The 70,176-nt window shown below is 41.4% G+C and overlaps 1 protein-coding gene, 1 non-coding gene and 2 pseudogenes across 3 annotated transcripts; 2 read left to right on the top strand and 2 right to left on the bottom strand.

Annotated features, from left to right (window-relative positions):
• Positions 1–17,934: 17,934 nt before the first annotated feature.
• On the top strand, positions 17,935–44,758 carry RPN1 (ribophorin I). 2 transcript variants are annotated; one of them, XM_016118452.2, is made up of 10 exons: positions 17,936–18,232; positions 21,074–21,138; positions 24,888–25,194; positions 30,237–30,446; positions 31,264–31,456; positions 35,113–35,212; positions 36,463–36,601; positions 36,836–36,955; positions 42,624–42,869; positions 44,176–44,758. In XM_016118452.2, the coding sequence occupies exons 1-10, from the start codon at positions 17,972–17,974 to the stop codon at positions 44,356–44,358; spliced, it is 1,824 nt and encodes a 607-aa protein (XP_015973938.1). In that variant the 5' UTR covers positions 17,936–17,971; the 3' UTR covers positions 44,359–44,758. The 2 variants fall into 2 exon arrangements, with proteins under 2 accessions (XP_015973939.1, XP_015973938.1); XM_016118453.2 differs by lacking the exon at positions 36,836–36,955 and having other exon boundaries at positions 17,935–18,232.
• Positions 26,295–26,443, top strand: LOC118610189. The gene has a single exon (XR_004953842.1). It is a non-coding gene; the product is annotated as a small nucleolar RNA SNORA76 (small nucleolar RNA).
• Positions 27,278–27,396, bottom strand: LOC118610339 (annotated as a pseudogene).
• A 20,781-nt stretch (positions 44,759–65,539) lies between the features above and the next one.
• On the bottom strand, positions 65,540–65,658 carry LOC118610299 (annotated as a pseudogene).
• Between the last annotated feature and the right edge of the window lie 4,518 nt (positions 65,659–70,176).

Genomic DNA, 70,176 nt, shown 5'->3' with positions numbered 1-70,176 from the left:
TTGCAAGGCCAGAGATCTCAGGGTCAACTGAGAACTCATCTTCCCCTAAAGATGTATTACTACAGTGCTTGTTAGATAGAAAATCCTATGCTCTGTAATTGCCCATAGCCCATAGCAATTTCAGGAGTCTGTAAATCAAACCATGCTGACTGTAACAACGCGAATATAAAAGTAAAATTGCCCCTAAGTTGGGGGCCCGGATTTTCAGAGCACCAGCTCTTCTGGGACCACTGGCGTAATAAAATCGACTTACTCCAAACCTCCAGGTGCTGCTTGATTCTCGCTAGTCTTGAGTTTTTGCAACTTTTCTGCAACATCACATCCTTGAAAAAAAGCCCACTTGACCATGGTGTATAATTTTTTGCTGGATTCTGTTTGCTAATAATATTGAGAACATGTGCATATGTATTCGTAAATGATATTGGTTTGTAGTTTTCTTGTGATGTCTTTCTCTAGTTTTGGTATCAGCATAATGCCAAACTCATAAAATAAGTTAGACAGGTTTCCTCCCTCTTCTATTTATGGTAAGAGTTTGTGAAAATTTGGTATAACTTCTTCAGTGTTTGATGGTATAAACTGGTGAAACCCTCTGCCCCTGGGCTTTTCATTGTGGGTAGTTTTTTAAATCATTGACTCTATATCTTCACTTATTATAGGTCTATTCATATTGTCTATTTCTTCTTGAGTCAGTTTTGGTAGTTTGTATTTTCTAGGAATTTATCCATGTCATCTAGCTTATATATTTTGTTAGCATACAAATGGTCACAGTATTCCTTTATAATTTTTCATTATTTCTATAAGGTCAGTAGTAATGTCCCCTTTTTCATTTCTGATTATCTAATAGTTTTCATCTTCTCTCTCTTTTTCTTGTTCAATCTAGCTATTAGATTTGTCAGATTCGTTGTTCTTTTCAAAGAACCAGCTTTGGTTTAATTGGTTTTCTGTATGTGTTTCTATTTTATTAGTTTCTGCTCTAATCTTTAATATTCCCTTTCCTCTGCTTGCTTTTGCTTTAGTTTGCTCTTTTTTTCCCTAGTGTCTTATGGTTGTTGGTTTGAGGTCTTTCTTCCTTAATATAGGTATTTATGGTTATAAATTTCCGTCTAAGCACAGCTATTGCTACATTCTATGAGTACTGATATTTTATGTCTTCATTTTCATTCATCTCAAATATTTTCTAATTTCTAATGGTTTACAGGTTTTATTTGTTTGTTTGTTTGTTTTTTTATTTTTGACCACTTTGAACAAGTTATCCCACTGCTCTATGGCCTCCCTTTTTCTTTTAAGAAGTTAGCTGTTAATCTTATCGGAGTTCCTTTGCTTTCAGTATTTTCTCTTTGACTTTCAGCCTTTTTATATAATGTATCTTTTTGTAAATCTCTTTATGTTTATCTGACTTGGATTTTCTTGAGCTTCCTTTGTGTGCAGGCTATTGTTTTCCAGTAAATTTGAGAATTATTCAGCCATTATTTCTTGGAATATTTTTTTTGGCTGCTACTATCTCCCTTGCCTCCCCTTCTGGTGTGCCCATTATATATATATTGGTGTTTTTAATCGTATCCTACGTTTCTCTAAGGCTCTTTTCATTTATTTCCATTCTTTTATCTCTCCGTTCTGTGGCCTGCATTATCTCTACTGATCTATCACAAGTTTGCTTATTCTTTATTATGCCAGTTCAGAGCCACTGTTGAGTCCTTCTAGTAAATTTTTAATTTCAGTTATTGCATTTTTTAACTTCAGAATTTCCATTTGATTCTTTTAAAATAATTTTTATCTTGATAAAGATGAACTGGAACTTTAAGCAAACATAATTAGTTGGGAAGGTCTATGGGAGGTGCTAGAGTTTATGGAAGTTCTTTTATATTGTGTAATCCCAAGAATCCTATATGAGAAAATCCTACAGGAAGAACTCTATGTTTCTAATGAAGTTTTAAGTTTCAAACTTACCTTTCCATTAACTTCCTTTTCCTTTACCCCTCCATCGTAGCACACAGGTCAGAGTGTGCATGTGGCTTACCATGTCTATATGCTGTGGGTTCCAACCTTTTCTTTCTCCCCAATAAATCCTTTTGGGTCATGAAACACCTAGTCAATATAATTTTTCGGTAGTATTCAGACATTTTGGGGATTTGTCCAGAATTCCAGAGAAGAACCACCCTGACAGCTTCAGGGCAGATAAGCAACCAGATACTACACCACACACTGAGTCACTTGGGCTTGCTGCTCACTCTCCAATTCGAAAGCTTAGGGTAAGCTCTCCTGGAAACAAGCTTCCATGTTTTATGTTTTGAAACTCTCCAGGATTTATTTGGGAAAGTTTAGAAGTTCTTCTGTGTGTGTACTTGTGTTAAAAGGCCTAGCTTGTTCATTAATCTATATGTTATCTGTGAATACTTGATTTCTCACGTTGACATGATTTCTCCAGAAACAGGTCATCCTTTGAGACTAAACTGGCTTTCACCTAAAGATGTCTTTGGTGACAGAGGTTATTTTTACTTAAATTAGTAGGCCCAATATTAGACTATGCCAACTCAAAGAGAAGTGTGTCACCCAGCTCAGCCTGTAACGACTCCCCAAGGGTCAGTTATTTTCCTAGAACTGGCTTTAAGCCTTTGGCTTGGTCTTCTGTAATCCGACTGTTTAAGAGTAAATCTAGCTGGTGTGTGACCGGCAGGTTGATTGAGCTGTTGTAAATTTGTAAATTGTATTGGGCCCTTTGTTCTAGAGAAAATTCTCTGAAAAAAATGAGATCTCATCTATCCAAATATTTTAAGACCATCTCTCCTCCGACAGGGATGTCAGCCAAGTACATGGTTAAAAGCCATGAGCAATTTCCATGAAATTTTCATGTTTCTATTTAACTAAATGGACAAATCGGACTAAAAGTAATTCAGAAAATCAGTGGCCATTCTGGGGGCCTTTTGAGACTCCGAAACTTCATTTTCTTAAATTGGAAAATAATAGCTCTAAAATTGGTTGAACTTAGTGGAATGCCTATTTTGAATGGTATTTTGAGGCTTCCAAATGACACCAAGAATCTGAAGTTGCCTCTTTGTGAAATAAAGTCTTAAAGTTAACAGAGGCTACTGAAAATTTAATAGGAGAGAAAATGGCTTCTGAAGCCACATGTTCTTCCTCTAAAACGCTATCTTGCCCTTCCCCCTCTACTCCACTGTCTCAGAATTAATATTTGGGTTCACCCTATTCGTCTTTGGATACTTTGCCTCAAGTTTCTTCTCCGGCTAGTGCAAGTACCTGTTCCCCATCAAGCTCTACCTTTAATACCATCTTGCCTTCCACTACCACCTTCCTTATCTTTGGTCCCTCCTCTGGTGCCATTTTCCCTTGAATCCTTGCCTATATTTTCTTCTTCTGAACTTATCAGTATGTTCCCATTTAAGATTAAGCCCTCTAGTGGTCCTAACTGATGCCAAGTTTTGTATGTTTTATAAACTAAAGCTGAGTCAAGAGCCATTGTAAAGAAATTCCCTAAGGTAACTGAGGACCCTCACAAGTTTGCTAAGGAATTTGATATTATTATTCAGGCCCAACAGCCTGGGTTTTCTGATTTATATCAGCTAATTCATGTGTTACTTGGTGAAGGCCAATTCAACCATGTATGAGAATTGCCAGGTGGGAACATCCCAAAAGGAACTTAGAAAAGCAAACCTCTAATTTCTGGGAAGAAGCTGGAAAACTTACTCCAACTACACCAAATAATTCCTAAGGTTTTCCCAAAGCCTGTTGAGTGGAGTAAAATTTAGACTTGCTCACAAAACTCTGATGAATCTGTTCATGACGATTATAATAGACTTAAGGTTGTTCTTAAGGAAAATTCTGGTTTTCCATCAGATGTTGACTCCACATGAGTAACTTTTAATTCTTTATTTGTTAATGGGTTGAACAGAGATCTTCTCCACTAGTTAAGAGAACCGGGATGGAAGAGGAGACTGTGGCCACCAAAGATTTCATTAATTTGTCCAGTCAGCTTGCCTGTACTCTAAATGAGCCACCTAGAAGTAAGATTGCTAAGATTTTTAATTGTCAGCCTTGGCAAATGAGAGGCCCTATATGAAACTGAAAGACTCCAAACTTTTACCATTATTGCAAAGAGCCAGGACACTGGAAAAGGGATTGCCATAAGTTTAAGCATTTCAGACACTCTCAGCGTTCTAGCCAGCCTTTTCAAAGTCCTAATTCCCAATGATGGGGCTCTGAGAAACTGCAGGGGCCTTTTCCAATCCTTCTTCTTAAATCAGCTTGGAGAAACTTCTCTTCAAATTGGTAAGGAAACTATTTTTATTCTTATTGACACTGGAACTGCATTCTCGGTGCTTAACCCACTGTCATAAAACAGCCCCTACTGCGGAGTAATAAAACAATGTGCATAGTGGGGATTTCAGATAAACTTTAACAGGTTCCTTTTTGCTTAGGCCCCTCTAGAAATACACACTGTTTTCTCCTTGGTCCTTCTGCCCATAGCCATTTATTTGGCCGAGACCTCTTAGAGAAGTATCCTGCTGGAATATTCTTTTCCCAAAAGGGAGAAATAATGTTAGAGTTTCATGGTAACTGTCAGCTGATTAGGTGAGCTAAATGGCCTTTCAGCATCTTTTATTTGTTGTTTTTGATGGCACAGTAGCTGAATCTGAGAGTACTGATCAATTGTTCCTGTTAGACCAACTGCCATCTTCATTATGGGCAAAATCTTCAGCTCATATTAGCAGAATCCACAGTGTACCTCCTATTAAGATTCAGATTGATCCTTCAAAACCTCTTCCCAGAATTAATCAATATCCTATAAGTAAAGAAGCTCTTCAGGGTATAAAGCCCATAATAGAATATTATATAACTCAGGGCCTTATTATGCCTTGCACTAGTCCCTGTAACACTCCTATTTTGCCTGTGAGAAAGCCAAAGGGACGAGGGTGGAAGTTTGTCTAAGACCTCCGAGCAGTAAACCACATTGTTATCCCTCGACACCTTATTGTTCCTAACCTCATATGCTGGTTGCTAGCATCTATCCCAACTGGAAGTAAATTCTTTACAGGAATTGATTTACGTAGTGCATCTTTTAGTATTCCAGTTGATGAAGCTAGCCAATACCTTATTGCCTTCACTTGGGAAGGAAAAAAGTTTACCTGGGCAGTAATGCCTCAGGGTTTTACTGAAAGCTCTTCTTATTTCTTGCAAATTCTGAAGACTGATTTGGACGATATAATTTTCCCTAAAGGTTCTACTTTATAGCAATATGTAGATGATGTATTTGTTTGCTTTTCTTCTCAGGTCTTCTCAGAGGAAATAGCATCTATCTATTAGAACTTTGGCCTTATAGGGACATAAGTTCTCAAAGAAAAATTACAATTTTTCCAAGCTCGGGTACTATACTTGAGACATCTGATATTGGAACAAGGACTGCACCTGGATCCAGATAGGCTTCATGGTGTCCTAAGTTTCCCAAGGCACAAAACTAAGCACCAGTTTGTTGTGAGAAACATCCTGTGGGATGCCTGGTAGTTGGAGCAACAAGGTCATCAGAAGCAAATGTGGACTTACAAACAAGGACACATTGCAGGGAGGGCGCACACGCCTGACCTAGCAGATGTGGACTTGCACCCAAGGACACATTGCAGGGAGGGCGCACACGCCTGACTTATTCTGGGACTTCTTGCTCGAGGGACAAGGATGGGAAAAAGTTACCAGAGAAGAAATAGCTGATAACACAGTCATGGCCCTGAGGCTGAGTCTGGTAATTGGCTGTAGTTTATTATTGCTAACCTGATAGTAACTGAGTATGTATGACAAAGCCAGCTTTGTTAGGGGAGAATAAAAAGCCATGGAAACAGGGGTGAGGGCTGCTAGCATCACCATTCCTCCTCTCCCTTATGCATGTTAGTAAAAGCATTTCCAGACCAACTCTTTTTCCTAACCGTCTCTGCAACACAGTTGTGAGGTTTTCTTGAGCTAGTTGGCTATCACCAAAATTGGATTCCAGATCTCTCTTATGGCAAAACCTCTGTATGTCTTACTAAAGAATGACAGTCCTAACCCAATTTTATGGGAAGAACAGGATGACATAGCTTTAAGGCTCTAAGGAGAGTTTAATAAACTCACTTGCTCTTGGGCATCCTAACTCTTAGATTACCCCTTACCTTTTTGTGCATGAAAGGGAAGGGAAGGCCCTTGGTATACTCACTCAAAAAATGGGAATCAACATAGGCCACTAGGATACTATAGTCAGCAACTGGACCCTGTGGCTTGGGGATACCCCACTTGCTTTAGAGCCTTTGCTGCAACTGCCCTCTTGATTAAGATCACAAAGGAAACTGTTATGGGATTTCCCTCTAACTATCTTTGTACTTCATGAAATAGGAGCTCTCCTGAGTTCTCAGCACACCCAGCATCTTTCAGTTAGTTGCTTTACTTTTGTGAAATCCTTTCGTTAACCACTTCCCATATAAATCTTTCACATTATAATAACCTTAATCCAGATATTCTTTTTTCCCTTCTGAAACTGATAAAAGTACTTCAGGATTGCTTGACACTAACAGATCACCTCATGATTCCTCCTGACAATTTGCAGAAGACTCCTCTAGGTAAAGCTGATTTCTCATGGTTCACAGATGGTTCATACTTCAAAAATGAAAATGGTAAGTACTGTGCTGGTTATACTATTGTAACCTCTTTTGATATCATTGAAGCAGCAACTTTGCCTTTGGCTACTTCAGCACAGCAGGCTGAATTATATTCCCTCACTTGAGCTCGCATTTTAGCAAAGGGTAAAACTGTTAATATTTATACTGACAGTACATATGCCTTTGGTTTAGTTTATGACTTTGGAATGTTATGAAAGCAATGTAGTTTCCTTACCGCCAATGAAGACAAGATTGAAAATGGTTCCTATGCTCAGAAATTATTTGATGCTATAATTTGAGAGGCTTTCGCTACATTTAAGATTCCAGGACATTCTAAACTTGACCCCCCCAGAAGATAAAGGAAATTACCTTTCTGACATTTCTTCTAACAATGCTGTTCTTAAAGTAAGCAGTAACAATTAAACCTCTGTCATGGTCCAGGTCCAAGGAGAATGATAACTTAAAAAACTGGCTGGAGAAGCTCAACAATCAGCTTCAGAAAGAAGAAAACAAGATTGGACATTCAGTTATTGCCGATTTCATAAGAAGAAAAAGCTCTGGTTCGGACCAAATAACAACCCATTCCTACCAGAAACTCTAAAATTTCCACTCTTGACCACCGTACATGCATTAAACCATTGGTCCACTGAAGAAAAGATAGCATTCACGAATCAAAATTGGTGAGGAGATATTAACAAGGCTGCAGAAAGTGCCTACTTTAAGTGTCCCACTTATCCAATATATGACTAGGGAAGCCTGTTCTCATTGCTCCTGGACGTTTTAAATTGCCTAACAGACCATTTTAGGTTTGGCAAATAGATTTTACACAGTTCCCTGATCTTATGGATATCAATACGTTTTAGTCATGTATGTTTTCTTACTGGACCGAAGCTTTCCCTTATAGGTAAACTAATGCTTCTACAGTGGCTAAAGTCCTGTTAGAGAAGATTAGTCTGACTTGGGGGGCTCCTTTCAAACTCCACAGTGATTGAGGAACCAATTTTACTGGTCAAGCGCCACAACTAGTCAGTGCTATTTGGCCAGTTTTGTAACATTTTCATCCTCAATCAGAAAGTTTAGTTGAACTTACTAATGACATTATTAAGATTCATCCGGCAAAATTTGTAGAAACTCTTAAAATACGTTGGCCAAAAGCATTGCCATCAGTCCTTTTAAATCTTAGGTCTACCTTTTTTGGGACTCATAGCTTTCACTTTTCAAGATAATTATAGGACACTACATATATTTGGCTTCTACTTCTTTTGATCCACTGTTGGTAAAAGGAGAAATACTTCAATATTGTAAAGGCTTAATTGTTTCTATTGAAAATAATCATGCTTTGGTAGAACAATTTTTTTACAGTGCACTCCAGAAAAAGGAAAAACTCAAAATCCACACTCTACAACCTGGAGATTTTGTTTACTAGAAAAGACACCTCAAGAAAGATTCCCTTCAGCCTCACTGGAAGGGCCTTTACCAGGTACTCTTGACTAACGCCTGTGCTGCTAAACCAGGAAATAGACTCTTGGATACGTGTGTCACACCTAAAGAGGGCACCAAACCCTGACTGGAATTGTACACAGTCTGATGGCCTGAAACTAAATCAGTCAAATATTAAAGCAGGTGATTTGTAAAGGAAACAAATTACCAAAATGACTGAATCAGGCCTGTCCAGCCAGGCCTGTACAAATCTTTTCTTGCTATTGATTATTTCATTTTTCTCTTTTTCTTGGGAGGAACGTTCCCTTGTTTGCATTGCATAAGCTATTGTGAAAAAGGGGGAACTTTTCTGGTTATTGAATCTGCCATCAAGAACTTTGATCTAAGATAATACTGGTCTTTCATTATCTATAGGTTTGAGCTCCTGGTTCCAATTCATCACATAGACTAAGCTAATATGTTCTAATTCTGTTTTGAATTCTCCTTGTTATTAAGCTCTTCACCTGCTGCCTATTGACCCTGTACCTGAGCTATTCCTGATTCATGCACTTTCCCTCTGATGACAGAGATGAAACCCAGAAGAGGTCCTTCCTGACACTGAAGGGCAAAAATGCTGCTCAAGGTGGAAAACCTGACTGTCAATCAGCGATGCGTTCAGAGAAAGATCTTGATCAAAAGCGGGCAGTGATAAAGATAAACTGGAACTTTAAGCAAACATAATCATTTGGGAAAGTCTATGGGAGGAGCTAGGGCTTATGGGAGTTCTTGCCTTCTGAGTAATTATGAGAACCCTTTAGAAGAGAACTCTACAGAAGGAACTCTGTGTTTATAATAAAATGCTATGGTTCTGACTTCCCCTTCTCTTAATTTCCTTGTCCCTTCTATAAATACCCCTCCATCTTGGCAAGCAGGTTAGAGTGTGCACATACATGGCTTGCCATGTCTGCATGCTGTGGGTTGCAACCTTTTTTACCCCCCTGAATAAATCATGCTTGGTGAGGAAACACATAGTGTTATTTTTTGGTTGACAGCCTCTTTATTGATGTTCTCTATTTAATGCAAAATTGTCATCACACATTCTTTTACTCTTTATTCTTGGTTTCCTTTAATTCTGTAAACATGTTAATAATGACTATTTGTAGACTTTTTCTGATATATTCAGTATCTAGTCATTCTCACAGGCAATTGACTGCTTGTTTACCTTGTGGTATATCATTCATACATTGTTTCTTTGCATGCCACATAATTTTTATTGGAAACTGGACATTTTAGAGAATATATTGTAAGAATTCTGGGTCATTGATTCTCTCTCCTTCCTTTATGTGTTTTTTTTTTTTTTGAATTTTCTTGTTTATTTGTTTATTTACTGGCTGGATTCTTTTAGTGTAGTCTATTTTCCATCTCGTGTTAAAGCCTCTGATATTGCAGCGGGATGCAGCTTTGGGTACACCCAGTTACTTTGAGATGAAAGCGGTTTTAGTAAGGCCTCTCTTCATCTTTCTCCCTGACTATATACCATGCTGTTAAACCCCACTAAATTGCAGGTGGTTGTTCCATTATTTTCAACAATGCCCTGAGGCACAAATGGCTCTACAAACTAAATCAATCTTAAGTGTCTCCTTTTACTTTGTGAAGGAATACTTTTCGAAACCATTGTTTGGCATTTGTTCCAACCCTGGGAGGGCTCCTCCCAGCTGTCTTAGTCCCTATTCTCTCCAGAAAACTGCTGTCCTACAGTTTGGCCCTTTATCACAACCTCTGTTGTTTTAGGGAGTGCCCTTAGGCTTATACTCTGATGCAAATAAAACTATTATTATTATTTTTTTTTTTGGAAAGAGATTAGGAGCTATGTGTTCTACTGCCTGCTTCTCCACTCAGGCAAAAATCTCTGAGCCAGAACTAGAGCCATGGGAAGGGACAATAGAAAACTTCTCTCTGAATGACGCCCTTCCCTCTAATCACTAAGCAGTCAATGGTTGAGATGGGGGGAGAACCTGGATTTCTCTTGACTTCCCTCTCCTGGAATGGAGCCACTGCCTCACAAGCTGGGGCAAGGGTGACCTGGCCTCCAGTATTCTCAGTGCACCCTGCCAAAGGTAGAACCTCCATTTCATGAGCAGGAAGCTTCCACCTGTCACCTGCACTTGACCCAGGTCTTAGCAACAAGTATCTAGGTGCAAGATGAGAAATGCTGACCTGCTCCTCCTGGAAAGAACCACCCCCGGGAACCTGTGGGAGAGGGAGCCCTATGTTTTTGACTGCAGTGTTATGCCCTGACTCGTATCTCCACAAATCACCAAGAAGCCGACACAGATGCAAGAGCAAGAGGGAGTTTATTTCAGACTTGAGTCCGGACCGCACTCCGCACACCGACGAAGCAGTGAGTAGGAGGTGGTCCCGAACATGGGGCTTCAGGGGTATTTGAAGGGAAAAATCGTAAGCACGGGGAGCAATGTCTTGGTGTTACAGGATTGGTACAACGAGCTTGTCTCTTAGCAGGATTGGCTGGGTGATGGTGCCAAGGAACAAGGCGGGAAATTTGGAGAGTTACGTTCCATAGTTGCTCTGATTGGCTGAGTCTAGGGTGGGGTGATCGTCTCGCTATCTGCGGCTTTTCCGGAAACTGGCCTGTGCTTAAGATGGAGTCACTTTGGTTGTTCAGCAGCAGCCTGCAATGGAGTCTCTGCCTCACTGAGCTGGGAGGGTGGAAGTAGCAGTCTTAGTTTAAATACTTCAGTCTTACACTTTTCTTACTTAAGTTTCATATATTTTGTTGAATAAATGTTTCATCATTTGTTGTTTCCAGAAGCATTAAATGGTTGTATTTTTATAGTTTTCACCAGTTTCATTGAGAAGCAGATGAGTGGAGCTCCTCATTCTATCATACTGGAAGTCAATACTTCACTCATTTCCTTTATTTTTGAAGGATATTTTGTTCATAAAGAAGTATTGGTTGACAATGTTTTTCTTTTCAGCACTTTGAGGGCATTCTACCGCCTCCGGCCTCTGATTTCTCATTAGAAATCAACTGTTAAGCTTATTGAAGGTTCCTTGCACATGGTAAGTCATTTTTCTCTTGCTGCTTTTAAGATTCGCTTTTTGTATTTGTCTTTTGTCAGTTTAATTGTAATGTGTCTAGGTATAGATCACTTTGAATTTATTCTACTTGGACATTGTTCTCATACTTTCCTTTAGTTCTTTGAATATATTAAAAATAACTGTTTGGTTTCCTCAGGTCCAGTTTCTATTCATTGCTCCCTCCTACCATATGGGCCATATTTTCTTATTTCTGTAGATGTTTCATATTTTCTGTTGAAAACTGAACATTTGAAATAATATTGTGTGGCAGCTCTAGAGGTCAGATCTCTTTGCTGAGGTATGCTGTTTTTGCTTTTTGTTGTTGCTGCTGCTATTTGTTTGTTTAGTGACCTTATGAAAGAATTCTGTAAAGTTTGTATTCCTTCTTATTTGTGGCTTCTGGATTATTTGATCACTTATATTGGTGGTTAGCTAATGAGTGACCGAGATTTCCTTAAATGCTGAGAGCCATTAAATCTCCCAACCTTTGCCAAGGGGCTCTGTGTTAATGTTAGGGAACACCTTCAGTGCTCATGTAGGCAGTTTGCAATTCCACCTTATCTTTTACTGCTTGTTGCCACAGAGCCTCAAGACCAGCCAGTGGTTAGGGCTTAGAGCCTTTCAGGTATTTCCTGGGTACATGCACATGTGTGTGGCCATCTAGATCCCAAGAATATGAGACATCTCATTCCTCAGTTTTTTTTCTTTTGAGTTTTTCCTTTTTCTTTCTTTCCTTTTTCTTTTCTTTTATCTTTTCTTTTCTTTTCCTTTTTTTTTTTCTTTTCTTCTTCCCTTTTTGTCAGCTTGTTGTTGCCCTGCTTTTACCATTGCCTCGGGTATCTGTGGTGCTTAAAAATCACCAGTGTTGATTTTCAACAAATGTCTCTGGGGGGAAAGCTGTCCACACAATGTGAACTCTGAGATTAAATAAAGAGAAACCTTGTGAGTGGGCTTTTCTAGGGAACAGATAGTCAGATAATGGGAATTGATTTTGGAGCAGCTTTACACTGGTCTTTCCCCCTAGAGGCTGCTAGGCTGGCTTTTACCATGATTGTATGTCTATTGGATTTCAATGCTACCACACACTGGAAAGAGTGAGATCAGACTAAATCAGCTTAAAATGCCACACATACACAAAAATCACTGTTTCACTGTTCTTCTTCATATTCAGATATTTTTCTTAAATAAACATTCCCTAGGATATTACAAATTTTGATTAATTTTCAAAGTTCTAAAAACATTGATTTTGACCATTTTTTTCCAATATTCTTATTGCATTTATGGAGGAGAGGCATTTTGGAAGTCCTCACTTTGCCATTCCTGCTGACGTTTTCCTATCCACATAATATTTACAGAAGTCTTTATCTTTTGTCTCTTGATAGATGGCCACATAAGATATTTTTAATTTTTGTCATTACAAACAAAGCTCTGTGGAGTTCAGGTCAAGATGGCAGAGTAGGTAAACACTATGCTGGCCTCCTCTCATGACCACATCAAAATTACAACTAAACTACAGACCAGTCATCATTGAGAATCACCTGAAATCTAGCTGAACCCACACCTTCAACTAAGGATATATAGAAGAAGCCACATCGAGACTGGTAGGAAGCACAGAAATGTGGAACACACTGGCCCCATATTCATGTGTGGCAGTCATAAATCAGAAGGCTAGCTCAGTTGCAGAAGTGCCCCAGCCCCACACCAGGCTACCCAGCTCAGGGTTCCAGTTCTAGGAAGAGAAGTCCCCACATGTTATGGCTGTGAAAACCAGTGGAAATTGTGACTGAGTGAGACAGAGGCCTGCTGGTGACCCAGGCATTTCTCTTAAAAGGTCTGTGCATGGATTCCCTTGCTGACATACTCACTGATGCTGAGCTCCAGCACTGTGGCACCAGTGCAAAAGGCACCAGGGAAATATGGGGAGGAATTGAATTGTCTGGCTTCAGGGTGAGGACTAGAGGAGCAGCTTCCTCCCTGACAGAAGTGCTGGTAGAATCAATTGTTCCTTTGTTGAGCCTTTCCCTAAACCAGCATGCAGACACAGGTGACTGCCTGCCATATCTGAGTCTCCATTAACCTGACTAACACTGATCACTCTGCCGTGTTGCTTCCATGAGACCCCACCCCACCCTACCCCACCCAACTTGTGAGCCCACTCAAGCCACTTCCAGTAGCTTTCCGATACAAATGGCCTGCCTTGGCTTATGCTTAGAACTTTCCTAAAACCTTTCGAAGGTTCACAAACCCCAAACAAGCAGAATCTGGCCATGGCATGCCCTATACCTCTTGATAAGCAGCCCTAAGCCTGGCATTAGCAGCAGCTGGCCTCGGTTTACAGCTTAGCCTCTCCTAGGTCCCTTCAAGCCCAGCACAAATGGCAAGCATCTTCAGATCACTTTGTAGCTCATACCAAGTGGCTCTGGGCAGTGCACATGCAGTGGCTGAACTTGGCCTGCAGTAGAAACCCTCCCATGAAACTCCAGAACCAACACACCTGGCAGGCAGCTTCAGACCACACCAGAGCACTACCCAACCATCTCCAGAAGAGACACACTCTAAGAGCAGGCTGGGAAGGAAACAGAGCCCTGCTAAAGCAAATTTGGCTTTGTAGGGTCAGCCCCTGCACAACAGCTCCTCTACTGAAGTCAAGGACAGTCCTCACAACCAATCAGCCTGAAGGTCAATTTCTCCCATTGACATGCAGACAGCAACCAAGGCTGAACTTCAAAAAGAGGGCACACACAACCCGCACAAGGGTCATATCTGGAGCACTCAGCCCAGGTGATCAGGAAGACTGTGCCACTGGGCCTTGTGCAGGATACCAACTACATAAGGCCACTCTAGTAAGATTGGGAGACATGGCAGCTCTACCTAATACATAGAAACTAACATAAGGAGGTAGCAAAAATGGGGAGACAAAGAAACATTTACCAAATGAAAGAACAGAATAAAGCTCCAGAAAAAGAACTAAACAACGGATACGAACAATCTACCAGATGCAAAGTTCAAAACACTAGTTATAAGGATGCTCAGTGATCTCACTGAGAACTTCAACAAAGAGATAGAAAACATAAAAATGGAGATAGAAAATATAAAAAAGAACCAGTCACAAATGAAGAATACAATAACTGAAATAATGAATACCATAGGTTAGATAAAGCAGAGACTGGAACCAGCAATTTGGAAAATAAGGTAGCAGAAAACACCGAATCAGAACAGCAACTATTAAAAAAAAAATCCCCCCCCCCAAAAAAAACGGATAGTTTAAGGGGGCCTCTGGACAACATCAAGCGTACCAACATAAGCATCATAGGGGTACTTGCAGAAGAAGAGAGAGCAAGGAATTAAAAACCTACTTGAAGAAATAATGAAGAAAAAACCTGGCAATGTAAGTAGATGAGCCAGAAAGCACAGAGAGTCTCAAACAAGATGAATCTAAAGAGGCCCACATCAAGACACATCATAATTAAAATGCCAAAGGTTAAAGACAAAGAGAGAATCTTAAAAGCAGCAAGAGCAAAACAGTTAGTTGTCTGCAAGGGAGCTCCCTTAAGACTGTCAGTCGATTTCTTAACAGATACTTTATAGGCCAGAAGGGCTTGACACAAAATATTCGAAGTGATAAAAACCCAGGACCTACAATCAAGTTTACCCAGCAAAGCTATCATTTAGAGGCAAAGGACAGATAATGAGCTTCCCAGACTAGAAAAAAAACTAAAGGATTTCATTACCACCAATCCAGTATTACAAGAAATGTTAAGGAGACTTATAGAAGAAGAAGAAAAGAGAAAAAGATATGTATGAGTAATAAATGGAAATAACTACTTATATATCAAAAATTTAAATGTAAGTGGATTAAATGCTCCATCAAAAGACAGGGCGGCTGAATACATACGAAAACAGAACTCTTACATATGTAGCTAAGGAGACTTACTTCAGATTGAAAGACACACACAGACTGAAAGTAAAGGGATGGAAAAAAATATTTCATTAAAAAAAAAGCTGGGGTAATAATACTTAGACCAGACAAAATAGACTTTCAAACAAAGCCTACAACAAGAAACAAAGAAGGACCCAGTAATCCCCCTTTTAGGTATTTATCCAAAGAAACCCAAAACACCACCTTGAAGGGATATGTACATCCATATGTTTATTGCAGTATTATGTGCAATAGTCAAGATATGGAGGCTATCTGGGTGTTTCTCAATGGATGAATGGATAAAGAGGTGGCGCATATATACAATGAAATATTACTCAGCTATAAAAAGAATGAAAACATGGCTAGACCTAGAGGTTATTGTGTGTGCTAAGTGGAGTAAGTCAGCCAAAGAAAGACTAATGTCATATAATTTCACTTATATGTGGAATCTAGAAACAGGATAAATTAACAAACAAAATAGAAACAAGCTCATAGATACAGAGAGCATTTTGATTATTGCCAGATTGAGGGGGAATTGGGGGGGCGGGTGACGTGGGAGTGGGAATTAAGAGGTATAAATTGGTAGTTACAAAATAGTCATGGGGATGTAGAGTATAGCATGAAGGATATAGTCAGTAGCATTATAGTAAATATGTGTGTCAGATCAGTACTGGATTTATCAGGGTGATCACTTCATAAAGTTATATCAATATCTAATGTACTGTATTGTCTGTCTTTTTATTAATTTGTATTTTTCTGTATATTTTGGGTATGAGTCCTGTCTGTTGAATGTGTTCAATGATCTCCCATTCTGTGGCTTGCTTTTCACTTAGTGGCATCTCCTTAAAAATCTTTTACTTTTGATTTGAGTTTTGGATTAATAGAAGAGTTGAAAAAATAGTAGATAGTGTTCCTGTCTGCTCTCAGACTGTCAGTCTGCATAGCTGCTAGTTGCTCCTCTCATTCTTCACTCAGCTTTCTCTTGAGTGAACATCTTACATAATAATAGTAGAGGAGTGCGTAATTTTTTCAAAGGTCTCAATAGTAAATGAAGAGAGAATGTAAATGGCTTCAATGCTTAGGGAGAATATTTTGGCAGTAGTTTCTAAAATGAAAATAACATACCATTTACTCATCATTTACACTTTGGAGGACAGATGCAGTTTGTGCTCCCCCTTTTTGACTGTCTTTGCATGGAGACAGAAGAAATGGTAGCAGCAGTTGCCTCTTAAGAGTGTAACTAGGTGGTCCAACCAATGTTCTGTATACTTGAAACTAAATAATAATAATAATAAAATAAATAAAAAATTTTTAAAAAGTGTAACTAGGTGGCTGGAGAGCAGAAGGTAAAGACTGACTTGCCACTGTATATACCCTTTGTGGTAGCTAGTTTCCAAAACGGTCCCCAACAATCACAGCTTCCTGGTACTCACAGCCCTGCATAATCTCCTCCTGCATTGTCTGTCACCAATAAACTGCCAGAATTAATGGAATGCCATTTCTGAGATTACATTAAAAAATACACTCTGGCTTCTGTCTTAGTTTCTGTCTTTCCCTCTGATACTTCCTACCAATAGCCAGCCACATGAGTCAGCCGGGGCTACAGTCTCTGAAGACTTGACTGGAGCTAGAGGATCTGCTACAAGCTATAAATAATGGGTAGAGTGGAAAGGGGAGAAGAGAGAGGAGAGGAGAGGAGAGGGGAGGGGAGGGAGAAAGGGAGAAAGGAACCTGGAGACTGTAAAGGAGGCAGAAGTTCAGGGGAAATTGAAGGTCTGAAACTCCAAGATATCTTTGCTATATAATTGTCACTTGGGGAAAGACGTCAAATTGATTCATTCATTTGGGACCTGGTGGATCTCCCTAGATTTGCAACTGACTTCTGCCAAAACAACTTCCCTGTATTGTGTTTTAATAATGACTATGTTTTAGGGTTTAACGTTATCCATTCTCGTAGTGTTCATGAGGAGCTTGGATCTCAGGTTTTTAGTACTTCTGCTCTTAAATAGTTGTGTGATTTTGGGTAAGTGACCCTCTCTGTACTCGTATTTCATATTTGAGAAATAGGATTAGGATTATATCGGGATCTCTAATGCTTCTTTTAGTTTGTGAAAGCCTGAGATTTTATTCAACAGCTTGGGTTGTGGAAAGAGCTCCATTTTGGAATCAGTCCAGATTTCCAAACAACCTGACATTTAATGGCTTGGAAATGAGTTTACTCATTATAAATGGAGTAATAATGTTTATAATGAAAAGCTCATGTATTCATTCAATAAATGTTTATTGACCACCTATGCTGGAATCGTGGGATGAACAATCTAGACAACATCCTTGTCCTCAGAGAGTTTTCCTTTTTTATTACTTTCTTATTGCTGTAAGAAATTATTTCAAACTTAATGAATGACTTAAACAACACAAATTTATGTCTACAGTTCTGGAGGACAAAGTCTGAAATGGATCTCACTGGGATAAAGTCAAAGTGCATTTGGTTTGCCTGATGTTTGTTACTGTTGCACTGAGGTTATGCATTTTCAGCAATTCTGTGGTAAAACCAGAGAAGTGAGGTGTCCTTCTGGGTGTACCACGTAGTGGGTAGAGATGTCACTATTTCTTATTGGTGATGTTAACCATCACTTGGTTAACGTGGTGCCTGCCAGGATCCTCCAATGTAAACTTACTATTTTCCCTTTCCTAAGCAGCTGGTTCCTATATAAATTAGATAAAAAAAAGGCTCGTGCAATGAGGTGCCGGCGGGCCGCCCATCGCCCCGGAGACGGGGTCCTTGCTCCCGGATGCCGCCATCTTGTGGCGCCAGCCTGTGTCCAATGAGCAGCTGCACGCTGGCTGTAGGCGGGGCTGCGGCGCTCCGCGCGGCTTGCGGCGCGGCCCGGTCTTGGTCATGGAGGTCTTTACTTCACGCCTGCTTCTGCTACTGCTGCTCGGGGCCTGGGCACCAGCGCCCAGCAGCGCCTCCTCCGAGGCACCGCCGCTGGTCAACGAGGACGTGAAGCGCACGGTGGACCTGAGTAGCCATCTAGCCAAGGTGACAGCCGAGGTGGTACTGGCCCATCCGGGCGGAGGCTCCACGTCCCGCGCCACCTCCTTCCTTCTGGCCTTGGAGCCGGAGATGGAGGCCCGGCTGGCACACCTCGGCGTGCAGGTGAGTGAGCGGGTCTCCACCGCTCCCGAGCGGCTGCCCTTGGACCCCGCGGCCCTCTCAGTCTCTGAGGAAACGTGGAGCCCTGGGCGGCAGAGCGGCAGGGCGGCTGGGCGGCAGCTCCCCCGCTCAGGACACGTCACCGTGACCTGGCTCCCACGCGGGCCGCATCTCTGTGTCGAACGAGCCTCTCTCTCTTGGGCGGCTGTTGTGGCCCCGCGCTGATGACCTTGGGCCGAGCGAACCTACTTTCCCCGCCCGGTAAAGCGAAGACACTAGCTCTTAGCGAAGGGCCTGGTAGCGTGCCAGTGTGCCAGTGCAGTCTTTCCCTTCCATTTTTCACGACAACGTAAGTAGCCCGACTGGAGGGCGAATAAATGTGGTACAGTGAATTTCGTTTCTGTAATTCAGTATTCGGTCCTTTTGTAGGTGCTTTTTTCTAGACATCATCCAATACAATTAGAAATGTGATATGTGTTTAAATTCGAATCATTAGGAATTTTTATTAATATAACACTCTTAAGGTTGCTAATGAACTCTTAAAATTTTTACCCTTAAAGTTAGTTTTAAAAAGCATACAAGTAATATAGCCCCCTTTAAAATTGTACAGAAAGGTAAAGTCCAGTTTCTCATTCTTAAACTTTAGCTCATAAGTTTGTGTGTGTATTTTCAAGTGGTTCAGTGAACATTTTTACAACTCTCAAGGAAAGAAAATGTCGGCTTTAGGAATAGAGGGAATATACAAATACAGAGGTTTTATTTTTATTAACTGTTTTCATTAGACAACATCCATTAAGTGATTACCCAATTATTAAGAGGAGAATAGTCATTACAGTGTCATTGCTTTTAAGCACACCTTTCTGACTGAATCTGGAGCTATAAAGCTGAGTTTATAGAGGTTATACTTCTCTACAATGAGTCCTATTCCCTCTCATGTCTTGTCCATGATGAAATGCTCAGTTCTTCTCAGAGGTTTGTGGAAAGATGGTTAGAACTTCATTCGATTTTGTGCTGCCACCTTTGATTGTTTTGAATGTTACAAATTCCATTCTTTTATACAAGCTAGTCCCGATTTAATGAGGTTGCCACAGTATAGCAAGACCACAGCAGAAAGTAACTAATTATGCCATCATGCTGGAGAATATATATAAGCTGGGTCATTGTACTGATTTCTTTTTGAGAATCTACTTTGTATCAGGTATTGTGGGTATTTTAAGTATAGTCTCATTTAATCCTCATAACAACCCTTTGAGATGTCAGTTTAGTCTGCAGTCTGGAAGGCTGAGTTGTTTAATCCCTTATATGAGGTTTTAGAGTGACGAGTGAGTCAGGGCTAAGGTTCATTTCAAACTGTGTATATTCTTTGCTTTACCATATCACCTCTTCTGGCCTAGATGGCTGTGAGATAGTGTTGTGTTGAGGTATGATACCTGCATTCTCATCTCAAGAGAAAGACCAGTTAAATGGTGGGTATATGTGCTCCTTTGTACCCCAGTCCCAATGGGAAGTATAACTGAGTGATACACTTAACAAAGAGGGTGTGTATTTTCCAACAATTGACTTGGAGCCTTTGATGAGGTTGCTAATTTTTTTCATAGCCATACTGCTGGGGCAAATAAAAGGAACCTATTTTGGTTGCAGACTGCGTTTGCAGGCTTATGAATTTGGATTCCAGCCTGAACTGAAATAGTTCAGAGATGCTTGGAGAGCTTTTAAAGCCAAATTCAGTAGCCTCTGCTTAGTTCTTCTCATTCTCAAAAAAAAAAAAAAAATTTTTTTTCAGTGGATTACCTTCAACCCTATATGTAGAATTTTAGGAACTGATAGAAGGGACCAGGGGTAATCATTGATGAGTTGCTGGTGGTTCCTCATCTTCTTACTGCCAAGGATGTATCTTATTATTTTTCCTGTTGTATGGATCTTACATTTGAAATATTTTTGTCTTTCTAATCTTTTATTAAGTAATAAGTAATATTTCTTATTAAGACAGTGAAATGGATGAGTTTGACTCTAGTCAAAGTAATGGAACTTGTTATTTTATTAGCCTGCATAACTTTATCGAGGGTGATTGTATGATGACTGTTAGGCTTTTTGAAATATTAAAAATAGCTTCCTCATTCTAGCTTTGTATACTCTATTTGGAATCAGTGCTTCAATGCTAAAAGGTAGTCGTAATTTTTTTCTTTTGGTGGCTGCTGTGTTCATAAAGAGATAGGCAGTGTGTGTCAGTTTTCCCTTTATAGTCTGTTCTACAGTCTCATGATTTGAGGTACCAACTGTTTCTCAGGAAGGCCCTGCAGTCTGCTGGAGTTAACATCATTTTCCTGGTTACACATCCTGCTGCAGTAAAGGATAAGAATAAGGAAGTGTGTCAAGCAGTGGCCATTGGCTTCTTCCCACTGTTAACTTGTGCAAGTAAAAACAATTTTGGTCATGCATGAGACTTCTGCAGCAATAAATATTAGTATTTATTTCTTATGCATGTGTATTTGGATGTAAATGAAGAAAAGCTCCCGGAAAGAAACCTTTCAGGCTTTTATATTTTGAAGTGTGACATGTATTTGGAAATGTAATTTTTTATTTGTGTATTCGATCATTTAGGAAAATGTATTTTTGTTACAGAGCTTATTATACATACAGCTTATTCAGTCTAAAAGTAAGTCTTTGACAATGTTCTTGTGTTTCAGATGAAAAAATTTTTTTACTGAAACCAGAATTCAATCTTTAAAAAGTTCTAGTAGTTTGAATACTTTAATGTGGACATTCTAAGGCTGTTGGTTAATTGTTGACTCGAAATTTAAAGGCCAAAATACAAAAAAAAATAACCTCCTTTTCCTTTTATAGGTGAAGGGAGAAGATGAGGAAGAGAACAGTTTGGAAGTGCGAGAAACCAAAATTAAGGGTAAAAGGTAAGCTAACATAACGGTCAAAATATCTATATATTGGACTTTTCTTGTTATAGATTATCCTATCAGGGTTGGAATCATAAGGTAGGAGAAACAGTTGCTTAGGAAGTGCCTGGTATATTAGAGGCTGTTTCAGTTAATATAGTGTGTGATAGCAGCAACAGGCTATAATATATTCTGGACCCATTATGATGTCTATTTTGATCACTAATGCTGAAATTGGTTTCCCCTAACAGTGGCATTTTGTTTTACAATAAGAAAGTAGTTACTTTCCATACCTGGTCTCTAATTAGCGTGGGGATGGGGATCCCTAAACAATAGATGGGGAACCAGTGAGAACTCAGTAGATATCTTCCCTTCAATGGCTAGCTACTATCTTGTTTCCAAGGGACAGATGGCCCTTCCCCCATATCTCACCTTTCAAGAATTCAGGGTATGGAATATGATGCTTCTTTGCAGGAGGTAGACTGAGCTCTATTAAGGCCAGGGTTGAGTTTGTCTTGTTCTCTGCTTTAATAGTCTGGGGCCTGGCACTTATTAGTTGTTTATATTAAAACACTTTATTAAGGATATTTTTCAAATACACAAAAAAAGCAGGATGAATTTTTTAAAGAACTCCCACATATTCTATCACCCAGCTTCAGTTTTCAGTATTTTGCATGGTACGTATTAGGCCCTGAAGTATTTGTTGAATGAGTGATGCAGGGAAAAGAGATGTTTTTTGGCTCAGTGATTCTTAATAGAGTAAACACCCTACACTGCCCAAGACAGGTACCCCCACTAGACAAAGAGCTCTCTACCCCGAAATGTCAGTAGTGCTAAGGTTAAAAAACCCTGCTTTAGCTTATGCTATAGTTTATCATAGAAAGAAATAAAATAGGGTAGTTCTTGACCAGCAAATCATCATGCCTTAACAACTAGCTGTCTCCATATGATTCAGAAAATGTTAAATTGGTCCTCCCTGCTTGGCAGAGTTTTAAAAACTTTTTTCTCATTCATTTTGAATTTTAAAAAAATAATGAGAATCTGATCTAACAATAACTGTTGCTTTTTTTATACATATGTCCATGGTTTTATGTATGAGTATAAATGGGATCATATTTAAATTTATTTATGTAAATCTTAATAACAACATTAAAGAAGTCACTTGTCCTATAACCCTAACATGACAACTTATATGTCTTTGTTCTAGACCATATCCACTTGCAGATATATTTTACAAAGTTTCAGTTTCTGTGTGATCCCACTTAAAAATTTTTATCCCCACATTTGACAGTTCCTATTTTCTGTGTGATCTTTATAGTTGTCTTTTGTTACACTTAATCCTCCTTGAGTTACTCTGATTTCATATACAAAAACATCTGAGGAGCCAAATTATATATAATGCATGGTGACTACTTTGATTTTTCTGTTGTAGCCTCAGAATCTATGAAATGGGTAGGTATCTCACCAGCCCTGAGGATGTCAGGTCCGAGTTAGCCTTAAATAAGTTGCTATTAAAAACTCCCTTGTAATATTTTAGACTCCTCTCCCTTCGTGGCTGTTTGAGGACTCTATGTTTACTGGCTCTGGCTCGTGGCCTGTAGCACATCTCTTGGAAAGGCAGGATGACATAGTTGTTGGGTGTGGTCTTATGCAGCCTTACTGCCTGGGTTCAGATCCTGTCTGTTACTATTTACTGGCTAGGTGTCCTTGGGAAACTGCTCCTTATATTCCTTCTTAGTAAAATAAAAATGTCTATCTCATATGATCATGGTTAAGATTCACTAAATTAATACATAAAATGTACTTAGAACCTGGTGCATAGTAAGTGCTCAGTAAATTTTGACTTACTCACTGAGAGGACGAACCAACCAGTGAGAGGGAGCATTTCAGTCAGAGACATCTGTAAAGATTCAGAGGTCTGGCATTTTATGGTCAGTTACCTGGGGCTTTAGGGTGGCTGGAGCTCAGGGGAAGGTGGGTGGAGATGGTAAAAAGAGAGCTCAGGTCAGTATAAGGAGAGCTTTGTTTACCACTCATAGGGGTGTGTACTTTACGCTATAGTCAGCTCGGAACATTTAAAAACTTTTTTTAATAGCATACTGTTTTATTAATTCCTAGTTATAAGTGCACACATTACACAGATTTGTCTTTATTACTCTTCCGTGTTACAGAAAGTGACTCATACTAGATTCTCAGTAAATCTGTTTCAGTAAATGAATAATTGCTCTAGTTTACCTAACAAAACCAGGTCCTTCACAGAATGTTCTACCATAAGGTAGAGTAGAAGAGCTATAGAAAACTGCTTCCTTAGGCACTGGTATAGTCAGCTTTGTTTTATGTTTCCAGCCTTTATTAACCAGAAACCTTCATTATCTGGTGCTTCGTATTTCAATAAGAATTGATGTTCATATAATGACTCTGGAGTACTGAATGGTTCTGAAGTGTCTCTGAATCATCAAAGCAAGATTTAATTATGTTGGGAATATTTAACTTGAAATTTAAGGGAGCGACACCATCAGATTGTGTAAATGGGCTGGAGGGAGATAGCAATTAGGAGATTAATTAGGAAAAGATATAATAATCTAGCTCTAAGAGATAAGGGTTTGAATTGAAGTAGTGGAAAGCCAGGAAGGGATGAATTTGAGAGACATTCTAAGGCAGGATGAACCCAATATTGGGGATAGGGTAGTGTGAAGCATTAGAAAATGCCTGAGGTTTCTAGCTTAGAACTGGTTAGTGTTAGGGAATTGGGATCATGAATGATATTGGATATGTTGAATTGCCTGGGGGTGGTCAGTGGCGCTGTCTAGTGAACATCTGAAAATTTGAGTTTAGAGCTCAGGACAGAGAATAGGATGAAAAGCAGATTGGGACTGGAAGCCAAGAGTTGGTTAAGACTACTACTGGAGAAGGTATAGGGCTTATTATATTTTGAATTGGTACTTCAGAGTAGTGTTATGAAGTATAATGAAGTGACCAATGAAGACATTTAAGAACTCTCGGGAGTGCCTTTTTATTTACCTGATGATTTTCTGCCCAATTCATGTCTCATTCAGTAAAGCCTATTAGGTCTTTAAAAAAAAAAAAAAAAGACATTTAAGAACTCTAAATGCTATGAAAGCATGTTGAAATAGCTTCAGTTTTCCACTGGTGGTTTCTGGGTCTATGAAGAATTGGTCTTCTCATGTAGAAAACTCAGATTTATTTTTGAGTTAATACTTTTTGGATTTTAGTAGTTTCCAGGACATCTTTTCTTCTTTAAAATGCTAGTAGCTTTGTTTCTGGTTATGAGAGTGATACAAGTCCATTATAAAACAAATTAGAAAAAAACTGCAAAATGAAACATCCTCCTACTCTGAGACAGTTACCATTAAACATGTGACACACTCATTGAAGTACTTTTTTATGTACATGTAAATAACTGACCTGTTATTTTCATTGTACATGGAAATGTTTAATGTATGTATATATAGATCCAAGCATGTTTAGTAGCTGCCAATATTCTCCATTGCGTGGCTCTCTACTGGAGTGTTTTTAACTGTTATCCTCTTGTTGGACACTTATGTTGTTTTATGCTCTTTTATTATAAATAACCTTGAGATGAACATCTAGATATTTGTCTTAAAAGTCTTAAATTAATAGGTTAAAGGTGATTTCTTAAAGGTAACTGCTTTTATCTTGGATACAAAATTTTGCTGTGGTTTTGAGTTGCTAACTGTTTTTAATTTCCTTAATATTTTAATTCTCTTGTCTTTTCCTTCCTGCAGTGGGAGATTCTTCACAATCAAGCTCCCAGTTGCTCTTGATCCTGGGACCAAGATTTCAGTCATTGTGGAAACAGTTTATACCCATGTGCTTCAGCCGTATCCAACCCAGATCACCCAGTCAGAGAAACAGTTTGTGGTGTTTGAGGGCAACCATTATTTCTACTCTCCCTATCCAACAAAAACACAAACAATGCGTGTGAAGCTTGCCTCCCGAAATGTTGAGAGCTACACCAAGTTGGGGAACCCCACGCGGTCTGAGGATCTCCTGGATTATGGACCTTTCAGAGACATCCCTGCTTATAGTCAGGTAGGCTCATGTGGAGTCCAGCCCATCCCTGTCTATTTCGGAGAATGTCTTCTAGAATGGTTACTAATTGATAGGCTTGGGTGCTGTGGGGTGGGCGGAAATCCAAGATCATTCCTCAGTTTTTTAACCTGCTGTGGAAAGACTCTATGGGATTATCTTTCTCATTTTAGGAGTATAGATAGAGACTGGGAGTTTAGGAAGACTTTTTAAAGGAATTAGCATTTGGAGAGTTGTAGTGGGAATTGGGGGAGAAGGAAACAAGGCATTCTGGTCCGAGGCAATAAGAGGGCCAAAGACTTAGGGATAGGAAAATGGATGGGGAAACACGTAGTGTGCTGTATAGTGTGGCTAGGGTAGCTACTGTGGGTAGTAAAGCTGGTTGCATTGTTGAGCCTGGGGATTGGGCCTTAAAGGTAGAGGGAGTAATTAAGGCTTAAAGAAGATTTTGTTATGAAATTCCTCAACAAAATATTATCAAACCAAATTCAATAATACATTGAGAAGATCATACACCATGATCAAGTTGGATTTATTTCTGGGAAACAAGGTTGGTTCAGTATCCACAAATTATTTAATGTGATACACCACATAAATAAAATGAAGGATAAAAATCATATGATTGTAGCAATAGATGCAGAAAAAGCATTTGACAAAATCTAGCATTCATTGATGATAAAACTCTCAGCAAAGTGGAAATAAAGGGAACGTATCACAATATAATAAAGGCCATAAAATGCAAACCTACCACTTACACATAATACTAAACAGTGAAAAACTAAAAAGCAATTTTGTTAAGACCTGGAACAAGACAGAGATGTCCACTTTCATCATTTCTATTTAACATAGTACTGGAAGTCCTATCCACAGTAGTCAGACAAGAAAAAGAAATAACAGGTATCCAAATTGGAAAGGAGGAAGTGAAACTCATTTGCAGGTAACATGATAGTACACATTGAGAGAACCTTAAAGATTCCACCAAAAACTATTAGAAATAATAAATGAATTCAATAAAGTACTGGGATACAAAGTTAATATTCAGAAATCTGTTGCATTTTTATGCACCAATAAGGAACTATGAGAAAGATAAGAAAATCCCACACGCTGCTTTTGAGCCCCTGCAGTGCCTGCTCATAGCGCTGACGGGAGTGGGGACTGGGTGGGTATCAGGCTACATTACCAGAGCAGGCATTTGCACATAACTGGGGCTCTCTGTTTCCTGTCAGCAGCCCTTCAACTGCAAGTGACAAGGTGTCAATGCTCTGCCAGGGGTTGTGACAATTCAGCCCTTAAGCGAAGGTCGAAATGCTCTAGGTAGATGTTGGGGATCCTATAGGCTCTACTACTTAGTACCCTGCAAATTCCTGTACCTGCCCTGTAAATCCTGACTCATCTCTTCATAGTGATCAGTGAAATATGCAGGTTCAGTTAACCGTAGTGTGGATAGCCTCTTTGGAGAGGGGAAATAAGAAACAGGCTGTGGCCTTCAGCAATTTAAGGGCTTGGTGTATGTGACAGGAATGGGCTTCGATCTTGAGGTACATGAACTTAACTCATCTGGCTAAAGTGTTGCCACATCCTTTTGACAAAACTACCATTTAGGGTCAGCTGCTTATTTGGATACCATGCTAAGTGGGGGTGCTAAACGCGTTGGGCAAGTGAATGTGTCCCAACAACAACAGGGTAGTTGTGAAGGCGAGTAGCTTTTTTGCATTACTAAGCACAACATAGGCACCTAAACAAGTGCATAGTCCTTTGTAATCTAGATTCTAGGTGTTGAACAATATCACCTGGGCTTAGGTGATATGCATGAGTTCTGAGTACAAGGCAGGATGTACAAGTATAGTATAAATTGCTTTGTCATTTAATAACTGGAGGGGCCCAAGTTAACAAGACTACTAGACATTTAAGGGTATGAGCTCCACTTCAGGAAGATTGTCTCCCTCAGATTTTTTAATGTGGATTGAGGATAATAGCACCTGCCTCATGTCAGGGTGTGGTGAATGGCTACCTAGTACCCTTAAAAGAGAGGGCTGGTCCGATGATCACTCAGGGAAATTTTTAAAAATTATTTATTTATTTTTTACACCTACAGCATCTGGTCTTCCTAGGTGGTCTTCCATCCAAGTACTAATCAGGCCAGACCCTGCTTAGCTTCCAAGATCAGATGGGGTTGGGCTTATTCAGGGTGGCATGGCTGTAGACTCACTCGGGAAATTGAAGCAGCTTTTTGACAGCTGAGGGCCTAACTACCCTGTACCCACTGTTTATTCTGTCCCTGTTATCTAAACAGGATTCAATAGAAATAACTTAGATGCTTATTTAGTATTTGACATGAGAGATATTGTGAAACAACACAAACAATTGTAAATTCCCACATACTATTTAGGTGCAGTAGGGTACAGTCATGTGTAATCTTTTTACATAGTAGTGCATCTAGTTCTTTGCTTTTAGTGGCACAGAAATTGCACAGAAATTATAAAGGCCAGGTGAATGAGATATGCAGACAGACAAGCAAATTGGCTTGCATAATGAGAGTACATTGACTAGAATGGTCTAAGAAATTGAATAAGAATTCAAATATTTTTTTAAAATATATTTTTAATATATTTTTTTTAATATATTAATTTCTTTCAAGTCATGTTCAGGCAAGGTGCTGTTTAAAAAAAGACACTATTAGTTTAATCCACAATGTAACCTATCACAAGTTACCCAAGGTAGTTTTAATGTTGAATGCAGCTTTAAACAAAAATCATTTTGAAAACAAATTATGCAATTAGATATGGCCTCCGTACTTGTAAACTAAACATTCTGACACAAATGCCTGAAATAAAGGTGGTAATGTTGAACAAATTAAAAAAAAAAAAATCACATTTACAGTCACATCAAAAAAAAAAAAAAAAAAACCTAGGACTAAATTTAACCATGGAGGTAAAAGATCAGTACTTGGGAAATTATAAGACATTGAAGAAAGAAATTGAAGAGATGAATGAATGGAAGCATATACTGTGCTCATGAGTAGGGAGCATCAACATCATTAAAATGAACATAGTACCCAAAGCAATCTATTGATTCAATGCAATCCCTATTAAAATACCAATGACATTTTTCAGAGAGCTAGAACAAATAATCCTAAAATTTATGTGGAACCACAAAAGACCCCCAAATAGCCATAGCAATCTTGAGAAAGAAGAACAACGTTGGAGGTATCACAATACCTGATTTCAAACTGTACCCCATGCTACAGTAATAAAAACAGTATGGTACTGGCATAGAAATGGACACACAGATCAGTGGAGCAGAATAGGTAGCCCAGAAATAAACCCACAAGGAGGCAAGACTATACAGTGGAGTAAATAGTATCTTCAGTAAATGGTATTGGGAAAACTGGACAGATATATGCAAAAAAAAAAAAAAAAATGAAACTAAACCACTTTCTTACACCACATACAAGAATACACTCCAAATGGATTACAGACTTATATAAGACCCAAAACCATAAAATTCCTAGAAGAAAACATAGGTAGTAAACTCTCACATTGCTCTTAGTAATATTTTTTTTTGGATGTCTCCTTGGGTAAGGGAAATTAAAAAAAAAATTTACAAATGGGACATCAAACTAAAGTTTTTGCACAGCAAAAGAAGCCATCAACAAAACAGAAAGACAGCCTACTGAATGGGAGAAGATATTTACCAATGATGTATCTAATAAGGGTTTAATATTCAAAATATATAAAGAACTTACGAAACTTAATAGTAAAAAGGCAATCCGATTAAAAAATGGGCAGAAGACCTGAATAGACATTTCTCCAAAGAGGACATACAGATGGCCAGTAGACATAAAAAGATATTCAGCATCACTAATCATCAGAGAAATGCTTAAAACGACAGTGAGATATCACATCACACCTGTCAGATTGGCTGTCATCAAACATCAGCAGTTAAGTGTTGGCGAAGATGTGGAGAACAAGGAACCTGCATGTGCTGTTAATGGGATTGTGAATTGGTAAAGCCACTGTGGAAAACACCATGGAAGTTCCTCAAAAAATTAAAAACAACTGCCATTTGACCCAGCAATCCCACTTTTGGGTATTTATCCAAAGAAATCCAAAACACTAATTCCAAAAATATATGCATCTGTGTTCATTGCAGCCTTATTTACAATAGCTAAGATATTGAAGCAACCTTAGTACCCATCAATAGACAAAGGTATAAAGAATGTGGTACATATGTGCAATAGAATATTACTTGGCTGTAAAAAATGAAATCTTTACTGCTTGCGACAGTATGGATGGACCTAGAAGGTAGTATGCTAAGTGAAATAAGTGAGAAAGAGAAAGTCAAATACCATATGATTTCACTCATATATGGAATCTGCAAAACAATGAACAAGCAAGAAACTCATAGATACAGAGAAAAACTGATGGTTGCTAGGTGGGAGGAGTGTTTGGGAGCTGGGTGAAAAAAGGAGAAGGGATTAAGAAGTGCAAATAGCACTTACAAAATAGTCATGGGGATGTAAAGTATAGCATAGGGGATATAGTCAGTAATTTTGTAATAACTATATATGGTGTCAAGTGGGTATTAGACATACTGGGGTAGGGGATCACTTCATAAGTTATATAAATGTCAAATCACTATGTTGTATACCTGAAACTAATATAGTATTGTTTAATTGAAAAATGAAAATAAAAAACTATAAGGAGAAAGTAGAAATAATCTATAATTCTTCCTGTCTTTTGAGATTCTCATGTATTGCATTTCAGATTCTTTTTCTCACATAGTTGTGATAAAATAGTATGTGGAGTGTAGAAGTTTTTGTTTTTGAAACAAATGATGTTTATGTAGAAATGTTAAACAATTTTGTGTGTCCTATTTTTCTAATTAATAACATCATGTATATTTCCATATAGCATTAAAAAGTCTTAGTAAATATTTTAAAATATTGCATATATTAGATATCATAATTACTCTGTTGCTGATAGACAGATTGTCTCCAATTAATTTGATTTAAACTCTGAACCACTTGTTTCCTTCCTCTGCAGGATACTTTTAAAGTACATTTTGAGAACAACAGCCCTTTCCTGACTATCACCAGCATGACCCGGGTCATTGAGGTTTCTCACTGGGGCAATATTGCTGTGGAAGAAACTGTGGACTTGAAGCACACAGGGGCTGTGCTTAAGGGGCCTTTTTCACGCTATGATTATCAGAGACAGCCAGATAGTGGTATATCCTCCATCCGTTCTTTTAAGGTATGGTGTGTTCAACTGGGATGTTGGGAAAAACTGAGTTTATCATGCCTGCCCTTCTGCTTGATTTTTGAAAGAAGATAACTACGTACAGTTGCTTAAGATTGATGTTCAAGTAGTTGAGTGACAGAGTTAGAACCAACAGACTCTTTTAAAAAAAAAAATGGTCCACTTTTATATAACTAGGCCATGTTTTTTAAAGCAAATTTGAATAATAGAAAAAGGAAAATCATTGCTCAGACACTAGTATTGCTGATATTTTTATATTTTTAAACTTTAAAAAACATTTGATCATATTCAGTTTTGTATTTTTTTTTTGTTTTATAAATGAAATCTTATTAGCATTTTTATGTACTTATATATGACTAAAGGGCTCACTGTGTGAACAAGGTATTACACTTCCTCCCCTGGATTACCAAAATGTGCTTACAGATTTGAAAGATACAATAAAGAATATTAGGTGGAGAAACCCCTTCTATAACTGCCTGCCACCTAGTAATTTGATATAATTTCTTTTCTCTTTAATTTCTCTCTTCGTAAAATAACTTAGAGATTTGTTTTATGTATTCTCAAAGGTGTTTATGATTCTCTTTATTATTTACTGTGTAGAAGAATTTGGCTGCTTACCAATCTAGATTGAGAAGTAGATCCAATATCTAGACATTTTGAAACGTTGGGAGGAAAAGTTAGACTTTATTTTAGGTTGTTAACAGTTCGGGGATTATTTTAATTGAGTAGCACCTTGACAAAGATCTTGGTGTGTAAAGTCTTCTGTATTATGATCATTTCCTCTGAAGAAGATATGTTCACTCTCTTATAGACTATCCTTCCTGCTGCTGCCCAGGATGTTTATTACCGGGATGAGATTGGCAATGTTTCCACCAGTCACCTCCTTATTTTGGATGACTCCGTAGAGATGGAAATCCGGCCTCGCTTTCCTCTTTTTGGAGGGTGGAAGACCCATTACATCGTTGGCTACAACCTCCCAAGCTATGAGTACCTCTATAATTTGGGTCAGTCTTAATAGTAAGGGAGTAGAAAAGGGAGAGACCATCTTTTTCTTTAATTTTCTACAGTTGTTATTGTTTGTTGGTCTAGGTTTTTTGTTTTGTTTTGTTTTACAATTGCCAGTCCTAGATGGGGAGAGAGTGTTTTCTTGTCATTCTTGTAAAGGCTGAGGAATCAGGAGTAACTTTTCATGAGTGAGTACTACTTACTATTTTAAAAGTAATACAGGCATAAGGTAATTGATTCAAACAGTAAACCTCTTTACCTCCAGTGTAGTCATGATTGGATGGAACTACTTAAGTTCTTTTACTTTGAGGTATTTAAAAACAAAACTTGAGAGAATAATAAACACATTTATACAAGCACCCAGAACTAATGATTATAAACATTTTGTCATATTTTCTTGCGAGTCTTTCTTTTTAAAACCTTTTTATAGAAAATCACACAAAACATAGCTCAATAAATAATTGCAAGAGGAACACCTGGTAACTACTACTCAGGTCAAGAAGTTTAAATTTGCCAGCCACTTAAAACATCCCCCATGTACCTCTTCCTCACAAGAGTAATCACCATCCTGACTTTTAGTAACCACCTTCTTGAATTTCTTCATATTCATAGTTTTATCACCCCAGATTTTATCTTTAGATATTCTACTTAAGTTTTGCCCTTTTCAAAACACCTGATTTGTTTTATCAGCCTCTATTAATCCATAGTTCCTCCATCTGTTTTCCTTACAATTTATCCATTGAAGAACTTGCGCTCACTTGTAGTGTAACCTGGATTTTGCTGATTGCTTACTCAGTGCAGTTCAGCATATTCCTGTCTTCTGTATTTCTTGCAAAATACAGCTGTCCCTTGAGGCTCGATCAGACTCAGGTTTGATCCCTCTAGCAAGACTCAGGTGATGATGTGTTCTTTCATTAAGTTGATAGATGGTCATGGGGATGGGGAGCACAGCATAGGGAATTCAGTTAGCATTAATATATTGGCTAGGTGGAAACCAGAGGAGAGAAAGAGCAAGTAGGGGAATCGTTTTATAAACTATATATATGTCTAACCAACGTACTTTTTACTTGAAACTAATTAAAATCAATCAATTAAAAACACACAATAAAAACCGTGCAGTAAGTAGTGTCTGGGCTCTCTCCTTTGGTAATGCTCAGCGCCTAGATTCTAGTACTTTACTCGGAACTGCAAATTGCTGATCTAATTCCAGCATTTCTTTCTCATCTATTAGGTGGAATTTATAAGAAGACACTTTCTCTTATCTACTTTTAGGTTTCCCAGTGTTGCAGTTCAATATAGAAAAGGCAGGAAAAATACTTGATTCTTTCTTTTTTATCTACTTGATGAATTAGGTTTTCTTTAAAAAATCATTATGTACTTATAGATTTAAACATTTTATGGATTTCTTTCTTTTGCAGTGATTATCCTCATTGGTACTTAGATTCTCTCATCTTCAGCCACTGGGCACCTCTTAAGGTTAAGTTCCTGAATCATTTTGACAGGACCCGAAGTAGTTTGTTAGCTTCCTTGCTGTCTATGAAAAGGCATTCCTGGCTTAACTTGTATATTTTCTGTCTCATACCTGGAATCAGCTGTTTCTCTCTGATGCTCTGGTTTCTTCTAGGGGAAAAAGGTGTTTGAAGACCACAATCCGAGGATTTCAAATGCTATTTACTCTTAGGTTGGTCATTTTCTAGGCCTTTTCAGTTAACAGAGCTAGGTATGTATTATTTGTATATGCTACAAATTTATGAATTCATGCAGTTACTTACAGTATGACATATAGTGATTTTGCTTTTATATTTTATCTGTATTCTATGTTGAGAATCTTGATTCTAAAGGAATTAGAATATTCTATAATTAGTTATTTGTTTTATCCTATCCCTAATACACAGCAGTCTGAATAAAAATAGTCATACTACCATTTTCAATATGATTACCAAAAGTTAACTTCCTTTTTTTTTTTTCCTTATCCTTTCCTTTCTCCATTCTACCCCATTTTTTGGGTGTCTATATATATACTGTCAGAAAAAAATTGCCATGACATAGTTTGCTTTCTCTCTTTTAACTTCAGTCTTAGTTCTACAGGTAACTATATATTTAATGCTCACCATCAGTCCTTAAGTTGAGTGATAACCTCTAGCCATTTTGATGATCTGAAGTTCTAGTAGATGCTGCGAAAAGCACTTGGAATGAGTCATAACATGTCGAAAATAGGTAGTGCCTTTTGTGCTTATAAGTTACTTTTACTTACTATAACCTTGGCTACATATCTTTCCTTGAATATCTTAAATATGTTACTTTATAAAGTGTTTCTGTCAAAATTTGATAACTTGAATTTTTCCCCTTATAAGCCACTTGCTCTTTTTATCTAGATGCTGCAGAATTCATTCTTTTAAGTCTAATAGTTTTACTAGAACATGTCTTGGCAATGATTGCTATTCTTGGGTATGTATTGTACTCTTTCAACTTAGAGTTTCAAACTTTTTGGAAAGTTTTCTCTAGTGAGGACTCCCATTATTTCTGTGTTGAGTCTTTGCCTGTCCTCAGTTTTTGGTGCTTTCTCTTGAATCTTTTCATTTAAAACTGTCCTTTTCATCTTCCTCTTATCATAAGGCATTATCTGTTTATTCACAGTTCTTCTAGCTTAGGTTTCATTTCTAAAACAATTTTTATTTTTAAGTTTTTTCCTGAGTTCTGTCAATTTTCTGTATTACTTTAATTCTGGTTTATGTTGTTTTTTTTATGACTTACTATTTTTATAATATCTTTAGTTTGTTTTGAAATACTAGGAACAATTATGATTGGGTTTGTGGGCATATCTTCTGGCATGCTTTCATCTTTTTCTAGGGGGAGTCTTATGCTTTTCTGTTACTCACTTTTAATGTGAACTTTTAGGAGAACGTATTGTAATTGCTCAATTCTCTGTTGTTTTAGTGTACTATTAAAAAATATGGCAGCCTGCTCTCTGAGCTTTCTCTAGTTCTGTTTTCCTATTACTGTTATCCCTATTATACTCAATTTTGATTCTACTCTAGTAGTTTTTTCTTAGTGTAGGATACCGTCCTGGAAGTCGGGGAGCTCTTACAGGCTTTTCAAAATTCTCAGGGACTAGACTGCTCTAGACTTACAGATTATCTGCAGGCCGATTTTACTTACCTGCTGTGTTGGGGGGTAGGACCTCTGTGAGTTTTAACTGCTCTTCTCCAGATTTTCTGCCACACTGTCTAGTGAACACTGTTGTCTGTCAGGAGCTCTTCACTTCTCAGGTCTATCAGTTGCCCTGTTGCTTCCCTCTGCTTTCTCATTCATAGACATGAATATGCTGGCCTTGTGGCCACTGGTGTTTTATGGACTATATACCCCCTTATATTTTGGAGTTTGTGGAGATGCCTTGTTACCTAGTTCTGTGGTGAGTGTGGTCCATGGGTATTTGCTTTTGTTATCTGGTTACTCTTTATGTGGAAATTGAGGAAGACCCAAAAACTATATTGCCACCACTACCTCTGTCTTCCAGAGCCTCCTAGTCTGTTAACTTTAGATAGCATCTTTACTCTCTGTAAGATGGGAGTGTTCATATCCTGTACTTTCCACTAGCTCCTGTCCCATTTTCTCAGTTTTTCACATCACTGCATGTATTTGCTTGATCCATCAGGTGACCAGTATGCACTGAAGATGAGGTTTGTGGACCACGTGTTTGATGAGCAAGTGATAGATTCTCTGACTGTGAAGATCATCTTGCCCGAAGGGGCCAAGTGAGTGTGACTGTCTCTTTCCTCTGCTCCTCATTTCTCTGATGGTGCCCTCAGTACCTCAATCCATAGCTTTGACTGAGGGGTCTACAGGCACCTTCTAACTGGAGTTTAAACAGAAAAGTTAGACTCAGATGAGGGAACAAGATTTATTTATGAAATATTTCGCACACACAGTTCCTTTGTGCAACAGGAGCAGTATCCAAAGATGCCTCAGCAGGCCAGGGTAACGGCCTGAATCTGATGGGGTCTGCAACAGGAAAGAGTGCAAATTCAGGGCAGTCACATAGCCCTTGTTTTGTGTTAATAGAAAGAGGCACAGTAATGGAGCAGTGGCTCTGTTTTATACTGGGATCTTTAGACCAGGTTCAGAAGGTGGTGGTGGCAGGGGGTCTCAGATGGTGTATTAGGGTTCTGTGGTTACAAGCAGGTAGTTGCTGTCTTTGGCCAGTTTAAGCAGAAAAGAATGAACTTGGAAGAGTGAAGGATCTCATAAAATGATAGCGTAGGCTGAGGAACTAGGCTTCAGCAAGGTCAGAACCCCAGAGCATCTCTAGGAATCCAGTTGGCTGAAACTGATGGACACTCACAGGGGCACCTGCCCTTGGCTAAGAGACTAAACACCTATTTGTAGCTGTTGTGTCATTTTGCTGTCTATTAACTTTATAGGGAAGCATTTACTTGGCTTCTCTTGGGTTACTTGTCCACTCTGATCACCAGAAGGAGAGGCCATTTGATCGTACTTCCTGTGGAAGTCATCCTATGAGGGTGGGTAGTTCCTCCAAGCAAAACTAGAGTGTGCTGTTGACTAGAAGGGAGTTTGGGTTTGGGCAGACAAAACCAGGACATATCCACTACATTCTATAAGAAATTTTCAGTCATATTCATTTGGAGTAACTTCTCAGAGGACTTTTCAAGTCCTTGAGAGGCTCCCATTGGGTATAATGTACAGGAGAGCTGTGTGAACTGTGTGACTCCAAGGAATAGGCCAGTACTGGTGAGCCCTTTTGAGTGCAGGATGCAGGGAGACAGTCATTGCATCAGCAGAAGAATAGTCTCATACTCAGGGCTTTCTAGCAGTGGGTCAGTTGTCTCAGGATGTTCAGTGTTCCCTGGTACTAAAGGGGGAGCAGAGTGCAGTGCGAACTTAGAACTGAAAGACCCTATGAGCCTTGGAATTCTCCAACCCACAGTAAATCTAGTTGGTTGGTGCAGCTTGTCTGAGGCTGTATTTCATTCCCATGTGCCTTCAGAAACATCCAAGTTGACAGCCCTTATGAAATCAGCCGTGCTCCAGATGAGCTGCACTACACCTACCTGGACACATTCGGCCGCCCTGTGATTGTTGCCTATAAGAAAAATCTGGTAGAACAGCACATTCAGGACATTGTGGTATGTGACTCTACTACTTTGCCTCCTATTCCTCCCTCCCTAGAGATTGGGTGCTGGGGGTCAAGACTTGCTCACTTTCCTTTCCTTGGGTTAGAGTGGTTTGAACACCATATTCTCTGGGATGTAGGCAGAGCAGCCCAGATGATTATTGGTCTGGTTGAAGCTCCTTTTGGCCCCTAGGTTTATGAGTCCATGCAGACCTGTCAAAGCCCATCTTCCTGGCTCTCTCCCCAGGTGCATTACACGTTCAACAAGGTGCTCATGCTGCAGGAGCCCCTGCTTGTGGTGGCCGCTTTCTACATCTTGTTCTTCACGGTCATTATCTATGTCAGGCTGGACTTTTCCATCACAAAGGTACCCTCTTGGCTTCTTTTCTCTTGTCATTTATTCATTTTGCATCTTTGATAATGAGCATCGGTCCTTGCAACAAGCCCAAAGCAGAATCCTGTTGCCCAGAAGACTCTTGCTTGTGGCCTCCACTAATCCTTTCTGTAAAGGGTCTGTAAACAGTTCATTTTATTTCTGTTTTCGTTGCTGTGATCACAGAGTACATGGTGTTAAGTGAGGAAGGTTGCCACTGGTGGGTGAGTATTGTGAGAGCAGGGCAGCAGGCAACGTGCGTGCCTTTGGTAGTGGGGCCTGGGGACCTGAAAAGGCTACCCTGGGAAAGTGAGAGAAAAGTTGTGGAAGGGCACTCATCTGGAGGGAACAGTTTGTGGGATAGCAGGGGGACTTGTGGATAGCAGTAGTGTGCATGTGAGCAAAGACATTGATCCAGCTGGTTCCATAGAACAGCTGGGACAGCTGCTAGTAAACTTTGTCATGAGAAGTGGCTGAGTCTGGGTCTTATTACGAACAAGCCCCATTTTTAAACTATAAAAATTACTTTTGTTATACTGATTTTTTAAAAATCTACATTTATAGAAACTTTGTAAGAATAGTAAAAATAACTCGTGTGCTCATCTCGTAGATGTAGCAATTAATATTTGGCCTCTCTATATATATCATTATTTTTCCTGAACCATTTGAGAAGTTTACAAGCATTTATGCTCCTTTACCCTTGAATACTTCAGCATGTGTGTATCCTGAGAACTAGGGTATTCTCTTACATAACCGCAATACAATGATCAAATTCAGGAAATGTAATGTTGCTGTAATACTGTTCACCAACATGCAGTCCATGTTCAAATGTGGCCAATTGTCCCAGTGATAACCTTTACAGTGATTATTTTTCATACTCCACAATCCATTTGAGGATCACTTAGTGCATTTAGTTGTCATATTTCCTTAATGTTCTTTAATCTGGAGCAGTTCCTTAGACTTTCTTTGTCTTCAGTGACCTTGATATATTTAGAGACCAGTTTTGTAGAATGCCCCTTAGTTTATGTTTATCTTATGTTTCTCCCTGATTAAATTCAGATTATGCATTTTTAGCAAGAACGCTTTAAAGTGATGCTGCATCTGCAGTGCATCACATCAGGAGGTACTGTGCCAATTAGTCTCAGTGTGGGTTAACTCGCCTTAGTTGGTAAAGTTATCTTTCTCTTTTCAATTAATCTGCTTGAGGCTATATAAATATATTCATATACATTCACCTGTTAGGTATAGCATTTATTATTTGATTTTTGTCAATATGATTTTTTAGTACGGTGGTTGAAAAACTGTGATTCCTTTTACATTAGTATTCTGTAAAGAAAAGCTTTGCTTATTGTTCAGTTGATTATTCATTGGGATTCATGGATTCTTTTTTTTTTTTCCATTTGTCCCTAAATTGTTTATTTTAGTTTTTTTTTTTAAATCTAAAATTCCATCAAAGGTCACAATTGCATTTTTTTGAGTCTTTTCAGTCTCCTTTAATTTGGATTTTCCCCCTTCCCTATCTGTTTTTTTAATAGACTTTTTTTAGAAGAGTCTTAGATTTACAGAAAAAAATGAAAAAAAGTTCTCATATAAACTACACCCAGTTTCCCTTATTATTAACATTTTACGTTAGTATGGTACATTTGCAACAATTAAAAAACCAATATCAGTATTGATTTGTTATTTAAAGTTCATATGGTGATCAGAATTCCTTTTTACCTAATGTCTTTTTCTGTTTTCAGGATCTCAGCCATGGTACCACATTACATTTAGTTTTTTAAAAATACATTTTAAAAATTTTAATTAGTTTCAAGTATACAACACATTGGTTAGACATCTATATAGTTAGTAAGAAGATCCCCCCAATCGTGCCCTCCCACTCCGACCCTCCCTTAGTCAACGTATTAATGCTAACTGCAATCCCTATGCTGTGCTCCCCATCCCCATGACCATCCATCAGCTACTAATTTGTACTTCTTTAGCCCTTCATCCCATTCTCCCAGCCCCCCAAACTCCCTTCCCCTCTGTCCAACACCAAACTGTCCACTATATTTGTGAGTCTGTTTTTGATTAGTTTGTTCATCTTATTCCTTAGATTCCGCATGTAAGTGAACTCACGTAGTGTTTACCTTTCTCTGTCTGACTTAAATACCTTCTAGGTTCATCAAAATATCTTTTTCCATTCCCTTCCTTTTCATATGTACAGGTCTTGTTTTCTCATCCTATCAGCTACTCTATCTTTCGGTTGGAGACTTAGTTCTTTTCCATTTAAGGTACTTATTGATAGGAATGTAGTATTACCATTCTTTATTCCTGTTTTTGATACATGTTTTTTTCTTCTTAAAGAAATCCTTCCAAAATTTCCTGTAATACAGGCTTGGTGGTGATAAATTCCTTTATTTTTTTGTCTGGGAAGCTCTTTATCTGTCCTTCCACTCTAAACGATAGCTTTGCTGGATAAATTATTCTTGGTTGTAGATCCTGGGTCTTCATCCTGTCGAATATTTTTTGCCAAGCCCGTCTGTCCTGCGTAGTTTCTTGTGAGAAATCAGCCGCCAGTCATATGGGTGTTCCCTTATATGAAATTACCTGTTTTTCTCTTGCTGCTTTTAATATTCTTTCTTTGTATTTAACTTTTGGCATTTTAATTATGATGTGTCTTGGTGTGGGCCTCCTTGGATCCCTGATTTTTGGAATTCTCTGAGCTTCCTGGGGTTTTACGTCCATTTCCTTCACCAGGTTAGGGACATTTTCCATCATTATTTCTTCAAACAGCTGTTCAACATCTTGATTTTCTTCACTTATGCCAATGAGATGAATATTGGGAGCCTTCATAGTATCCCATATCCTCCCTAAATTATTTTTATAGTCTCGGCATCTTTTTTCTCGCCATTCTGATCGGGAGTCTTTGGCTTTCCTGTCCTCTATTTTTTTTTTTTCCTGTCCTCTAGATAGGGCACTTGATCCTCTTCTTTATCACTTTGTTTATTCCATTTAATATACTTCTCACCTCAGACTGGTCCCCTTTTTTACTTTCCATTTCCATTGTTATGGTTCTTTTTTTTTTTTTTTTATCTCTTTGTTGAAGTTCTCACTGAATTTTCTACACTTCCCAAAAGTTCATTGAGCATCTTTATAACCAGTGTTTTGAACTCTGCATCTGTTAGATTACTTGACTCCATTATATCTGGATCTCTGTTCTCTTCTCTCATGGTTTCTACTTCTTCATCTTCTCATTTTGGCTCCCTTTCCATGTCTGTTTCTATGTACTAAGCAAAGCTCCTAAGTCTCCCGGTCTTATTAGTATGGATTTGTGAAGTAGGTGTCTAGTGGCACAGTCCTGAGAGGGGCTCAGCTGCAGGCCAAATTTAGCCCAAGCCCCCAAGTCTTTACCCCTCCAGGGCTACCCGTTAAGATTTAGCAAGCAATCCACAGATGCCGTGCTTACAGTTGCCTCAAAAGGCCACACCAGAAACCGAGGTTAGCTGGCTTCTCCAGTGTGAGTCTCAGCAAGGAGCATCTGACTTGCTTGGGATGTGGCTTGGGTGAGGCCATGAGTTGGGGGAGGTGGGATTTCAGGGAATCCTCTGGGCAGAACGAACTCAGTTATCCAGTTTGTTGAGGTCACAGTTATGGAAGTGCTGTGTCCTTGCACTGGTAAGGGGAGGGCTCAGCAGGGAATAGTGGATACCACTGGCACTTCTGTATGGAGACAGTCTTGCCTCGGCCCTCACTTCAACAGTGTCTCCCTGTAAGTCCCTGGTAACCCCTGCGTGCAGCCGAATCAGCACTGGTGAGCAGAGTGAGCAGATTTGTCACTGTGAAATGTGCTCGCGGACGTGGCCCTTTTAAGAGGTGTCTGTTGCTGTTGCTGCCTCTGTCTCAGCTGCTTGGGACTGAGCTGCCCCACATCCTGGGCTGTCCCACCTTCTGCTGTTGCAGGGTGCTTTCTTGGATTTCTCCATAATTGTGTGGCTTGTTCATCTAGATCCCAGGCGATTTTTCCTTGCTGTTGCTCCTTGTTTTTTTCACAACTTTGATTTGGTCACTAGGGATATGAACAGAGCCTCTATCATCTACACCACTTTTTTCTCTCTCTCAGATTCATGGATTCTTAACATTGTCCAATGGTGCTATTTATTTTGATGCTCAAATTGTCTCAGATTTGACTGCCTTCTTATTCTCTCTATCCTTTTTTTGGATACTTCTTAATTGTTGGCACAACAACACATTTCAGACGTATCTTTTACTTTCTCCAAAGAGCCCGGGTTTCCTTTTAGTGCAGAATGGTACCTAGAGACCATGGTCTGAGAGCTAGGTATGATCATTGCTTTTGGACTGTCACTACTTCTAAGTCTTTTCAGCAGAAAGAGCTTGGGAATAAATATACTCAGTGTTTAAAATATGTATTAATACTGATGTCTTTCATTCTAGTCGACCACCACAGATTTCTTGCTTGTTTTCCTCTCATGCTGTTTTCCCTCTTTTCTGGACCCCTACAACATCAATGTATTTAATTGCTGAATTTTATAAACACACAAAATAATTTCAGAATTCGTACAGTTATACCATTGCAAACACCAAACCTCTCAAGTAGAGTCCAAGATTTGTTTTCAGTTCTTTTTTCAAAAGTATTGTGTTCTCAAGGTAATTGGCTTAGTTCTTTTTTCCTGTTATTAATCTAAAATTTAATTATATTCATTATTTCCGCTTGAATTTTATTCTAGTTTCCCTTCATCATTGTTAATATTTAATTTTGGTTATGAATTTGTAAAACATTGAAAAAGTTCTAAATTCAGAACGTGAACATGGTACAATTTCCTTGACCCTTTTCCACCCTGCCTTATAGATAACTAATTTCATTGGTCCTGGGATGTTTTTTCTGGTTTATTTTGCAAAAATAAGCAGATACATTCTAATTCTCTTATGTAAGAATTAGCAGCAAATGTATTTTTTTACTTTCGTTTTTTCACTTAACAAATACATCCTGAAAATCACCCATCATCATTTCATGGAGATCTTTCTATTTATTTATTTATTTATTTGTTTGTTTGTTTGTTTAAATTGATGCAGAGTACTGTATTATTTGGATTAGTCATAGGCTATTCAATGAATTTCTTGTGTATACATCAGTCTGTTTTAAAGCCTTGATAATTTATTTAGAAAAAAACTAATTGTGAGCCAAATCATCCATCTACAAACTAGATTCAGCCTTTGCACTGCCAAGTTAGGACTTCTGTATTAGATACCTAGTAAATGGTAAAATAGAGAGTTTGGGCTTTTTCCCTTAGGCTCTGGGAAACCCTTGACATTTTTAAGGAGAGAGATATCATAAACATCCCAGAAGCCTTTCCCGACCTGAGCTGAGCTTTCTCTTCCCTTAGCACCTTATCATGATATAATATAATACTCTGGCATTAATACCCTTTGTCATATCCATCTGTCTCCCTTGCTGGACTTTGAATGTTTGCTTTATCTTCGTGTTCCCAGTCTTGCCCATTCCTGAACTGGACTAGATTCAGCGTTAGTAAGTGTTTGATTCTCTGACTTTCTAAAAAGATGGCTTTTCTTGTTTGCACAGCTGGTGGTGGGTGCTCTTTGGGAAGTGAAGGTCAGAGCAAACTCAGGCCTGGTTTCATCACACAATGTGTCTCTCCTCCAGGATCCAGCCGCAGAAGCCAGGATGAAGGTGGCTTGCATCACAGAGCAGGTCTTAACTCTGGTCAATAAGAGAATAGGTCTCTACCGTCACTTCGATGAGACTGTCAATAAATATAAGCAGTCCCGGGATGTGGCTACCCTCAATGGCGGCAAGAAGAGCCTGGAGATGGAACATAAGGCCTTAACCAGTGAGATTGCGCTGCTGCAGTCCAGGCTGAAGACAGAGGGCTCCGACTTGTGCGACAAAGTAAGTGCCTGCCGTCACTGAGTCACTTGGCTTGTTGCCTGCCATACCCTACTTTTGGGAATTATACCCAACTATCTAGAGCACTGTGTAGCTACTCTCACTGGGTCAAACACCAGGCAGCTCTTGCTCACTGCTGGTTTGTGGGGTGATATAGTACCCAGTTGTAGACTTGTGTCATTGTACCAATCCTTATAGTAGAATAAGAAATTCTGGTGTCTTAGATGTGAAATGAGCTTAGAGAAAGCTCTGCGAGCTTCTACAGAACTATCTGTCCACATGGCTAGTATTGAGAGTAGCTGCTTCCTCTCCTGGAGGCCAGACTGGACAAGGTTCCAGAGAACCCATGCTGTAGTATAAAGAACCTAGAATTAGCATCACATGTTTGAATCCAGGCTCTGATTTAGACTTTATAAACCTAGGCTAGTTACCTTCTATGCATGAGTTTATTCACCTTTAAACTGGGGATGCTATTAGTACTTACCTCACAGTGGTTTTTAGTGTGAAATGAGTTAGTGCATGTAGAGTGCTGAGAATTCTACCTAGGACATGCCGTGTAAGTGAATTCTTGTGACCTATAAGTGAGTATGAGACCCCCGCCCCTGGCGGTGCCCCTCAGAGTTCCTGATCACCTTCTCCATGTGCCACTCCCCAGCAGTCCCTTTACTTACTGTGTGCTATTTTCTGCATAGCACCTACCATTTTGTGAAATTCTTTCCTCATGTTTAAGTATTTATAATGTGTCAGCTTCATGAGGGGCAGATGCCTTATTTGTCTTTGCTGCTGTTTTCAGAATCTAGAATCATGCTTAGCACTATCATTCACTAAATATTTGTTGAATGTTGAGTGAAAGTGGCTGTAAAAGTCTTTAGCCTTACACTAAGTTAGTGACAAAATGGGAGTCATTCATTTCCGCTCCCACACCCCTGCCATTGGAATTTTGCCTAATTGAATTCCTGCACCTAATTTGTCAAGCTGAAGGGAAGTGAATGAATGTTCCTCGAGTACCTGTTTTGTGCCTGGCACCATGCTAGGTGATTTCACATATTTTCACACTCATTCCTTATAATTCTATTTTATAGCTAAGGCCTAGGGATGGTGAAGGGACTTGCTCATAAGAGTTACAGTGTGAAGGAACAGGGTGTGTAGAGGATAAAGCTAGCTGGCATTTGAAGCCAAACCTGTCTTCCATAGCCAGCCCCTCTGCCCTGGAAGTTCTGGGGGTCTATAGGCTGGGGAGGTGGTGGACTCTGCTGAGTGTGGGTGAAAGGACCACTCTCAAGCCCTGCCCTGCTCTTGCTTTGGTCAGGTGAGCGAAATGCAGAAACTGGATGCACAGGTCAAGGAGTTGGTGCTGAAGTCAGCAGTGGAAGCTGAGCGGCTGGTGGCTGGCAAACTCAAGAAAGACACGTACATCGAGAATGAGAAGCTCATCTCAGGAAAGCGGCAGGAGCTGGTCACTAAGATCGACCACATCTTGGATGCTCTGTAGCCCCTGCCATTTGTCCTCAGGGTGGGCCCAGGGTGTTGTACTTTCAGATGGCAGGTGTGTGTGTGGGAGATGGTGAACATCAAGGCCAGTGAATGCTGGCATCTGTATTTTGCAAAAGATCTTCAGGCTCTGCTTTAGGCAATACAAGAAGCTTAGTTTTTGCCCCTAAAGTGTTTCCTTTAAAAAAAACAAAAACTTAAATTCTATTAGAAATAAAATATCTTTGTGTTTTGAACAAAGAAATTTTTAATATTTAGTTTTGTTCTGAAGCCTAGGATATTTTTTATGCCCTTGTTTTATGCCCTTCTAATTACTGGTGTTTGGGTATTTTGCAAGTGTGCGCATGTTTTTTAAAGTGTGTGTGACCAAATGAAAATAAAGCAGGGACTGTGAACATTCATTCCTTTGAAAATCTCTCATAACTTATTTCTTAGCTTCAGAGATAATAACTTTTATTAAATGTTTTTTATCCATTAAATAATGGACTTGCTCTTTAGAGCAAGCGCACATAGAAATACTGGTTACAGAGGGCATAAAGATAAAATGGCCTTTGTAAGGTTGCAGAATGGAGTGGTGGAATTGCTCTTGTATTTCTTGATTACCTATTCTGCATCACATGCTCTACTAGGCACTAAGGAAACAATGATGAGTGAAGCAGAAATAGTTCTTATGGAGGAAGGACAGAATCAGATGATCAAACACATTCATAATTACAGATTGTGACAAAACCTTGTGAGGAAAAGGGACAGGGACCTCTGATGGCATATGCTAGACAGTATTGGGCTTAATCTGGGTAGGAGTTGGGGATATGCTCAGTGAAGGAAGGCTCAGTGACTTCAGAGTTGAGCTCTGTAGGAGTTACATAGATGGCAGGGATGGTGGGGCAGAGAGTATTTCAGACAGACAGCATAGCATGTACAAAGGCCCTGGGACAGGCCAAGGCTTGACTGAAGGGCATCCAGAGGGTAAGGTAGAGAGTATAGAACATGGAGCTGTAGAGGAAAAGTCCAAAACAAGATAGGGCTGAATAGGTTTGAAGGCTTTTGGCTTTTTCCTAAAATGAAGGGAAGATTGACCAGTGTGTGTGAGACATGCATAGATTTGTATTTTGGCTGAGAACAAAATGCTGAAGGCTGTAAGTGGGTGCGTGAGAAAACTTGAGAACCTCAGTTGGTAATCCAGGCAAAAGAAGATGGCCTGGGCATGGTGGTGATGTGCCAACATGGATGGAATTGACAGATTTAGGTGGTGGGAATCGACTGCTTTCTCCCACTTCTTCCTCTCTGGGTTCATGCCTTGTCTTTACCTAGTTAATTTCTGCTCATCCTTCAGGTAGCAGTTTAAAGGTTACTGTCTCGGAAGCCTTCCATGATCTCTCAAACTCATTTAAACTCTATTGTGTCTTCTTGTTCTAGCTGTACCTTTCTACATCATGCTGCATAGTTCGAGTGCATGCGATTACTAGATGAGCTCATAGTGCAGGAGTTTTGATATACTTACCCTTATGACACATAGTAGATGGCTTACTAAATGCATGAATGGCTTAAATATTGGTGGAGTAGATTGAGGGATAATTGTCCCATTCATTTAATATGGGGAGGTCTGTAAGACCAGTTTTGAGGAAGATAATGAGTTCTGTTTCAGACATGGTAAGGTGGGTGACATCCAAGTTTGAATGTCTGTGGTCAGTTATTCAGGTCTGCAGCTCAGGGAAGTCTGACATGGAAATGATAAATGTGGGGGTCGTTCAGCATAAAGATGGCTGTGGAAATGATGAGCTGGAGATTGTGGTGGGTAAGCTTACCTAGAAAGAGTGTTGAATAAGAAGAAATCCAGAATTGAGAACATTAGGACTTTAAAGTATGGTGGCCACTTAGAGCACACCATTGTACTCAGGTTGAGAAATAACCAGTTAAGAGAAAGTCCAGTACTATGTATCATCAAAACCAAGTAGAAAGGTGTTTTAAGGAGGAGCACTCAGCAATCAGCTAAGAGGTTAAAAGGAAGAATGGGAGTTGTCTGTTGGTTTTAGGAGCAGGTCATTGGAATCATTCCTTATTGACTTTTTAGAACTGTTGGAGTGGTAGGAATGGGGTTTAGATTGAGGTAAGGCTTTTGAACGTTGACAGGCATTTCAGAGACAAGCTGTGAGAGGGATGAGTTCAGGGTGCTTGTGGGATGATGTGCAGCTGACAGTTTTAAAATGGAAGAGATTCAAGGGGTTAAATGCCACTGGGAAGGACCCAGTGGAAAATGGGAGGCTGGATATAGAGGAGAGAACATGAGTGTGGACAATGTGAGATATTTTGAGACAGTGGTAAGATATGGGATCCAAAGGACAATGGAAGCAGGGGACTTGGGTATGAAGGAGAACACTCGTTCAAGAATGGGCTTCTGCAGATGACCTGCATGGAAATCCAAATCCTGCCACTCACTGTGACTTTAGGCAAGGCTTCTGGGTATCAGTTTTCTCATTTGTAAAATGGAGCGTTGTTATATTAGCTGCTTGGTAGGATGGCAGTGAGGATCACGTGAGATAATAAATGTGAAGTAGCACATTGCAACTGCTTGTTAAGTATTAGTGATTGTTTCCTTTGCACCTGTCTTCCAATTACATCACTTGGTCTGAACCTGGAGCCTTGGGATGCCCTTATCCTCAAGGGTTGGAAACTGTTGCGGCTGTACTTGACCAGTGTTCATAGTGGTGTTCTCCTGAGCCTGGACTCACCTATTTCCTGGTTTTTGGAGTCTCTAGGTAGGACCGAGCTAGGCCTCCCCTGCTCCCCTAGAATTGCTCAACTTACTTACCCAGCAGGTCTGTAGCACTGCCTCTGCTTCTCTAAGGAAGTCCAGGTGCAGCTATGTGTTTCAGGGCAGGGACCCTGGTCACACTGGGCAGGTACCACCTAGGCCTGTTTGCCCAGTTTCTTCACCAGCCCTTACCATCCCTTGATACAGAGTTAAATCTTTTCTCGCTTTTTGGAACAGGAAAAGAAAGTAAAGTTGACAGACACCAAGAGTTCATTATAATCCGCACTGATTTGCTGGGCCGGTCACAGGCCCGGGTAGGGAGCCGCGCTTGCGCTCTAGTGTCTCTGAAATCAATGGACAGGTCACCGGGGGCTCCAGGAAAACAGGTCGAGTGCGCAGGCGCAGACGGCTAGCGGGACTAGAAAAGCAGCGCATGCGTGAGCTGCACACACTTTAAATGATGAGCGGCTTGGTCATTCCCCAAAGCCAATGCTATGGCTCTGGCGCCACCTAGGGGCGCGGGTGTAGCAACCATTGCCCCAGCACGGACTAGAAAGGTCTGGGGTCAGGGTGGGAGGGAGTCAGACTGCTGGCGTTGGGAATTTGGGCTACCAGGCACCCTGTGCGGGCTGCGGGGCCAGCTGGGCCGGCCAGAACCCATGGTTCACCCGGTTACCAGGGCTGAGGGCCACGGGTGAGGCATCCTGCGCCTGGCATCCCCGTAGTCTCCTTATTCTAAGCTCTGGGTATAGCAACTTAGACTATGGGCAGCATTGCTCCTCTTTGGTCCTCGATTTCCCTTGTGGCAAACATAATCTAATTTTCTCCCTTGTAAATCCTGGGGTGAGGGATGAAGTCGGGCCCTGTGTGTAAAACCTTGGCCTAGGCCTGGCCCCCACCTTGGCAGATGAGGTGCCTCAGACACCTGACACCTCTCATTTGGTCTCATATCCAGCCTACCCTCTGTGGTATTCACAGTGGGTGGGTAGCGAAGAGTACTCACTGGGGCTTCTGGACACTATTTAGACCCCCTTTCCCCAGGCAAGCCCCATCTGAAAGCCTTGGAATCCTGACCCCAGGGCCCTGATCCAGGCATCCATCATGGCGGCAGCTTTCAGCTGCCCCTATAGCCATAAGTAGTCATGCGGCAGGTCCCCAGGCCCCTGGCTTGGGGGGGGGGGGGAGGTGGAAATATGGCTGAAGAAGGAGGGCTGGGTGTCACTTATCCCCTTCCATTTGTCTTGGAGGCTGACATGGGAGAAAACCCCGAAAGACTGAGTGCACCCTCACAGTTTCACCACAAGTATCCTGACCGGGCATCTGGTGCCGAGCTGATAGTGTAAGCCCTGGCCGCAGCCCCGCCGGAAACCGTGCTGCTAGCGGTTGGGGGCCGCAGGCCCAGACAGGAAACGCCCCCGGACGTACGCCTCGGGCCCATGACCTCGGCATAGGCTTGCTGTCTCAGACCAGGCCCGGCGCCATTTTGAAGCTGGAATGGACTCTGGGACTCTAGCTGGGGGTTAGTCTGTAACCTTCCTGCACAAGTTCAGACAATGACAGGGAGGGAAGACGGAATCTCCAGACTGGGCTAGACTGGAACCAGATCAGAGAGCAGCCTCTCACCAACCATGGCCAAGCCCTCCATGGTGCCCTAAACCCGGCCCTTGAAATTCTCAGCTTACATCTGGTGGTTGGTTCCATACTTACCATGACAGACCCAGAACTAAATACAGGGAACTCAGAAATGAACAAAATAGTACTAGTATTGGGCATTGGGAAAAGCAGGCAGAATGGGGTGGGGACATGGAAATAATCACAGAGTCTGCAGGATTGCATGTGCGTGATGATGGGGAGAGAGGAGTCCAGATTCTGGCCCTTTTTTTTGCCTTCCATTCAGGAGATAGAATCCAGAAAGATTCATTTTAAGATGAGAAAGACAGGAGTCCATTTGAATGCTGGTGCGAAGGAAGGATATCTGAGCTATTGGCCCTGCCTCCCACCGGTACCGCAGAGGAAACCTCTCCTGGGCAGCCTTCCGTATTCCTCAGGGAGGCGCCTACCTTATACTATTTGTCATTGCTCTCTCAAGTGCTTGGCTCCCTAGACTGGGAGCTCACTCTCAGCAGAGTTGAAGAGGCAGCACATCAATACCTGTGATTCATTTAACATATCTTTGCTATGTGTCAGGCACTGTGCTTAAAGATACCAGAGATACGGTAAGTGGGATAAAGTCTTGTGTGACCTTTAGAAAGACAAGAAAACTAGAAAATGTCTGAAGATAGTAATATATGCTATGAAGGAAATAAAATAGGATGATGTGATAAAAAGATTTTGTTTGAAGGGTTGGGGAGACATTCCTGGGAAGGGCAGCATAGCAGAGTGTTGGCTGTAAAGGTGAGTGAATGCCCCAAGTCCTGTTCTCTCCTGGTCTCTTCCCCATCCTGTGCCTATCCAGGCCCTGGTGGCTGCAGAATGTCCTGCCTCCAAGTCAGGTTTCATGGCATACCTTCCCTCCAGGGCTGCCCCAGCTCCCCCACTCCAGGTGTGGGTCCTGGCATCCTCACTGTCCTGTGGCCCTGGTACTTAGTCTTCACCAGTCCTCCCATGCATTAAGGTGTGGTCATAACCATGCCAGGCTTCTGCTACCCAATGAGACTCTGAACTTGTTACTCTGAGTCTCACATTGCTCCCCTGGAGATTGGGGACCATACAATATGAACCAGTCTCAGTGACTAGACACAAGTAAAGTCCTCCCACAGTGCTGGCTCAAGAAATGAAGTCTCTTCCCACATCAGATACTAGAATGATCAGCATAACCTTTTTGTTGGAAAAGTAGCTGTTTACAAAGTGCTGCTTTTAGTGTTCGTTGCTTGTGGTTCAGGCAGCAGACAGGGCTATCAGAGTGCACAGGGTTGAGGTCCCAGCTCTTCAGCTAGCCCCTAGGTGATCTTGGGCAAGTCCCTTTCCTCTCCAGGCCTAAAGTCTTCCTGCACAAAGACAGATGTTTGAGGCCCCTTTGGAATGGACATTTTGGGGTACGGAGGCCAGTCATGTGGGGTGTAGCCACAGGAGCAGCCTCAATTGAGGGGGGAGGTGGCACGGGGCTTTTTTTCTATTTGTTTTGCGAAGTTCCAACTACTTCCCAGTGCTGGGCTGGGCTGGACTCTCAAGGGAAAAGTTGAGCCTGGTCTCTTATGAAGCAGGTCCCATCTTGGTTTCTTGTACTGTAAGCGAGTGCTGGGGGCACTGTGATGTGGAGTGGATCTTTCCTGACCCTACATGACCTGCACTAGCAGTGAAGGATGGTCTCTCTCTTTGTCTGTTTCATGTGTACCCTCATAGGGGACAGCGAAGAAGGCACACAGCCACAGGTGGGCAGCCATTCCAGTATTCAGTCATGCTTTCCTTCCCACACCGATGATTCTCACTGAGGCCCACAGACACACTCGCACAGATGGGCACACTGTTGTATGTACATATCCACTGCTGAGTTAACTCACATATGCCAGATGTTCACTGAGTGCCTACCATGCCCTTGACCCTGAGGACATCAAGGGGAGTGGGCAAAGTCATCACCCTTTTGGACGTTGGAAGCCCTCAGATACTGTTATAACAGCTGACACTCAGGACACTTGCTCTGGTCACATTATGCATCCAGCTCTTAACCGTCAGAGCCACTCTGTCAGTAGATACTATTACCCCATTTTGCAGCTGAGGGATCTTGCACAGTGGGTAGACTTGGCATTCTGGAGCACCTTCCCTCATCCACAAAGTCTTTCCTCTATGCGTACACAGGGCATGCAAGGTGCTTCAGGGGTGTCCTCACTGTAGAAACATTTCTGTGCACCCTCAGGCCCTCCATGGTGCTTTACACACACACCATCTCATCACACAGCTCTCCCTTCCTGCTCCTGTGTCTTGTCTCCCTAGGGTTTCTCTAATGGAGAGCACCTGTTGTTTTCTGTCAGCCCCAGCTCCTGTCATCCCTCTGATCCTTCCCCCTTAGGGCTTGGTACTTCCCTCCACCAGGCTGGGAGCCTAGGCCAGGGCCTGGGCTTTGTACTCAGCACAGGCTTGGAGTGGGGAACTTGGGTCTGTTTACGTAGTGAGAGAGTATTGGAAGAAAACTATATGAAGGCACAAGTTCTCACCCCTGGCACCCGGAGCTCTTCCGGAAAGCTCAGGTTTTTCTGCATTGTGAGGCCAGGTTACTGGGGTGGGGTGCAGCTCAGAGCCAGGATGGAGCCAGGGAGGAAACCAGATACCAGATGGCCTCTGTGGTGACTAGACCCAGATGAGGGACTCCAGTAGCATGAGGGTGGGGGGGGGGGGAATTGTCAGAGATGAAGACTAAGCCCTGAGGAGGAAACTTCTTTGAACCTGACAGGTCTAGAGAAGGGCAGTTTGCGCTGAGGTATCTATGCACACCTTGGTCATGGCAGGGACAGAGGTAACTCCAGGAAGATGTTATGTCAGCTGTGATGTGTGTGTGTGTATGTGTGTGTGTGTGTGGTGGTGGTGGTGGTGGTGGTGGTGGTGGTGGTGGTGGTGGTGGTGGGAGGCAGCCTGGGCAGTTGGAAGAGGGTGGTATCAGACCTACCTAGAATTGAATTTTGGTTCTGCAAGTCACTTATATTCTGCCTGTTTCCTGACTCAAACAATGGGCCAAATAATACCTGTGTTATGAGGATAAGAAATATGTAAGTAAACATCCTGGCACAAAGAGTGTATGTGCTTAATACATAGCAGTTGTGAGTGTGTGTGTGTGTGTGGAGGATTTTAGGACCCTTTAAGGGCTTGTGAATTGCCAGTGTGGCTGTCCTATGATTCTAGGAGTGCTGCTGCCTACCTGTAACTAAGGACCCAGTCTTCCTGTGGACCCAGCACAGACAATAGTCCTGCCCATAAGGGCTCCCATCTGACAGACACAGACCATGGGTACCCAGAGAGATGACCTTAACCTGGGTCCACAGTTAGGTGTGGAAGCCCGGGGTTTTTAAATCGGTAATAAATTAGACCCTGGTCTGGGCATTCATTCTATTATTAATTTTTTGTACTTTTATCTTTTTCATCAGGGACACACTGCCTCTGTCCCTGTTGTATCTTCATTTGTCCTTACTCCCACTTCCATCCCCTATCCCCACTAACATCTGAGGACGTGTAATGCTTGTGGTGTATTTCTATTCATGTGTGTCCACTACTCTCTCAAGATACTTTTCTTCTTTTGGTGGCATTTGGCTCAACTTTTTGGGGTCCATCCTATTCTGTGATTATATCCACAGAGTATATCACTGTGTGTCCTCTGTTTCTCAATCACCTACTCCCCAGTGATGCACCTACATGGTCTACCTTCCTTCACCTCCCATGACTCACCCTACTGTAATGGATACCCATAGGCTCCATCTTCCCTCTATCCCAAAGGAGGCTGCAGGTATGATTGAACAAAGGAGCTAAAGTGAGAGGACTAGCGGCCCACAGGCTCTGCCAGGATGGCCACCAATGTGTCCCACCTCATGGTGTCTGCCCTGTTTTGCGGGCTTTGCCTTCGGTAATTGTTTAGTCCCTATAACGGATCTGGGAAGCAGGTGTGATTCATCTTCGTTTACACTGAGGATTGGAAGCTAGAGTGGAGAAGTGGCTCTTCTGGGGCCACACAACCTTTGGGCAAGTCTGGAGCAAGGCGTGTGGCAGGGACTTGCAGAACAACAGCTCCTCATAGCACTGGGAGTAGTAGCACCCACCCTGGGCCAAGAATGGAGACCTTGACTAGAGCGCCAGTCTGCTCTGAAGTATTGGTGTCCCCAGAGAGCAGCCATGCCCACTGTTGGAAAGAAGAGAAGGGAGGTGCAGTTCCTGGTTGAGGTGAGAAAAACGCTGACTCAGAGGGTGGGTCTCCATAGAAAGTTCAGGGTGGGGCAGCTCTGGTTAAACACTCCTGTAACACATAATCTCTTTACCGAGACAGACTTTCTCCTGAACTCCAGGCTTTCCAATCACTTGACTGGCCAGAATGGAATCCCTTTACTTGATTTACCTTCTATTTGTTTTTTTCAGTTACTTTTTATTTAGGCAAGTGCAACTGGTTTTCCACTTATAGTAGTGATACAAAGTTTCATTTAAAACTAAATTAGACTTATGAGACTGACCCGATTAGGGAGGAGGTGGTATAGCAGAGAGCTCAACCTCTCTGGCTCTGGGCAGGCTTCCTGCATTGGAAGAGTGGCTTTGCCTCTTCCTAGCTCTGTGACCATGGACAAGGTACTCAACTGCCCTGTATCTCAATATCCCCATTCCTAAAATGGGGGTAATGTTACTTTCTAACTGAAGAGAGTCATTGGTGTGAGTCTCAAATGAGTCGATGGGCCAGGCATTGGTCCAAGGTAAGCACTAGGTGGGAGTCTGTTGTTATTATGGAAACATTTAAATTGGGGGTTGGGAGCATATGGCACAGGATGTGAAGGTGGATCTTAAATGCTGGCAAACACTCATCTAATTTGGCTCCCATTTCAGAGAGGAAACTGAGTCATTTTTGTTTTATGCCACACTCCACTGGACCCAGTGGAACACAGGGGCAGTTAAAAGGCAGCTGTCTGGAAGGCTAGCCTTCAGGGTGAGTTTGGAATCATCAGGGTGTCTGAGCCCCTGGGTCTCATCCATAGAATGGGATAATCCCAGAGTGCAGGGGACAGACTCTCTCCTTGACCGAATTCTGGTCAGCTCTTCTGAACACTCTTCTCAACGAGGCCCTGACTTTTGGGCTTCTGTGTTCATCTATACATTGTCCAATTTTAGCAAGAATTCTAAGTCATTCAGCCAGAATCTCCCATTCGTGATATTTGCTCAGGTTCCTTTCTCCCCACAAATTCCCAGGTGATGTCTGATCACCTGGCCCATCTTCAGCAAGAATCCTATTAGCTCAGGTAGCTGAACCACTGCTTTACCCCTGATGTTTCCTCTTAGTATTTCTATCTACTGATCCCACCCTTTTCTGTGGCTATAACTTCCCTCTTGCTTATATTCAGGGTTGGGCCTCGTTGCTGTACCCCACCGTAATGCCTCATTGTAGTCTCCCTTGAATAAAGTCTTTCTTACTGTCTTTAACAAGTGCCATGAATAATTTTTTCTTATATAAGTGTCATGGGAGACCATGCACATAAAGCACAAAGCAGGCACTCAATTACTGCTGATGTCCCCCTCATCTCACAGGCCAGCCTCTGCGTATCAAGTCTGGCTACTTCTTTCAGTTCTTCCATGGACATGTTCTGTGACCCTGGACAAAGTTTCTGCTCCATTTTTGGGACGTCGGTTTCTCCTTCGCAAAATAGGGCACCTGGCCCCTGGCCCGAGTGGTGAGCGAGGTTTGGGTAAGATCTAGGCTGGCCTCATCTCGCTGATTTGCTTCAAAGAACTGTGAGGCCAGTGAGGATTCCAAGCCCATCACCACCAGAGGGCACTCTGACCCAGGAAATCCACTTCTCTCTCCAAGGGTGGGCAAGGCAGCACCCAGAGCACAGAGGCTAGGCATTTCTCGCTGGCTGTGGGTCACTTTTGCCAGTTGGTGGCCTGTGCTCTGGCACAGAGAAGCTCTGTCGCGGGTGACCAAATTCTACTTTGGAAGGATGAAGAAGTGTGGCACCTGTATCAGGGATGTAGTGAGTGATAGCCTAGATGCTGGAGCCAGCTTACTGGGGTTCAGATCGCCGCTCACCTGTCACATAGGATTATCACTGAAACTACCACATAGGACTTTTATAAAGACCAAATTTGTGGTGGCAGAGCACTCCTAAAAGTGAGTGCTGGATAAATGTCAGTAATTATTATGGAGTTCCAGTTCCAAGCCAGGCCCCGTGATATAATTTGACATCCTCATACCATTGATTCCTCACAATTACCCCACAGGTGGAGCTTTCTACTAAGGAAACTGAAGTTTAGAGAAAGACAGCTGAAGATCCCACCAAAGTAAGTGAAGGGCCCAGTGGTATTTAAACCTAGTGATCCACTGGCTCCCAACTTGGAGAGAGTCATGCCACATTGCTCAGAACCTGCAGGGTGCCTGAGACAGCTGTTTGTCCTGCAGTGATGGACTGAGGTCCTCCTGGACCTCTGAGAGGTAGCCAGGTCCTGTGGGGATTATGGACATTCTCAGGCTACAGTCCTTGCTCTGGAATCTCCCTGTGGCACTAGGAGATTGCCTTCCTGGAATCCTAACTGGTTTCCTTGATCCTTGACCTATGCCAGGTCCATTTTTCTCTCCATGAGTACACTTGAACTGTGCCCGCCACCTCAATCCCCTCTCCATTTAAATTCTATCTTACAAGGTCCAATTGATGTCTTTCCATAAACTCCATGAAACTTTCTCCAGTGACCCTGAAAACCACTGATTTCTTTGGTCTTCAAGGAAGCTTCTCTTTTTGTCTGCCTGGAAAAGCTCTTATGCATTCTCTAAAACCCAGCTCCCTAGCATCACCCCTAGAAAGGCTTACTGCAGCTCTCTTCCTCTCTCCTAGATGGAGACAGTTACTGCTTTGCTGGGCTTTCTCTGCATTTGAGTTTCAATGTCATAACTATGCCACTGCATTGGTTTACAGTCCTATCCTGTATTTTAAAAACTGTGAAAGTAATACACGCTCATGGTAAACATTCAAGCAGATAAGAAGTGTATAAAGAGAAAAGTAGAAGCCCCTTACCCTTTCTACCAGTCTCCAGTTGCCAACCTCCCTCCCAGAGGAACACTTGATTAATAATGTCTCGTGAATCCCAGACATTATGTCTATGTCTCTACAAGAGTGTTCGCACTGTTTTGTTGCACTTTAATGATCTGTCTCTGTACACCCCTCCTAGCCCTGATCCCTGAGGCCTGGGTCTAGGTCTGACTTAGGTAAGTGCCTCGTGCCAGCTCTTAGCTGGGCCCAGAAAAGGTGCTCAGAAGACATCACCCAGCATGTAGTGTGCGACCTGGCGTCATCTGGCTTCTGACTGCAGGTCGTACAAGCTGGCTGGCAGATGTATTTTTTTCCCCTGAAGAATGTTATCATTATGCAAAGTTGAATTCATGTTCAACATTTAGAAGTCAGGAGAGATTCCTTAAAATTTTGAGTTTTCTACACCTCTTGAAAAAATTCAGATGATCGAGCCACATGGGGTCTTGTGCTCTGTCCGATGGCCCTGGGCTGGAGCAGCTGCTGCCCTCTGTGCCCAGTCTGAATAATTTTCTGTGCTAGTCCCACTCTGGTACTCCTGACCGAGTATGTACCTTGCCAGGACCTGGGACCCTGCTTGTACATGCAAATGTGCATGCATGTACACATGCGTGTGTGTGTGTGTGTGTGTGTGTGTGTGTGTGTGTGTGTCCTGTGCCTGGCCACTGACTGAGGAAGATGAGTTTGTAGGGGAATCATAAGTGACAGGCAACTGCAATAGCTGAGTGTTGAATGGAGGTAGGGGAATGATTAAAAAGGAACCAGGGGTCTGGTTGGTCTGTAGCCCCGGTCCTCTGGGGTGTGTCACCCAGGATAGCACCAGGCTTACACTCTGGATCCTCACTGTTCTGTGAGTGATGATGCAGCCTGGGGCAGTGCTTGCAGCCTGCCCTGTCCCTGGATGCCAGTGGCCCTGGACAGTGGACCCCAGTGCACACCGCCTGTGTGTGCAGACTTCTGGAGGAGCTGTTCCAGGGCAAGAGATGGGACTTGAACTGAGCTTCCTTGGCTTGGAACACATGGGCCAAGGGCAGGTCCGCAGGGTGTGGGGCATGGTTGACTCCACATAGTGCTGAGTGAGAACAGTAAATAAGCATAAGTCAGGTTCGCCACAACAAAGAGCAGGGGAGGGGAGCTAGTGGGAAAGGTGGGGCCTGGGACACTATTAGGGGCCTGTGGCTCAGAGCTTCCCAAACAAAGCTGGAAATACAACTTAAAAGAATGGACTTAATGATTTAAAGATGGAAACCCATGTAGCTAGCTAAATATAACAGTGGGTCTTCAATACGTGATGTCTGATTGACTAGTAACCATCATTTCTTCAGAGAAAAGGTTTTATTTTCTATTTTTCTTCAACAGTGAGAAGCTCATAATCTCTAAGTATGGGGCAGCCCTTTTAGTGAATGCATTTTGCTCTATAGAAAACCCACTGAGTTGCCCTCGGGTTTCTGGTTTCCTGGCTAGGAGGCCAGTATGAGGGACACCCTGAACATGGCAACTCCAGAGCCACCTGGGCCTGCCTTCCTCCTGCCCTGTCTGGGCCCAGAGTCCCCGCCCAGCTGCAGTAGAGGGAGGCTCTGCAGTGCTGGGAGGGGGGCCTTGGCCAAGGAAAGCCCAATTCCCTTCCAGCTTATTGTCCAAGAAAGTTGGCTGGGCCTGGTGGAGCCCTGGTTGGCCTGAGGCTCTAGTCCTGGACACAGAAGCTCAGGAGTCAACCCAGTTGTGGGATGCTTCCAACTTGAGGGGGCCTTTGCAGGCTCCCACCCATCTCCCTGCACAGTAAGGGTCTGCTCAGGGTGGGGGCCCACTCAGTAATAAAACTGGCCACCATGATGCTCACACGTTGGCCTCTTCCCACTCCGGGTGCCTGGGGCTGGGCCCTGCCGGTTGGGTGGAGGTGTTGGTGAGAGGCTGAGGCTAAGGGGTTGGGGCAGGCTGTCTGTTCTCGTGCCTATCTCTGGCTGAGGACTCTGCCTTCCTTTCCCAATGTGCCTCCATATGCTCCTGTTCCCCCTATGAGAGTGTAGAGTAGGGAGGTTGTTGACAATTTTTGCATGAATCTCTCTGCCTGGGGCCTCCTGGTCAGGTGGTGCTTTATCAGGGTTCCACTCCTGTCAGATGGGCCTTCCGGAGCCCATAGGTGACGGGGGGAGGGGCAGCAGGAGCCCATGCTGCAGGGACTGGAGGCTGCTTCACCATTCTTGGGCCTTCACATCCCCTTCCCCCCCATCTCCACCAACCCCCCTTCCCGCGGCTGCCTTCTTTACCACATCAGGATACAGAACATTGCATGAATTCCGGTCTCAATGGAATTATTTCAGAATTCTGGTCAACCGCAAGCTCAGGGTATTTCACAAACTATCTATCACTGCTGTGTTGTGGGAAGAACCTGGGCTGGAGGCAAGTAACGAATGCAGGAAGGCCCCTGTCCACTGCCTGTGGGGGTGGGTAGTCCCTACCTACCTTGCCACTCCTCTCAGTGGCACCCATTGGCTTTGCAGTCCAATGCCCCCCATATCTACAGGGGGCTCAGGGTAGGAAGTTTCAGGAGAGGCAGGTAGGGGCCAGGCCCTGGAATGGGAAGGGTAGATGGTTCAGAGGCAGAGTTGGGGCTGGAGAGCACCCAGGTTTTGGGTCCACTCCTGGTTCTACCACTTACTAGCAGTGGGACCTTGGCAAAAACTTTGTGAGCCTCAGTTGCCTCAGCTGTAAAATGGGGTTATGATGCCCACCCCTCAGTTCAACAGACATTAAGAAATCAATAAGACTCCAGCCCTTGCTAATTTTCTTAACACTTTTAGGACTTTTATCGGGATCCATTTATAAATGTCTGGCTAATAGTAGGTACTCATTAATTGGTAGTTATAATAAAAGTAGTAATAGTAGTAATTCTGCTAATAACCTCTTCCCATCTCTCTCTACTTGAGGTCATGCTTACAACTTGGGGAAAGGCAAGACCTTACCTCATGGATGGCAAATATATAGACTATATAGCCAGTCTCATTCCATATCATGCAGACATGGCCAATAGATCATCAATATACTCTGTCCTTCAAGCTTGGACAGTGCCTCAGAATCCTTGTCATCACAATGCCAGGGCAGCACTATCAACCTACCAGAGTAGGCACATGAGACGAAGCTTCTTTGTTATTCAGGCCCCAACTGATGGGAGTGGTGAAAATTGGCAGGACAAGGGGTTGCTTCCTGTTTCTTAAAATCTGCTGAAAGGTCTTGGCTCTCCCTCCAGAGTTCTGGTTCTCAGAGGGCCTGAGCAGGGCAGGGATTGGAGGGCCCAATCCCAACTCCTCTATAGGCTTGCCATGGGCCACTAGTAAGGTGGTCTTGATAGAGAGGCCTGGTCTTGGCTGGCACAGGATTCGTTTGTCACAAGGGTCTAGGATTCTGGGCTGTCTGCTCAGCAAGATGCTTCCAGGTAGCATTGGCCAAACTGGGCTAGAGCACCTGGGGGGTTGCTGCAAAGACTCCAAGCCAAACCTGGTACCAGTACTGCCCGTGAAGAAGTGGGTCCCAGGACCTGAACCTGGAAGACCAGCCCTGACCCTCCTGTGCAGAACCGAGGGGAGGACAGAGCTGGCAGGGGTCGTGTGGCCACATGTACAAACTATAGCAACACAGTTTGCAAACCCCATCCTGGACTCCTAGCTGGCCATGTATGAGGGTACTAATAAAGGTCATAGAGGAAGCATTTGAAATCAGATGGTCCCAACAGAGTCAGGACTCCTGACCTTATGGCATGTCCTGAGGGTTAACTAAATTAGTCCTTGCATCCTTTTCTTTTTTCTTGTCTTTTTAATGAGGATAGCCCCACTCCTACTACTGCTAGCATTCTGAGAGCTTCCTAGGTTCTCTGTGCATCTGTAGGCTCAGATCCAAGGCTGCTGTATTTTTCCATAAACAACAACAGAGTGTGCTGCCATACTGCCTGTAGCATCTGGCTTCTTCCCTTTATTTTGGAGATTGTGAATGTTGGTTATATAAATTGGCCTTATTCTTTTATTTTTAAACTTTTTATTTAGGAATAAATTTAAACTTACAGAAAAAGCTGAGAATAAGAATAGTATAAAAATCACCTGTATATCATTTACCCCCATTGCTAACATTTTGCTTTATCATTTTTTTCTTTCCTCCCCTTCTTGTCCTCTCCTTCCCTCCCCTTCTCTGTGTGTGTGTGTGTGTGTGTGTGCGTGCGTGCGTGCACACGCGGGCGCATGTGTGTGCATGTGTAAGTATATGTAAGCACACTGTATTATGTATGTCGTGCATGTATAATGTACATTTTTTGACCGTTTGAGAATAAGCTGCATGCATCATGGCTCTTTAAAGACTTTAGTATACATTTTTCCTAAGAATAAAGATATCTTTTTACATCAATACACCACAATTTTAGGCTCAGCACAGTACTTTGACCTACTCTCTATAATCCTATTCTGTCCATTAACCCAATAATGTCCCTTCAAACATAGACCCAAGCAAAGGTTGGGTACTGCATTTAGTTTTCCTGGGACTTGTTAAAGGTTCCAGAGTGTATCACTACCCTAACTGAATAAACTGTCGCTGTGATGGACATTTCAGATGTTCTGTCTTTGGCTTCACCGGCAGCACTGTGTGAACACCATCATAAATGCACCTCTGGTTGATAGTATAGACACTCACACAATAAATTTCCAGGAGTAGCTTTGCTGGATCAAAAGACCCATGTCTATAAAATCTGTTGGCCATTGCCTCATCTCTGATTCACCCCTTCAGCAGGGTAGGCATGCCCCACAGCCTTAGTCACCCATGGACTTTGAGCATTTTTTGTACCTCTGCCAGTCCCCTTCATTATGTCTGACAAAGTTAAAAAAGAAAGATGGAGAAAAACATTATAAATTTTAAAATGTTGCCTCTGGATTTGCCTATGGATCAACTATTAAATAGCATTAATAAAATATGTTGTTGTTAGCAATGATAGTGTATTTTGATTATGTAAAAAAAAGTTCACATTTCTTCAAGATGTGTATTGCAGTATACAGATGTAGTTTACTTTGAAATATGTTAGCATAAAAAAGTGAAATGAATTAAAGCTTTTTTCTGCTATTTAACTTTGGATCAGAGTTTCATGTCAATCCTCAAGGGATGATGGTCATAAAGTTGGGGAAAGGCTGAGAAAGAGGTGGCTTCGAGGAGAGAGGGCTCCTCAAAGGCAGGGTGTTGGGACATTGAGGAGGGGGCTTCAGGAGTGGAGAGGGGCCGAAGATTTTGGTGGGAGGCAGCAGGTGGTACAGGGTGGCTGGGGGTGGGTGGCTTTCAGGACCTAGTCCTTCCTCCTCTGCTCTCACCTGGAGCTGGAGGTGTTTCATAGAATAGTTGAGTTTGGGATACATTTGGGGTTGCAAGACAAGCAAGGTGATACTGGAGTGTGATGGGGGTTTGAGGTGAGCTGGTGAGTCAGAAACGATGCACAACCCCTGTTGTCACTACTAATAGTGTCTTAGAAGGGCTTATTAAGAACTAGGTGTTACTATTATGCCCATTTTAAATATAAGGAAAACTGAGCCAAAGATAGGTTAAGTAGCTTGCTGGGGACATTCAGCAGGGGAGTGGAGGAGCTGTGCTAGGAAACCATGCAGTCTAGCTTCGGAGTCTTGCTCTTGCTCTTAGCTGCACAGCTAAGGGGGTGCTGGGTAGCCTGGAGTCTTTAAGACGTGTCGTTTTAAGGTTACATTGATTTAGTACAAATTATCAAACTAACACAACATTGCAGAAAGTTTTCAAAATAATAAAACTAAAATAAACAATCTTTTACCACGAAACTACGCATCCATCATGATCATTTGAGTGTGTTTTTGCCTAGTGGACATTTTTATGAATATAACTTTTTCTTCCTTCCCTCCCTTCCACTTTCCCTTCATCCTCCCTTCTTCCTTTGTTCCTTCCCTCTTTATGATTTTCTAAGGCTAGATTTCTAGAAATAGGTGAACAGACAAAGGGGATAAGTTTTTTTTTTTTAAGTTTTTTGAAAAATGGTTCTTTCAGCTATTGTGTGAGGCCCAATCTTAAACAAGGGAATTCCCACTTGTGGAAGCTGAATATGGGGGTTTTGGAGATCAGAAGATGTATCTTAGATCCCCTTTCAGAGGCTTATGGGAAGTGCTAACATCCAGGCATCATTATCACTGATGGTGATCTTCATTGCTTTATCTAAAGTACTTTAAAGAAGCACAAAGGCCTGGTATAGAGTAACACAGCCCCAGATTTCAGCCTTGCCTTGGGGCTTTCTTGTGAGAGATAGAGGCAAACTGCATAGGGCAGGCAAGTGTAGTACCTACAGAAGGATCACCTTGAATATACTACTCGGGGATGGGCTGAGCACCCTGAGACCTGAGATTGCAATGCCAAGCCTCCTGAGAACGCTGCCATGTCAAGCTGTGCAGGTTGTGGACTGTGGGAGGTGCCATTCATGCAGACTATGACTGAACAGGACCCTTAGAGATGAGCAGTGCACAGCCTTGACTACCTTATAAGGCAGTCTGGTGGAGCTGGTAATGCACATGTGTGAAGGAGACAGGTTTCCGCAGATTGACTCTATATAAAAATTCTTCACTTCCTACAAAGTAAAACTCATGGCCCCTTGATTTACGTTCTATTTTTCAATTATTGATAGAGACATGGTATCAAGAACTGTGTTGCTACCATAAGAAGAGCAACAGTGCAAGGGCCTTACACTAAACACCCTGTTGGCAACTCATTTTCATTTAATTATGGATCTTGTATATCTCTCCATGCCTCTACATATAGATTTTTTTTTATTTCCTTCCTTTGAAAATCTAAATGTCTTTTAAAAGATAATACATCCATGTCATTTAAGGTCCTAAAGGTACAAAAGTGCATGCAGTGAGAAACCCTCCTCCCACTGCCTCCTCAGTTACTTTCTGCGGAGACAGTCAGTATTATGGGTGTCTGTGAGTTCTACATACAGCTTTCCCATATACAAATTATACGTATATAAATTCTCCCTTCTTTTTTTCTTTTTTTACTGAGATATAATCAATATATAACATTATATTAGCATCAAGTATATAACACAATGATTTGATATTTGTATATATTATGAAATGATTACTACAATAAGTCTAGTAAGCATCACCATAGATAATTATAAAATTTATTTTCTTGTGATGAGAACTTTTAAGATCTACTCTCAGCAACGTTCAAATATGCAATAAGTATTATTATCTATAGTCACTGTTCTGTATATTACATTCCCATGACTTACTTATTTTATAACTGGAAGTTTGTACCTTTTGACCACCTTCACCCATTTCTCCCATCCCCCAACCCCTGCCTCTGGCAACCACCATCTACTCTCTGTATCTATGAGTTTCGTTTGTTTGCTATTTTCAGATTCCACATATAAGTGAGGTCTTTGACTTATTTCACTTAGCATAATTCCCTCAAGGTTCATCCATGTTGTTGCAAATGGCAGGATTTCCCTTTTTTCCATGGCTAGATAATATTCCTCTTCCCTTCCTTCTTATACCAGTTTTTCTGTGTATGTACTACAGGAAATAGGAATCTTTAATGATAGAATTCCAGGCGCAGAAAAACCATTTGGGGACAAATGTTCCCAGGTGCTCTTGGGGGCATATCTGCCCACCAGGGGTCAGGTGTCCTGGAGGCACAGGGAGCCTCTCTGCCCAGTTGTCACAGAGACATGTGTGTCAGCAAGTTTCCTGTCTGTGATATTTACAGGTTGATGATTCAGAATGCTGTTTAATATTTATCTTACTTTCTTTCTGCCCTTCACTTTTCTCCGCTTCTCATTCTGTCCTCTCACCAGATGAGCAGAACCAAATCAAGGATCCTGTGAGGACCTTCAGGTGTTAATAAATTGAAAAGGTCATCCCAAGCCAGGACTGTTAAAATTTAGGTGCCTTATTGGGTTTATTTTTAGATAGATGGGAGCCGAGAAAATTTGGCTAAGACTTCCAATTTGAGATCTTATGATCAGGGACACTGTGACAACTTCTGTTCTTTCTAGGCTGCAGTTCCACTTTGACAGTTGATGAATTTATGTGAACTCGGCAACAACTCAGGCCTGGGCTCCAGCTTGGTGTCGTGTTTACCTCTTCCATTATTTTTGGTGGTGTGGGTTTTGAAAAGGGAAATCAAACACCAACAATTTCACAGACTTACCTTTAATGCAGCCTGTTTTGTCAAGTCAGGAGATATTTAATTAAAGGTTCCCCCTAGAATGTGACTCTCCCGCGTGGGGCCCTAAAGATGGTTTGACTTGGAGTGTGGACTTTAAATGTCTCGATTTTCCTGGGTGCATGGCATAGCTAAACATAGCAAACCCTGATATTTACACTTGGTTACTGTCCTTTGAGGAACCAACCATTAAAAGCGCCAGTGATGACATGTTCACTTCGTGTGAGGAATCATGACAAACCTTCAGAGTAGCTCAAGAAGGACCTCTAGTGACAGCATTGGGGCTCTGCCGCTCCTCACTTGGGTCTACTGACTCCAGGGTCTGCCCACCTGACAAAAGAAAGTCCATTTGACCCACCTTTAAGACATCCCAGCAGTGTCACCCTAGCCTTGGGGACAATGGCCTTACATGGACTGCCTGTGCCCAGGCTGTCTCCAAGTGTTTCCTCAATTTTTCTGTCCTCTAAACCTCCCCTTTCTCACACTTAGCTTTTCCCCTCATGATTTCCTTGGGGGTCCTGACTCTCCCTTCCGTGCTTCACCTCTGAGGCAGGAAGCCTCTGCAGGCTCTGCCGGCCACAGGCCTCTTTCTCCCATCCCTCCCTCTGAGGTTTAGTTCTTTTTCATAGGTCCTTCTGAAGCAGGACAGGGCAAATTTCCCCAAGCGATGGGAGACCAAGCCCTGCACCAAGAGAAGAAGAGGGTCCTTTGGCAGAAAGAATTCAACACAAGAGCCCAAAGAAAAGCTTATTGAAAAAGGGGCAACACTCCACAGACAGAGTATGGTCTTCTCTCAGAGACAGAGAGTAAGAGGGACCAAGAGAGGCTTGGAAATATAGTAAGTAGAAGGGGCGGGAGGTGAGCATTCAGGGAATTCAGTTTATATATCATTTTTTAGTCTCTGTGAGTTATTATTTAAAAAACTTTGTTAACCCATTTCCTTTCATATTGACATTCAGTAAGGAGGGAGAAAAAGTAAGGATATATAGAGTGAAAGATCTGCTGGAAGTTTCTAGTCTTTAATCCATAGGTTCCCCATGGTTTCGGCCATAGGGAATGACTCTTGGTTTCTGATTCCCGTTCCATAGGTGTGGGGAATGGGTTGTTAGCAATCCCAGTAGAAATCTTCCTTTGTCCTGAAGGTGTTCTCCTGGCCTGGCCATAGGGCTGATCAGCACATTGCAGTCTCAGAATGTGGCTTGATTAACATTTTTAATTCTCTTGCTTCCTCCCTACATTACTTCCCCCCTCCTCAGGAACCATGGTGCACAGGGAGGTGGGGATCCCACCATTATTGCACATGGGTGGGTCTGAAACTCAGACCTTCAACATTCTAAAAGAGAATGAAAAAGGTAAACCACAGACTGAGAGAAAATCTTTGCAAAAGATTTATTTGGTAAAGGACTATTGTCTAAAATATACAAAGAACTCTCTCTCTCTCTCTCTCTCTCTCTCTCTCTCTCTCTCTCTCTCTTTCTCTCTCTCTCTCTCTCTCTCTCTCACTCTCTCTTTAAATTTTACACCTATAGCACCTGGTCTTCCTAGGTGGTCTCTCATCCAAGTACTAACCAGACCTGACCCTACTTAGCTTCTGAGATCAGATGAGATCGGGCGTGTTCAGGGTGGCATGGCCATAGACTAAAATATACAAAGAACTCTTAAAACTCAACGATAAGCAACCTAATTAAAAAATAGACCAAAGACCTAAACAGACATGTCTCCAGTGAAGATATACAGAAGGCAAACAGGCATATGGAAAGATATTCCACATCATATGTCAGCAGGGAATTGCAAATTAAAATGGTATTTCACTGCACACCTCCTAGAATGGCTCAAATCCCGAACACTGACAACACCAAGGGCTGGTGAGGATGTGGAGCAACAGAAACTCCCATTCATTGATGGTGGGAATGCAAACTGGTACAGCCACTTTGGAAGATATTTTGATGGTTTTGATAGAACTAAACAATTCTGACCACATGACCCAGCAATCATGCTCTTTGGTATTTACCCAAAGGAGTTGAAAATTTATGTACACAGAAACCTGAACGTGGATGTTTATAGCAGCTTTGTTCACTGTTGCCAAATTTGAAAACAAACAAGATGTTCTTCAGTAGGTGACCAGCTTCATAAATGGCGATACATTCAGCCAATGAAATATTATTCAGAGCTAAAAATAAATCAGTCGTCAAGTCGTGGAAAGACAGAAGAAGCTTAATACATATTGCTAAGTGAAAGAAACCAATTTGAAAAGGCTGCATACAGTATGATTTCAAATATATGACATCTGGAGATGGTAAAAGTATGGAGATAATAAAAAGATCAGTGGTTTCCAGGGCTTTAGGGGATAGAAGGATGAGTAGGCAGAACACAGAGGATTTTCAGAACAATGAAATAATTCTGTATGATACTGTAATGATAAATACATGTCATTATACAGTAAGTCTTCACTTAATGTCACTGAGGTTTTGAGACTTGAAGCAAAATGACTTGTATAAAACCAATTTTACCACCACGGGTTAATTGATGTAAATAACAGTTAAGTTCCTATGGCATCTCATCAACATTATAATGAAACGACAGTGACAAAGATCTGCTGTATAATTGTCAAAATTCATCGACTGTATAACACCAGGAGTGAAGCCTAATGTAAACTATGGACTTTGAGTGACTATGTTGTGTAGGTTCATTGACTGTAACAAACGCACCACTCTGGTGGAGAATGTTGCTAATGGGGGAGGCTGCGCATGTGTCAGGGCAGGGAATATATGGGGATTCTCTGTACTTTCCACTCAATTTTACTGTGAACCTAAAACTACTTTAAAAAATAAAGTCTGTTAAAAAAAAGCTTAAACATATAATCGCAGAAATCTGCTGACAGCATTGAAAGAAGACAGTAATTTTTATTCAGCTTTAAATTCACATTTCACAATTGGACTTGCTCCTTATAGCAACTCTAGATTAATATATACATATTTTTATAAATCTCCTAATTATTTTATGTGTGCATAATTATACCATAACATTTTTTCCCCTTATAACAGCTTTAATATGTTAAAAGGAAACACTTAAAATATCTTGTAATTTATGTAACTATGTTTTGGAATTACTTAATTTTTTGTGTGCTGGTGCCCCCAAATGAAAGTGGTCAGGGCCCCTTGTGTATGAAAGGCTCCACTCTCAGTCCCTTTTACAGGCTGGCAATGTCTTGCCCCTCAGGTCTTTTTTCCTACCCTGTAATTTCCTGTATTTTCCTACCCAAGCCTCCAATTCTGTGAGAAATTCTGAGATGGGCCTCCCCTCCTATCATTCCCTTTTGACCTTCAAGGCCTCACATAATTTTACCCCAACTCAGCTGGCTTTGTCAACCCGTAGGCCTCCCTTCCTCAAAGCCCCAGCCGATCTACAGGACTTCCTCCTTGCATGGAAGCTGCCACCCTGGCTGGAGTTCCTACACCCCACAAGTCCCATCACACCATGGGGCAAATGAGCAAATGGGGATATTCTAATTCTGCCATTCCTGGTATTACCAGAAGCTTGGATTCATCACTTGGGAGAAAGGAGGAATGCTGGTAAAGCTCAAAAGATTACATTAAAAATCCCATGGTATTGAATTTGATTGGAAGTGTGAATGCATATATTTTATGTCAAAATGTTAAATGTATTTTATTCAATGAAAGGCCCCAAACAAGGCCAACCAATAGTAGTGAGCACTCTTACACTCAAATTTTGGTGTCTAACCACCCTTCTCCACTGAATGAAGCCAGAGATCCATAAAGAAACGGCTGATTCCATGTCTGGGGCAGGAGATGCACAGAGCGAGTTTGGAACATCTAGCGATATGAGATGGCAGGGTAGGTACTCAAGACTATCAGTGTCATGTCCAAAAGACTCAGGAGATAACATGAATGATCCCCACTGGCCAAAGATGGAACAACCTCCTGAGTGTCAATAAGAATAAGAACTGTAATGGATTGTAAATGCATAATGTCTGCTTAAATCCATGAGTTCATATGTTGCTAAAATCAAACACAAAATAACTCATTGTCACCATTGGGAACATGCTCATTTTGACAAGTGGTAAATAAGAGGGAAAAAACTGAGCATTTATTCTTCTCTTCCTATATCAACTGTACCACTGGGTAATCGAATAGTAGGTAAGAGGAACTTTTCCGTTAAACAGATATATTCCTACCACTGAGTGAAGAGGAATAATGGAAATAGAGTATCACCATTTTGCAACTCTAATAAATGTAGACATTAATGGTCAATTTCTGCTCGCATTATAATAGAGAGACAGCCAGGCATGACATGCCTCCTGATGAAGGAACAATCACCACCTATGACATAGTCTTGCTAAAAAAGAAAAACTTGAATCAAATCAAGCCTTTAGCTCTAATGACAAAGTTTAGGAAATGCAGAGAAGAAAGTGTGACTCCTTTGCTTCTCAAGCTCCAACATGTACATGAATCACCAGGGAGCTTGTGAAAACGAAGTTCTGATCCAGCAGATCTGGGGCAAAACTGCAATACTTTGCATTTCTAGCAAGGTCCTGGATGATGATGCTGCTGCCCCCAGAGCACACTCACTCTGAGCAGTGAGGGTTAGATGACCCCATGGAGATGCAAAGAGAAAAATCCACACAGTGATAAACTCTGTAGGACAAACAAAATAATTTTTTTTCAAGAAGTAAATTGCAAGAAAGAAAGGAGATTGAAAGCCTTTTTATAATTTATTGCTTATTTATTTTATTTTTTTTGTGGTGACATTGGTTAAACAAAATCCAGTAAGTTTCTGTCACCACATATTTGACCCCTTTTACCCCATCTACCTCCCCTCTCCCTCCTCTGAAAGAGTCTTAAGAGACATATTAACTGGACGCAATGGGTGATCCTTCTTTGGATCTTTATTTCAATAAACTGTAAAAAAAAAAAAAAAAAAAAAAAGAAAAAAAGGCAATATTTGTGAGATAATTGGAAATCTGAACACTGACAGGAGGGCTGCTTTAACTACGTACTGAAAAGTGGGTGGCTTAGAATAACAAAAAATTATTGTCTGATAGTTCTAGAAGTCCAAAATTAAGGTGCTACTGCCAGGGCTATGCGCCCTCTGAAGGCACCAGGGAAGCATCCTTGCCTCTTCCAGCTTCTGGTAGCCCTAGATGTTCCTTGGCTCATGACATCATAACTTCAATTTTTATTTATTTTTTAAATTAAGTTTATTGGGGTAACATTGGTTAATACAATTATATAATTTTCAGGTATATATTATAATTTGACGCCTGTATATTCTATTGTGTGTTTACCACACAAAGTCTAGTTTCTTTCAGGTACCATATATTTGGTCCTCTTTACCCGCTCACCCTCCCTTTATATGTGACCCTCTTTAACCATCTACCTCTCCCCTCCTCCCTCAACCCCTACCCTCTGGTGACCACTAGTCTATAGTCCATGTCCATGAGTCTCTGTTTGTCCTGTTAATTTGTTGCTTTTAGGTTTATATCCCATATATAAGTGATATCATGTGATTTTCAACTTTTTCTGTCTGATTTATTTTGCTTAGCATGATTATCATGAGGTCCATCCATGTTGTCACAAATAGCAGTATTTCATCTCTTTTTATGGCTGAGTAATATTCCATTAAATATATGTACCACAGCTTCTTTAGCCAATCATCTACCGTAGGACACTTTGGTTGCTTCCATGTCCTGGCCACTGTGAATAATGCTGCTATGAACATCAGTGTGCAAATATCTTTTCGGATATGGCTTTTCAAGTCTTTGGGGTAAATACTCAGTAGAGGGATTGTGGGATCATATGGTAGATCAATTCTTAGTTTTTTGAGGAACCTCCATACTGTTTTCCATAGTGGCTGTACCGATTTGCAGTCCCACCAGCAGTGTATGAGGGTTCCTTTTTCTCTGCAGCCTCTCCAACATTTGTTATTACTTGTCCTGTTGATTACAGCTATTCTAACAGGTGTGAGATGGTATCTCATTGTGGTTTTGACTTGCATTTCCTAATAGTTAGTGATGTTGGGCATCTTTTTAAATATTTGTTGGCCATTTGTATATCCTCTAGGGAGAAGTGTCTGTTCAGGTCCTCTGCCCATTTTTTGATTGGATCATTTGTTTTTTTTGGTTGTTATTGATAACTCC

This window comes from Rousettus aegyptiacus, unplaced genomic scaffold (genome assembly GCF_014176215.1).
Source record: "Rousettus aegyptiacus isolate mRouAeg1 unplaced genomic scaffold, mRouAeg1.p scaffold_m13_p_12, whole genome shotgun sequence".
NCBI classification, from domain to species: Eukaryota; Metazoa; Chordata; class Mammalia; order Chiroptera; family Pteropodidae; genus Rousettus; species Rousettus aegyptiacus.
The sequence above is the reverse complement of the archived record's forward strand: the minus strand, read 5'-3'. Positions and strand labels throughout refer to the sequence as shown.

Bases quoted from the DNA above. Each gene is read 5' to 3' on its own strand.
- RPN1 (XM_016118452.2), top strand. From the start codon at position 17,972: ATGGAGGTCTTTACTTCACGCCTGCTTCTGCTACTGCTGCTCGGGGCC. The intron at 35,213-36,462 runs GTGAGTGTGACT...ATGTGCCTTCAG, and splicing joins ATCTTGCCCGAAGGGGCCAA to AAACATCCAAGTTGACAGCC. The intron at 42,870-44,175 runs GTAAGTGCCTGC...TGCTTTGGTCAG, and splicing joins GCTCCGACTTGTGCGACAAA to GTGAGCGAAATGCAGAAACT.